Here is a 60,948-nt window from a genome sequence, read left to right on the forward strand (position 1 = left end):
GGCTAAAACATCCAATACGTGAGCTTAAAACCATAGCTGAGGATCTTGGGTAATCGCTCGAAATGCCTACGTCTGTTTCCGGTTATTTTTATTTTGACATTCAGTTCCTGACGGATGCCAACAAAGCACGAGATTATGGAATTAAACCAATAAATAAAAGCAAGGATAATTGTGTGTTATTGGTGAGTAAATAACAGTGTGTTATTTTGAAAAGAATAACAAATTAGAAGGAAACAAAGATTTAAAAAATACAGATTTCAGTATCCTGAGGCTCTGAACCCCATTTATTTTCCTCACAGACGGCAACAAAAGTCCGAAATTATACGATTTCAAATAAAAGCAATAACTGTGGCTTGATATTGAGTAAGAACATGTTTTTATGAACCACACAGCTTCCGGTCTCCCACGACCCGACCGGAGAAAAAGACGTGCTGCAGGCAGTAGAAATACATTGCTTTTAAAATCGTGCTGTGCAACACGAAAAAAAGGGGCAAATCGTGTTGGTGAACACGAATCAATAGATTAAAAATCGTGTTGGTGAACACGAAATGCCGTGAGACTGGGTTGGTCTGAGAGCTCATGAGGCTGAAGGATCGGTTTATGTTGTATCTGTTAGAAGTTTAGGAATTAGGTGCGTCAATATGGGCGATCATACGGTCATGTAGCCAGTGGTGGACTGGGACTAAAGATCAACCCGGGACTCTCGACCGGCCCACTTCGGTACCGCTAGTAAATTGTCAACGGGGGGAGTGGGGGATGTCAGGGGCGGCGGGGTGCTGTAGATAGTAAATGTAAATATGTAAATATTTGTGTCACTGCATCCTGGTAAAATAAAATATAATGTATAATGTCTGTGTCTTTGACATTAGCGCTGCTAGCCACCTGTGCCCTGTACTACGAAGCCAGTTCAACATACCCTGGATATGTTTGAGTAACAAACAAACTAACAACAACAAACTAACAAACGAGATCTCGCTAAGCGGTCCTACGACGCTGGTTATCAACTCGGTAAATCAAGCCAGGGTTTCTCTCACCAGCTGAGAGCGCATTCACATCTAAGACACGAGTGGATCTGACTTTAATTACATTTGACTCGAGTGTTTCGTCAACATAATGTGTTGCTTACAGTGGCGAGCCGTCAGGGCCCTATAGGCCCTCTGTGAGGGCCTAAGATATTCTAAAAAATAATATTTAAAAAAATATTTTTTTAAAAACGTTTTTTTTTTAAATATTATTTTTTATATTTTTTTGTCGTTACATTTTTCATTAGTTTTACCAAAATAACTTGATTTAATTGTATTTAAAATAATATTTCCAAAGAAATAAATCCTTCGAATCTGCCTGTTCAGTTTCTGTTGGAATGTGAAGGGTTAAATGCCGTCTCTGCGAGTTATATGAAGACGGGAGAGCTTGTTGGTCCCTCTCTACATTCACAGAGGGCCAGCTATAGTAACTCAACGAGAGAGTAATGTCAAATGACAGTACAATTGACCAATCATATCTTCCCTCTAAATGAGCGGGCTTTATTTTCGCGGAATTTATGACAAGTTCCGCCCGCTGTGAGGTCTATGCAAGTGGTGCAGTGACGCATCCTAAAACCCGGAAGTAATCTTCGCTCGGATTCCCTCGACAGAAAGCGGGTTTTGGAAAATAGCTGGAAATAAGGTCTGTGGAAAACGAACCTGTTAGATAAATGCACGTTTTGTTCAGCCGGATAATATCCACATGTCTACCCTACTTTTATTATTTTCGAATCATAAATCTAATCGATAGATTTATGATCGATAGATTTATGATTAGCATAAGTTCGTTCATGATGATGGCTCACTTCAGTGATAGTGATGACATCGTTGCGAAATTATTAACCGAGTCATTTTCAAGATTGAGTTACAATGATAAACTGGAGTGGCAAAGGATCAGCTGAATGACCCGCCATCAAGTGCTTCATCCAAAAGGACAGGAGGATGGGCTTTGTGTTTCAGTGATTTGATCATCACTGGTAGGCCTAAGTCATTTTCAATGCGGGCCGCCGTGCCGACTTAATTCATTTGTAATTGCTACTTGGCTGTGGGTGCCCTGTCATGATAAGTGTAGGTATAAATGTTGTTGTTTTGTGTGGGAGAGGGTCGCTGTCATTGATGCGTTTTGCACCCCGGACCGCTGTTTTGATATTCCGCTGAAGTCTACGTTGAGACGTAATATCTCTTCTTTTTTTTCCGAGGGAAGGGGGGGGGGACTGTATGCAGAAATAATACTTCTGCATACAGTCTGTGACACTGTGAGTATTGCACGGCCAGATATATCGGCTGGAGAAGCTGACTCAGATAAGGACATATATGATATATTATGATATTATATGATCGATGATCTGATTGATGATGTAATATGAATGATAAGTGCGAAAGGTCGGCGTCTTCTCTGCATACGGCAGTTTAAACTGTATTTCCTTTATCCTGTAATATGACTTGAGAGATTTAAACTCCGCACACTGAGTTGATCTCTTTTCTATAGACGCCGGAGGCGGGCAGCGGCTTACAGCATACTAACATAAATGTGTGATTAAAACCACAGACAAACATTTAAAGGTGGGGTAGGTAAGTTTGAGAAACTGGCTCAAGATACACTTTTTGTTATAATGCTCTTAACATCCCGATAGCAACTAATATCTTAAGTGCTTTGACAAAAAATCCATAAAAAAATGTCATCTGTGGAAGCCGTAGTACTGTAAAAAGCATGACCAATCATTTTAGCCGGCCCGGCTAAAGTAACTAGATTGCCTACCTGCCTGTCAGCCTTCCATCTGGGCACAAACTTATCTCGTGCCCTCATTGGTCATGTGCGCGTTCGTGTGTGTTGTCTGTTAGATTCTTGTTTTTTAGTCGGAGCCTTATCCTTCTTTGCTGAAGACATTTCTTTTCTCAAATGTGTGTTATTACTGTATGAGTTGCAATAAATATGAAAAAAGGGGAGATTTTGTTCAGCGCTCAGTATCTTGCTGCCATCAGCCTCGTGCCTCACCGGAAGTCTGTACAATGCTTTTGTGTTTTTAACCTTCGATTCAGAGAAACAAATAGTTTTTTCGGAGTTAAGACACTACAGTTTCCGAAGACACTACACTACCCAGAATCCCCAGCTATCATTTGGGACTACAACATCCGCCTTACTTTACAAACCCCGTGTTGGCGTGGCAGTGCGACAAGGTTACGCTGAGTGTCAACAGCTCTTTGAAATGGAATGGAACCACGGCAGGCTTTCCATTAGAAGTTGCCAGTATTAAACTGTGTACACCCTGGAGGTTTAGGGGATACGAAACACAGTGGTGTTATCAAATTTAAAACATATAATTAATAAATGGGTGAATTAATATACCCACATGACACCTAAGGTCAGAAGAGCTTTGGTTAACAGCTGGTCTTATGTCTGTGACCCCTCCTGTTGTTCATTGATAAGCCTGAAACATGCACTTGTCAAGGTTCAGAGGCACATTTTGCAAATATGGCAGTAGCCATCGATCATCTTAAGATAAGATAAGATATACTTTATTGATCCCAAGTTGGGAAATGTTTTTGTTACAGCAGCATACTACTTTGTTCTACTCCACTACAATTCAGAGGTCAACCTGGTATTTTTACTCCACTACATGTATTTGAGTTACTTTGCAGATTCTGATTAATGATGTGAAATATAAACAACGCTTAAATCAGACTTTAGTTACACCTGAGTCAAATTCAGGGAAGGTGATTGTCAAGTGCCAAAATAAACTATGCAATATATTGGACGTTAAGTACTTTGTCAGACTTCATATTTATCTGTGGATAATCCCAACGTTTTTTTCTTATTCAAAAGAAGACCTTAACTTAAAGTATTCTTTAATGTTTAAATTAGTTTGTCTGTTTTGCACATCCTCCTGTTAATATCTTTGGACATCCTGCACTAAACCGTTTTATTGTAGAGATCACTACACAGGGCTCGACATTATAAATGGCCCGCTGGCCCGGAAGCACTATTTAGACACCCCGGGCCAGCATAACGTACTTTCCACTTGCCCGCTCGGGCCACTAAAAATATTGCTTTAAAAAAAAATATATATATATTGTTCTGTGGTATTGGTATTTTGACAAGCAATTTTGTTAAATTGTTTCGTTTATTAACGCTACAACATAGCGTTTCGTGAGTCGGTTGTCGTTGTTGGGTGAAAAGCAAACAGCTGTTTGCTGCAGTGCGCAGCGCGAGCAGGCTCCCGTGAGCAGGAGCGCGCTCCTTCACTACAGACTATCGCGCCACCTTACCATTCGCCAAAATGTTTTTAATACCAGCGGTAACCGGCCAAGCGCCGGGCAAAAAACTTCAATCTTCAAATAAAAGAAAGTCACCGGAGGAGTTAAAGGAGAGTGACAGGGAGCATGATAAGAAGAGGGAGAGAAAGTTTCAGCCAGCTTGATCGATGGAGTTGGCTTCGATAGAGTGGTGCAGTGACGCGTCCTAAAACCCTTTTATAATCTATCGGTTAGATTTATGATTCGAAAATTATAAAAGTAGGGTAGACATGTGGAGATTATCCGGCTGAACAAAACGTGTATTTATCAAACAGGTTTGTTTTCCACAGACCTTATTTCCAGCTATTTTCCAAAACCATGTGGAGAAATCCCATTGCTTTTTGCCGAGGGAACCAGCAGCTTACTTCCTGGTTTTAAGACGCGTCACTGGCTGCACCTCTCAATATGATGCCAATATAAACAAGGTCTTCTGTCTGCTCTGTACATCAATGCCGACCTATGCTGACAAGTAAGTGAAGAGTAGAAAATATAAAGGTATTGGCTATAGGGAAATGTCCCAGCAGTTTAGGATAATGAAGGTTCTAATCTAATCTATTACATAGCCATTACATTTCTAACTCCTAATGACAGGAAGGCAGAAAGTGCATTATACAAATAATAATACTCATAATAATAGCAGAATCTTTTTAACAATGACCACAATATCATTATTTTAATAAACCAAATATGAACAATTGAGGGAAATGAGGAAGAACTGATGATTAAAATGTTGTAGTAGCCTACTAGTAGTAATGTAGTTAGTGCATACATTACTATAGCAACAAATTATTAGTCGATGTTTTGGATGAATGCTCCGGGCCAGTGGTTACAATGGTGCGGCCAGTGATAATACAATTCCACCGGACCAGAGGGCCAGTGGCATTTTACCCTTAATGTCTACCCCTGCTACAGTATCTTCTTGATATTTTATATTCTATATTTATATATTTATGCCTTTTACTTTCCCCCAATTTTGTATGTAGGCTACTCTTAATATTTAAATGTTTTCATCAAATAAAACATATTCAACAACAAAATTCAATAACGTGCTTTAACCACTAGGCGGTGCGGGTTAAAAAAAACAGTGGTGTAGTTAATAAAACATAATAATATCAAACATAATATGACTATTAACTTTATTGTGAAATTAAAACAGAACGGTAAAGCAAAATACTGTTTCAGTCTCTCGATTTGAAGCTTATGCATTGTACCATGAACCTGTATAGACCTGTAACAGTCAACTGCATGAGGAGTTGGAAAGGTAGTAAATAAAAAAAATCCCTTTCTATCAGCTGTGCACCGTTATGGTGTAAATATAACTATATATATATAATCTACCAATTGGATCAAATATAAAAGTCAGCCGAATTAGTGTTGATACTGCAAGGAGACGTATTGTGTGAAAATAAATGGAAGATGTTGTTTAATTGCTAATATATTTATGATCCATGTCACGTATTCAGTTTTGACGGCATTTCTTACAGTTTGTCAAAAGGTCTTCTGATCAGGGCTCTATAAATAAATATCTACGGCAGATATGTAATATTTAATGCAGCCGAACCGTGTATTACAATGCCGTTATGCAGTGGCGTTTCTAGGTGTACAAAACTGGGGGGGCAGAAAGAGGTCGAGGGGGGGGGGGACAGAGAGGGGGGGGGGGGGGCAGAGAGAGGGAGGAGAGAGAGAGGGGGGACAGAGAGAGGGGGGGGGGGAGAGAGAGAGGGGGAGTGTCAAATTACATACTGAAGACCACAGGAGCAACACTGTGAGCGCATACATTTACGTACACAGCGTGGGGATGTCATAGTAATGCACCTTCATACATGGAGTAAAGGTCACCATCACAAAGTAATTCTTAACAATAACAACAACCGTAATGCTTTAGCATTAAAACACCATAGACTGTAAATATAAGGAAAACACAGACACTCATCATCGAGGTCACAATATCAATCGATCCAGCAGAGGCAAAACACAGAAGATCAACAAAATATATGACATAAATGAACTTACCAAAGCTGAAGGCTCACTTGAAAAGAAAAGCGGCACGGCGGTCCTTCCTCTGACAGAATGTGTCTATCACTTTGGGGATGAAGTCCTGTAGTTGCTGGATCAACTGGCTTTCAATTGAAAGTATGGCCAATGCGTTAAGTCGCGGCTGTCCCATGGTGTTGCGAGTGAAAGTCTTTATCCTTTTGAGGGTGGAAAAGTTCCTCTCTGACTCGGATGTCGTCATCGGAGTTGTCACTATTATTTTGACCAAAATAACAGTCTCAGCAAACGTTCCTCCAAGTTGTTCTCGTGAATGGATTTCAACAGAGACAGGGCAGTGTTTCCAGTGTGAAGCTCACTGTGGCGGTAGAGCGTGGTCAGCTCAGACTTCAACTTCTCCTTGTTTCCCAACGCAGGCCACAGTTTCACGGCGCAGTCAAGCTCAGGTGTAGGAAATGACAGGACATGCTGTGGGAAGAATGAGCTGTCAACAAGCTTTGCAGCGATCAAATGGTCACTCTGTGAGAACCTCTGTTCCACCTGTGAGATGACTGTGTCACAAGCCTCCTTCATCACCGGCGCTGTGCTGCTGACTCGTCGGCCTGGCTCGTCTGTTCCATCATGAGCAGTGGCGGCCAATGCATCAGTTTTCTGCCTCATTTTCTGAACATTTTCCTTGAAACGGCAGAGCGCGCTGTTGATCCCAGGTGCATCGATGCTTCGTTTTTGCAGAGTGTTGTATAGAACATCCACTTCTGGCATAAGCAACGAAAAAAACTCCAGGAGCTGCATAAATGCTCGGTCCCGCAGTTTCTTTGACAGGCCGTATGCCTCACTTATGGTGACCGCATCCCATCCTGGTTGTGCGCGTATATGCTTCATACACTGAAGTAGTGCATCTCGGGTCTCCCAAACCGCGTTCACAGTTCTGCTTTTAAAGTTCCATCTCACAGCCGGTGGCCGTGGGATGTGTCTCTGTGTTGCCTCTGCAAGAGCTGCAACACGTTTTGGAGCACCGGAGAAAAAAGTGGAAAAAGCAGTTAGATCTGCAAAAAACACCTTCAGGATGCTCATCCTTGCTGAACACAGTTGCTGCAGGGTCAGGTTCAGTTGGTGGGCATAGCAGTGAACAAACTGAGCGTTTGGGTACGTCTCCTTCATCACCGTCTGTACCCCGCGCACGTTACCGCTCATGACGGCCGCCCCGTCATAGGTCTGAGCGATTAGCTTTTCTTTCAGCTTCAGGGGTTCCAGAACAGCCTTGATGCTGTTAGAGAGAGACCTACACCAGTTTTGTCCTTTACTTCCACAAACTCCAAAAAACGCTCTGTAACTGTGAGGTCAGGCATAATGTATCGCAGCACAATCACCATTTGCGATTTACAGGAGACATCGGTTGTCTCGTCGGCCTGAACGGCAACAAATGATGTGTTGTCCACTTGCTTGGCTATTTCCTCCCTGTACACATCATACATGCAGTCCAAGAGTTCATTCTGTATGGTGCTTGATGTCCCTTTGAAAACAAGCTGAGCTTCGTAGTGCCGTTGAAGCCTGGAATCGCCCTCACACATTGTCTCGAAAATTTACCTGAATATCCCTGGATTCAGAGAGTCCGCCGACTCGTTGTGGCCCCGCAGTGCTGTCTCACATTTCCCACACAGTTTAATACAGGTGATGATCCGACCAAGCACGTACCTGTTTTCTTCCACCTTCCTATTATGAGAATCAATGCCGCGTCTGTAGGCGCTGTCAATCTGAGCTGCAACATTCACCCTTCCAAGTAATCCCAATTTTACGGCATTTTCCAAATGACTGTTGCTGCTCTCATGCTTCATTGTCCTCTCCGAAAGATGCTTTAAGTCCTTGTAACCTGTCCTCGACCAAGTACCTTGATATTCACCAAAAAGCAGGCAAGGAAAGCAAAAGAGGGAATTCTTCTGGATGCTCGCCGTTAGCCATTTCTTTTTAGCAAACCACTCAGCGTTAAACCCACGTTTAACTTTGCCCGCAGTCTGGACCATTTGGAAATCCGGTGGATGGTGGGCACCGAGGCGCTTTACCTCCAGTTTCTCTCCGAGACTAAGTGTCTCAAATGTGTGCTCCAGTAAATGGTCAACTTCATTCATTTTCTTTCAGTTTTTTACTTCTTTTAATCGCTGGTGATGTTAGCTATATGCTGCTCTCTCGTCTCCTCTTCAAACTACACGTGACGTTTCGCAGCACTGCACACGTGAGTACTTACAGCCAATCAATTCTGAATTATGTGAGATGATGTATGGTGGGGATGGGAGCACTATGCCCCTACGGTCATTATTTTTTTGCCACACACATTAAATAGAAAAATACTCTGAGCATGCGCAGTGTAGTTTTTACAATCACCGTTCACTTAGACTGTGAGAGGGAGGGGCAGGATCGGGTTTTGTCCCACATGGCTCTAAACAGCTCAAAACGGCACTTTAGACACTAATTAGAAGAACACAGACTAAAACAGAAATGTACAGACGAATCAGATTATTAAACATGACCTTAAAATATATTTTATATGTTTTTTTATTTATTTTTTAGTATTTTTTTGTAATCATTATTTGTAATACTTTCTTCTGACACTAGGTGGGGCTGTGCCCCACCTGCCCCTAATGACCCGCCGCCACTGCCGTTATGTGATGACTTCCAAAGAGAAAAGCAAGAACACTCAGAATAAAGTATTATTTTAAAACAATTTTTTTTCCGATTTCATATCATATAAAAACCATATCCCGAAATGCATTGCGGCTAAAACAATCAATGTTTTAGCCTATCAAAACCTCTGAAAAAAGAAAGGTGTCTCTCAGAATCGAAAGAGAAAAACCTATGGGAAAAACACAAAAGCAACCAATAAATATCTTATGATTAACAAGGATAAACTGATGTTTTTTAGTGGATGAGTACTGCAGATATCACTGTTAAATCATTTGATCATTGGTTTTATTATGAAAACGTCGAGACCGGAAATACTGTTTTCAACCCGTAACTTTACATTGAGGCATTCCTCAAATCATCTTTGTAATATCTATCAAACTATAGATCCTACATATCGACTGGACGTGGATTCTAAAAGTACAATCTACACTTCTCGCTAGAAATCTAATCAAAAAGCGTTTTAATGGCCAAACTATCCTACAATTTAGGATTTTACAGAGAGGGTTGAATAAACGACCATCTGTAACGTTTGCATTCAACGGAAGCACTAGAGGGCGAACACTTTAAAACGTAATTATAGGACGTATAAAGCGCTTGAACAAACGACCTATTTGGTCGTATGAGTTGGAGGACTTGTTGAAAAAAAGCCAATTCCTCTTTCTGGTTCAAATATGCCCACCAAGCATGCAGGTAGACTTGCAGACTCTACGCCTTTAAGGGCTTGATAAAGTTCCAACAATGTATCAAAAAGAAAATAAGAACCATAAGAGTGTTGACGCACAAGGGCAAAACAGTAATGCTCTCACTCAAGGATCTTAATAGTTTTGGTTTTTTAATCCCACTCGCTGAGACCTTTAGGAGGAAAAATAGCCCAATGTGGGCTGCGAGGAAACCGGACCGGTCTCAACCTTGGATTGAATCATAGCTTCCACAACAAAACAAATTTGCATCAATGATTATTTTCCAAGGAGGGAGAAAAATCTTGCAGAAACTTTCCAGAGGTATAAACAGCGCAATTATTGACAAACAGTCACCACAAAGGTAACCTTAGCCTTCTGATGATTATGCATGGCTCAGCATGTGATATACATTACTTATCCAGGTCTTTACAAGTGTTGCATTGCTGTATGATACAGTGGCTTTAATGTGATCAGGCAGCAGCAATTGAGATTATTGAGCCGGACTAAAGTGTCTCGCTGGCCGAAAGAGAAGGTAAACTTTATTGGAGTTTGCATAATTTGATATCTACATTAAAGAAGAACCTGATCTCCTCTTTCTGTTGGCTGTGGTGTTGTTGATGCTTTTTTGGATGCGCCGATACATGGCTACAATATCCAAGTGGTGTCATTTAAGTCATTCCACCTTAAGCCTGTGTAAATGGATATTACGTGAAAATACAGGCTTGAATCTTTGTACTGTTATTCAGAAGTGAAAGAAGTACTGAGATCCATTACTGAAAAAAATTAAAAAGTCCTAATACAGAAATGTAAAAATACTTAGTGAAAGTTGAGCATTCAAAAGCTTACACAAGGTAAAAAAAACATCAGCAAATTGTATGGAAATCATCAAAAGTTAAACATTTATTGTCCTGCAGAAAAATGTATATATCTATTGTTTGATATATATACATATGTTTTTTTTTTTTTTTAACAAGGGTTATAATTAGGGATGCTCCGATCGATCGGTCACCGATCGAGATCGGCCGATACTTACTCTCTACCGATCGATCGGTGCTCTCTAAACATGCCGATCGCGAGAGCCGATCGCATGACGTAAAATACATGACACTTTTCTCTGTGTGCGGCAAAACAAGCTCGCCAAAATGGCTTCACCGGTCTGGCATTATTTTAAGGTGTCCGAAAAAGACAGTAAAATAGCGGTATGCAACGTGTGTGAAGCAGAAATCCTGCAGCTCCGCCCGCCGGACAGGTAAGCGCAGCAAAACACACACACAGGGAGAACCAGACCGCAGTTCATTTCCTCATATTCCAAACGAGAAATTACGGTAGCAAATCACCCGGTTCTTTACGACCAGAACTATTAACGGGATACAAACCGGAGGAACCAGGCATGGAGGGAGGTGGCAGAGACAGTGGGTGAAACTGGTAGGTTTTCGCCTGTTTGGGGAGTTTATATATATATATATTGCTCGCATAAAATCCCCGGGGTTTTTTGCTTTGTATGTCGGGGGCGGGAGATTCATGTGATTGGTTGTTGGTCGCGTTGCTCGCAAAAAATCCCCAAGCTTTCAGACACGCCCAGCTCCAAGATTTTCAAGATTTTTGAAAAGCTGCTGTGTGGACATACCGTAAGAGTTAGACCTAACACACTTAGCTATTTTATACCTCTGGAAAAAGCTAAACTAGTTATTATAAATATATGTATTCTTCATTGTCGGGTCACTCATTACTGGATCAGTGAGATGCATGAGATACTGACAGGCTGTCAGGAGAGGGAGAGAGGAAAAAAGAGCGCTTCCGCTAATTTCTCCCGTGTTATTATCCAAAGTGAATGTACACTTGAATAATGTACATCATTTGAATGTAATAATTAAGTTGATTGTTGTTTGTGGAAGCTCCAGTGAATGAGCCCCATTAACTGAGTTTTAAACATCACTTTAAATGGAAGATTTAAAGTGATGTTTAAATCTTCCATTTAGGCCCCGCCCACTCGATCGGATCGGCGATCGGTATCGGCCGATACTAATTCCGGCGATCGACGATCGGCCCCGAAATTGGCGATCGGAGCATCCCTAGTTATAATGGATCAACTTCTGTTGTAGCTGGTCACAATTGTAGCTAGTTCATCTACTTGTACTTTACATACAGTTTATCAAACTGAAGTGTCACAAGATACATTTTAGAACTTGGGAATTTATTCATTTGGTACTTACAAAATAAAATAAGAAGCTCTTTGCACAATAAGGGTAAGGGTAAGGGTTAAAGGTGGAAAAACTGAGCATGTTTTATCTTATCTATCTTTTTACATTTTTTACACAAACTATTTTTTTCACTGCAGACAGCTGCCTGCTGTGGTTGAGAGCGAGGTAATGAGAGCGGTAAGAGTGAACCAAAACAGTAAAGTTGCGGACGAGGAAAGCTAAACAATGAGCTAAAACTCAGAAAAATCCATAAAGCTGAAAGAAGCTGCATATTCAGGTGATAATTTCCCTGGCCAAGGAGTTTTCTGTATGGATTGTGTGTCAGCGGGACTATGGAACAACTACTGGCTTGGTGGAAGGGTGAAGTATAGGCCAAGGAACTACCCATAAAATGTTACAGGAGATCACGGGCGGACACATGCTTTATTTTTCACTTCTGGAAACAGCCAATGCAGAGGTCTGTGCTCTCTGAGTGCCTCTCTTTCACATTGTTATTTGATATATTGTAACAATAAACATATTGATTATAGTCTGTATATGACCAAGTGACCTGTGGAAGCATTTCTTATCATCACTAACCATACGTAAGTTTGTTGTCTGCCTTGATGGCGTATCTAGTTATTCCCTCTCTGTGCTGCTTCTGATGAATAATTAAGAATGGACAAAGTGGATCACTGCCAATATTGATTGTAATGCATTACGCTTTTTGCAATACAATCTGCAAATGTCCAACGTGTTACAATGAGCCTCAACAAGAGTATGTGGAGATCCTCCGTGCAGCACCTACACAAAGGGTTTAATGTGAAAGATCCCACTTTGACCTAAGAGGAATATGTGGAGAAATTGGACTCTGTGGTTTGGCTCTCAGGGAGAACGAAGAAAAACTTTAACCAACACTAATACTGGGGGAAGGTCACGAGGGCAACCGCAATTTAGTTGTGTCATTTAATCTAGGAAATGTAATGATTTATGTGTGAGAATGTACACCTACGGTATATTAAAGAAACCCAATGTTGGACGAACGCCTGTAACTATTAATGTGATCATTCAAAACCATATTTAATAAGTATCATTAGTGGCTATATGAATATCTGGATGTTTTAGTGTTCCTGAAATAGAGAAATGCACAATTAAGAGCTTTTGCTGTCCACAGTCCAGAAGAAGAAAACTTCTATTAAAATACTGCCATAGGTAACGGCTTTGTAACCTTTGCTTTTTATACTCTGGCATGGATTCTTACTATTCATCTGGGGGAACAACTCATAAACTGGGTTCTTTAATTTAGTTTTTCTGTTTTTCTATAAGTCTATTGGCTACACCTCACAGTTCAAGCTTTCCTCACTATGAGTTTATGTTACTTAATTTATGTCAGTTGGTCTCCATGAGGAAAACCCCCATAGGCAGAACACTCCCAATTAGCATTTATTAAAAAATCCTTACCTGGAAGTATTGTCGGAAACTGGCTCCAAGAGTTACATGCGGTGGCGGCTGGTGGAAAATATTTTTGGTGGGGCTTTTGATATAGTGAGTAAACACATTTTTTTTGGGAGAAATGACCCCTTAAATTAGGACTTCTGGTGATGTAATGGCGCGTTTCCAGTGCAGCGCGGAGCTCGCTTTAATTCTGCGTTCAGACCGGACGCGATGCGAATATTCGCTTCGCTCTAAACGCTCCTATCGCATCGCTCTAGTCGCTCGAGTTTCACCGAGGCTGCCAGCTGTGTTTACTCGCATCATTCAAACAAGACGCGCTGGCTCGGGAGCTACAACTACAACAAAATGAACATATTTTACCGTGATTAAATTGTAATACACGTTTCAAAATGATGCCGACGTAACAACATACTGATACCGGTTAGTAAAAACCATGAATTAATGCTTTGACAAGTCTGCAGACAGACGGTAGGCGAAAAACCTTTTAGAATGCTTGTTTTCTGAATGGAGCTTGGCTAAGCTAACGTTATATATGCTCCGACCGTCCACACTCACAACAACGGCCTATACAGACATAAATAAACCAGCGACTGTATTCTCCATGACACAGACAGTCTGTGGTTTGTATTTGTGTAACTTTTGTCTAGTTTCTGAACAGATCGTATCTGTCCCCGGCTGTTTGAAGAGCAAGCATGGGGAACAAAAGATAGCATTTACCTGTTTGCATCGTTTGCATCCAGCTAGCCATGTGAGAAGCCTTGTTGATACGTTTTGTCTTTTTCACGAGCTTGCTGTGATATATACAAATCGGGTTGGTCCGGTCCAAGGTCTTTAAGTATCAATTTATTTCCCAAACTTCTCCTTTCGAAAGGATTGGAGAGTAACTCTTGCACGGAATTGGGTGCGGACCGAGGTCCGGCGACTCCACCTGCACACCATTCTCATCCAACTACTGCGTCACCTTGGTCACTCACGAGTCTAAAAAACAACGTGGGCGCCAACGTGAGCGCCAACGTGAGCGCCCTCGTGATCAAAATATTTGACAGCGCTGATTGGCTGAAATTATGTTTCGGCGGCACAGTTTACTATTGAGACTTTTGCAACGTGCTGGTTGCTGCTGTTTGGCTCGGGGGCTCCGCCCGGTAATGATAAACTAATGCCATGGGCAAGGCCAGGCAGGAAACATGTGACTTATCAGTAACTTTAGACATCGTAACATAATTTTAAACGAGATTTTATTGTAGATTATACATTTTAGTGGTACCAATTGTATGATATTTACCTTGTTCATTAAAAATAAAAATATAAAATATATATATTTTTTTATTATATATTTTTTTATTTAATATTTTTTTTAATATTTTTTTTTGTATGTGGGAAGAGGTGGGTCGGCGCCCCTAGCGCCCCTATGGGCCGGCCGCCACATGGGTATGAACTTGTATGAATTAGATATTATGTTTGGTTTACACAGAACTACGTAAATGTCTGAGAATTGTTACAGTTGCTGCCAACGAACTGGAGAAGCGCTTTGTCGTTGTGCCTTGGCCCATACTGTACGAAGTCCAAGCGCTGAGGAATGAGGAGTCTACGGCTGTCTGGGAGATAGAGACTGAGTGGAACCCATCACTATTACCTTGGCTGTTTGTGGTCGGCGCTTGCCATATCCCTCTCGCCACAAGCAGATGGTAGCATCCCTAGACTGCCAAGTTTACACTGACGAGAATGTGTGTGTGACACGAGTATCCATTGGTGAATATGTGTGTTTGTGACCGCATACAACATTCGTACGTGGCAATAACACGCTAGAGTTCATTCGGATCTGTGGTGAAAGCAGGCCATTTTGAAAATTCCCCCTTATCTTCCACAACAGAGGGTGTACTGTATGTTTTATGCGCCTATTAAAGATAATTTCACAGGGAAAGACAGTGATGGGCCTTGAGTGGATATATGTGAGAAAGGATGTAATACGGTAACCTTACGCTGCAAAACGAGACGGCAAGTGAGCAGTGGAGAAACGGATACAGTTAAAGCGAGTCAGCAGACCACATTGCATGTCAGTATGTCCTGCAGATGTAGGCTCGAGTCTCACACGGATGCCATCATTTACACATATCAAACAACACCAGGCTGAGTCAGGCGTTTCACCACTTTGTGTTATTTTAATCCCTCCATATTTGCCAGTTATCATAGTTGGGGAAATTAACAGTGTCCAACAACCCCGGAGACGGTGAGGAAGACAAATGACTACTGTGACAATAGAGGGATCAGCTAACTTATAAATGAAACTGCATGGCCACAGATGTTACAAGCACATATGGATATAATTATTAACAATATAGCTAGAGTTTACTGAAAAGGAAAATATGCTCTTGGAGTTCAACCTAAATGCTTTGGAATCCGGCTGAGGACATTGGCCTACGGTGCATCATACTGTAACAGGTAGAGGGATGCTGAGTCACGAGCTAACAGCATGCAGGGGTGGAATAATGCAGGTCTTCAACTAAACTAAAATGAGCATTACCACTATTAGAATTGTCTATTATGAAATCCAATCAAAAGTAAGAATAACTCACTTTATTCTGTCATATGATAATAGTGCTGTATTATCATATTTAAAGAAGGGCTTATGTACAGCAAGTGGTCAATATAGTGAAATGATTGTACAGAACAGGGTTCATTTTTGCAACAATTACCCGCTTGCTGTACATTATCCTGATAATAGCAAGGCTACCTGTAAGAGAAATCAATAATTTTGACAAAATATTGATTTAAAAACGTTTTAGCTAAACAAATAGTCCGGTCTGTGATCAATTAGAAATAAGTCTATAGCAACAATCCGTTATTTAAAGCAACAGTCAGGTATAAAGAAATAACAGACCATATAAGACAATTGACTAAATCTGAATTGAGTCATAATGAAGCTGTGTGATAATGATTTATGAATGTGCAGGCAACACTCAATGATGTAGCTGTATATGATGGAGCTTGTTCCAAAGCAGCTTTTCAACTTTAAAAAAAATACACTTCCTTGCCTTCTTGCTGAGTCAGCTGAAAATTAATACCACTATGTTTGTATGCTAAATGTGAAGCTACAGCTAGCAGCTAGTTAGTTTAGCCTAGCTTAGCACTAAGACTGGAAGCAGGGAAAGCGTTAGCCTGGTCGTTAGCTTAGCATAAGTAACTTGATACTACAGCTGTCAAATCTGGTAAAGTAAAAATAACAACAGTGTTTCTAAAATGTATTACATTGTGTAAATTAGCATTACATTGAAAATAGTCACGAAGGCTACAGTGCAAGAATGTCAAAACTGTGCTAAAGTACAGTGCTTGAGTTACTACCACTGACAGTATGGTATGTGGGGAAATCAAAATCTCGAGAAGGAATTGTTCACACAGCATCAAAGCAACAACGTTGAGGAATATGTGTCCCATTGTTCAAGTTGGAATGAGGTTTGGCACCATGCCTCAGAACTCCTTTGACTGTAGTAAAATAGTGTTTACAATCCCTGGATGGTGTCATGTCAGTGTACACAGACGAGATGTCTCACGATGCCTATGGAATAATAAAATAACGTGTTACAGCTTGCATCCATAAACCCATGTAAAGCTTTGTCTGTATAACTTCCCCTACTTCCACATACTCCCAGGCTCTGTTGCATCCTTCTCAGGGTATAACATATCTCTCTGTGGTTGCCATTAACATTCACCCAGGAAGCTCAATCAGTAGCCAATTCTGGTTTTCCCTCCTTTTTGTAATTAGGCCCCGGGCCTTATGTGGGGTAGGCCTGTGCATTCTGGCTGAGAAGACGCCCTGAGAGGGGATTTGCGGTTTGGGAAGCTGGGTCTGGAAAGAACAACTGTCTATTGGAGCCAGCTACTTGCCCCTCTCTGATTTGACACATGCCCTACGCTGTGACAGAGTTAGCAGACAGGATGTAGCCTTCGACATGTGCCCACTTCTGCCAGAGAGCCTGGAGATGAGAAGCCCAGCGCAACAAGCAGAACGGCCCGTGGAGGCCACAGAATATCCTCCTGGAAGAAGATCGCAGCAGTTGGAGCCGCCTGGTCAAGAGGTTTAAGGAGTACAAGCATCGCCTGAAGCCAATAGTTGTAATTCCACGGGCAAAAGCTCTTCATATTGTGGAAATTACCACATGCACACACAAACTCAAGCTGACACAAAGGCATGCCTGCACATTGTCTGCACATACATAATCACACTTTCATAACCACACATTCTCTCCCTCAAACACACACACCCAGTTTTCTCAGGGATGTTCTCTGCCTTGAGAGGACATTCTTTTCCCAGCATGCCCTTGTTAAAAAAAAAACGAATGTGCTGGTGCAATTGTGCAGGGGAGGAAATAGTACAGAATCAACAAGGATATATTGTGCAATACCCAGAGGAGAACTTGCTTCATATGCAATGATTGCATTTTATTTCACACTACAAATCCCCCCCCATTTAACATAAACATCCTACCTCTTTATCAGTAAGTAGTGAAGCAGCTTAAAATCTCTCTTTGTGCTGTTGAGAATGGATGAATGAGATGTGGTCAACTATTTGCAAATGTATCCAAGGCAAAAAGAATTATTTTTTTGATGAATGCATGCTTATCAAACATTATTTCCCACAAACTGAATTCCATCATGAAGACAGAGTTTGACACAACAAGCCAAGCAGATCTACGCAAATATACCAGAATTAATTAATGTGCATTTATTATGATGTATGTGTCTTAATATTCAAAGATAATCAGAACAGATCACAACCCTGGAAGCACATCAACAGCTACAGATGATTGTGAATGTTGTCAAGGGAGTTCTGAATGGCAACTGTTGTAGTTATCTTCTCACATCTCTCATCTCCATGTCAGGTATTATTTGACTGAACAATCACCACCGGCCCAACCCTGCTTCTCCTTTCCCAGGAAAAAAAATGGAGTGGGTCAGGCCACCCCTGCTTGTAGCCAAAACACTATTTCATCCCCAAGTCCAGTTTTGTGGCTGGACAGGGCTGGATTTAGCGCTGCAAGCCTCATCCATCTTTAGCGCTCCAGCCTCTCCCCCTAAAACAGACAGAGATGGATGAGCTCAGGCTGGAGCGTGGCTCTCCCTTTCTACCCACTCCCTCACCTTGGGAATCTTCCCCAATGCTTCAATCCTGCTCCCCCCTCTGTCTTGCAGACCTGTACTTGTTCCCTTACAGTTCCTACGCCCCCTACTTATATTCAAATCATCTTTTCTTCAATGATCCCGAAAAACAAATGTTGTTCCTCTTACCTCTGCAGCCCATTCTTCTGTCCTTTTTTGCCAACCAGGATCTCCAACTGAATTCAAAAAGACAATGCAAGTGTTTGGGAAGTAGTCAGAAAAAGACTGGTTTGGGCCCCTAAAGGGACAAAAAAAAGAGTCGGGATAACGGGTTAGTTAACATGAGAAACTAACCCGTTATCCCGACTTTTTTTTTTCCTTTTCCATGTCCCTTTAGGGGCTCCGTAGGTACGCATGTTGGTCTACACGTCAGTTTTCTATGGTAGGTTAACATTGGCGGCCTAAGGAAGCTTTTCAGACAGGAGGAATCGGGTCGATCGGAATACCCAAATTGTTTGAAATGTGGCAATAAGCTTTTGGAAAAAGGAAAAACATTTATGGCACAACACATTAACATTTCAGTGCCTTTAAATGGATATAGGGCTTTGTAATGGGACACCAAATCTCGATTAAGTCAAATTATGGAGAATCGGATTTTAATTATACTGAACAAGTTAGATGACAGTTTGTCATAGTTGGCTGCCACATGTAACATGTTGACAGTTCGTTGGGTTCTTAATTCACAATCAATTCACAATCATGCGAGACAAACGGTCTTCTTTAAGAATTCTAGGTAAGACAGGATGAGTAATAGATCTTCTCTCAGTGCCAGCCTTGGACACTTTTTGATAAAGCTTATAGTTAGGGTTGATTAGATTCAGCCCCTAGTTTTGCTGCTATAGGCTTAGACTGTCGGGGGACACCTTACTTCTTCCTTCTCTCTGTCTGTACCTGTGTACATGTGTTCATGTTCCGAATAACCCAGCTTCCCTTTTGGTGTCTATCTACGCCGGGATCCTGAGTCGAGGCTGATCCTGTTGTTGTGGTCCTGGTGTCGCGGGCCCTGGATCCTGAGTCCTGGCTGATCCTGTTGCTGTGGTCCTGAGTCCTGGGTCGCGGGCCCTGGATCCTGAGTCCTGGCTGTGCCTATTGCTGTGGTCCTGGATCCTGAGTCCTGGAACTTGAGCCCTGGATCCTGAGCCCTGCATCCTGAGTCCTGGACTTCGAGTCGTGGCTGAACCTGTCACTGTGGTCCTGCCTGACTCATCATACTACTTCCCTGATGGCTCCCACAGGATTGTTGACATCCTCGTGGATTCATCTTCTTATTATAGACACATGCATTTCTAAACATTTGGACTACCTATGTTGTAAATGTATTATCTTTTCGATTTACACACGGCATCTATTGCACGTCTGTCCGTCCTGGGAGAGGGATCCCTCCTCTGTTGCTCTCCCTGAGATTTCTCCCATGTTCCCCTTTAAACTGTGGGTTTTCTTCTGAAGTTTTTCCTTGTACGATGTGAGGGTCTAAGGACAGAGGGTGTCGTATTGTCATACTGATATTATGTACAAACTGTGAAGACCACTGAGACAAATGTAAAAATAACTAAACATTGATTGATTGAGTTAGAAATCACCATCCTCACCCCTACTTTTGATGAATAGGCTGATTAGGCACAGCTCTATCCCTGTGTAAGCTCATCATCCCAGAGCTCATCCTGTTGGGCTAACCTGGCCATTGTAGAGCAGCCGAGGACAAGCAAACCCTCTCCAGGGGCTAATCTCCTGGGGAATCCAGGATTATGGGCAGCACTAATAGCGAATCCCCTACAAACACCAAAGCTGAGCCGGCAGCTTAGCAGGGTTAGAGGGTTCTCTCCTCGCCTTCCACTGTCTTTTGGACTCTGCTGTACAGGTATGGACTGCTGAGGTTCATGAGCTCTGAATCTCTTGAACAAAGGTTGAACAAGATTGTCATGACCTGGAGGTGTTGTAAACGGGAGATTATAAGTGATGCTGGGACAAAGGCTAATTTTCCTGACTCTACAAGGATATATTTCGATAGCACAGCTGAAATGTATCAAAATTCATGACTCGTAACAAGCTTTTTTTCAGAAAACAGTTTCAGACAGGCTATGAATTACATTACAAAGCAGTAAAATGAGATGTTTAATTTATGACAGCTTACTTTCAGGTGCATGCTGTCACTCATTAAAAGTCAAAGTTTACCCAGAGTTCTTCATCCAGACTACAGATGGCACTATTGCCTCTGTATGGCTGGTACTGGATACCAATATCTCATGATGATTGACAACCTTTATTTCCCCTGAATGACCTTAGCCAGTACGGAGATGTTTGCATGGAGGCAACAACTAAATGAATCACTGCTTCAGATCAAACAGCGTCCACCCTGCAACTCTTCAAAAAGAGCTTCTTTTAGCCTCAGCCCTTTTCCTGTAAAAATAACTCAAGTCAGTTTATGCTCAAACGTCCCCCTGGCTTTCATTGGTTCCGCCAGATTGGTGAGGCAACTCAAACGCAGACACATTCATCCACTGACCAAGTGGTATTAAAAAAACTCCAGCTTTCCACACTCCCAGGCTTCTGAGCTGGTGACCTCTCTCAATTAAGAAGCCGTCCAAAAAAAAAGGAAGAGCATTAACCGAACACTCAAGATTTCCATCAGCCCGAGAGTGATGGGACAGTTGCCGCTTAATAAACAAAAAGAAATGGAAGTAACAGCTGACCCGGCACGAGTGAGTGACAGCTTTAGATGGTCATTTGGATCAAGTCTGATTCCACAATTGCACCAAGCTCTAACAGCAGAGGAAAGCAGGCTGCTTTCTTCCCTGCCTGTCATGAAAGTTCCCAGATTCATGAGTGTAATTTGCTTTTTCTTTCCAACTTGTGGCGTGTTAATTACTGGCAGCGTTCTCCGAGGCTCTCTAAACTGAAATGACAGAGGTGTTCTTTAGTGTGCTGAAGTTGGTTCAGCTGATGTCCATGGTAATTGAATAGCAGGATTTTGCAGATGGAAATCCCGAGAGTAGCTTTTTTTTATGTTACTGTTGTTACCAATTCTTCCATCATTATGACGCTCTTCCTGGTCCAGCATATTTATAGCAGGTTCAAATATGTCAATGTCACTGCACGGTCACTTTTTGGATGCATGGAGATCCTGCTACAAACTCTACCTGACTTCATTTTTAAAAAACTGTACACAAATACAATGTATGTGCATAGTATCCTATTTTATGTATATTTTTTATTTAGAATGTAAATATTATATATGCTGTTAATTTAAAAATGTTGATGTATATTTTCTACTGTTATATACATTTTAACTCGTGCAATACTTTCTTAACATGCTGCTGTAGCAACACAATTTTCCAATTTGAGATCGATAAGGCATTTCTAATCTAATCAGAGACATTCAGAAAATGTATTGGCAATCATTTCTACTTTTATTAAGACATTTTATTAGATTAGACAAAACAAGTTTCATTAGATAAAGATGTTTCATTTACAGATAGCTCAGGAAACAGTAAAGGACCTCAGTGCAGACAGGTGGGACTCCACATTGTCTTCATAAATAGCTTTTACTGTACAGCTTCTTACACATGGTCACGTAGTTTAAAAACCTTGATGTGATTACATCAGTTAAGAGATAGAACCTAAAAGAAAACATGGGATGGGGATGGAAAATTACAGAGTTAATACTAAGTATAGCTTGTTTAAATAAATTGGAGTACTTGGAATTTGCTGTTCCAGATGCGTGGGGGAAATTGTTGCACTTGAGGGAAACAAATGTCTTCCATTGTCCGTGTCAAGTCCAATCAATTACAGATACATACTAAAAAGGAATAGAAGAAGAAAAGAGAGAAAGATCCGGTGGTGGTCACATTGCAAGGCTATTCGAGTTGCCGTGTTGCTCCGAGTCTGGGCAGGAGGAAGGGCGTCTAGGACATGGTGATCTGCATGGACTCCAGCATCTCCTCCACCGTCTTCATGGAGCATTTGTTCTCCTTGGTCCCACGACCAGCCATCTGCGTGTCAGAGAAAAAGTAAAAAAAAGAGACAGAAGTGAGGGGAGAAGAGAACATTGGCTCATTAGGTTCCGCCGCCAACAAAACGAAAAAGGCCAAACACATTTGAAAGCAGCATTACTTGTTAACCTCATCCACCCTCTGCTGCAGTGGTCATTAAATAGCATTGATAAACGGGTAAAGAGAAACGATAGCCAGATTTCTCCTCAACTGTTCCATAAGAGCCACTTTGTGATCGCTCAGAATCAGGATGCCCACATGATTAGTCCACTTCCATGGCCTCTAGTACAGGAGTACATAACACTGAGCTCTAATTTCTGCACTGTGTCCACAGGGTTTTCACAGGAAGTGCCGCAAATTATAATCCACAAGCACATCCAGGATTACTCATGCAAGCACGTACAGGCACACACACTTCTTCCCAATTAAACTTTGCAATGGACGAAGCATCGCCTCGAAAAATACCGAAGAGGAAGACAACTTCCTTAACCTTGGGCAGGGGACCAGGGGTGGAATAAAGGGTCAGTGTAATTAGCCTCGCTTCACCCACATTTATGGATAGAAATAAATCTTGACGCGATGATTCTAAAATAAGATGAAAAGTATTTTTTAACAGTAAATCTAGATACCATTAAGAGAATGAGATTTAAAGTGCCCTATTATGCTCATTTTCATATTTGTATTGTGTGTCTCTACTGTGACATGTCTCCATGCTTTAATGTTCAACAAGCTCTTTATTGTTCTCATACTGCCTGTGCTGCAGCACCTCTTTTCACCCTCAGTCTGAAAACAGAGCCCAGTCTGATCTGATTGGTTAGCTGGCCGGCTCTGTTGTGATTTGTCAACTGCTTAGAGACATCCCGCCCCTGAGCCTATGATTTACAATGTGCAGCGAATAGAAGCGAGAGTACTACATAGTGATGTCACTATGTGAAGGAAGTAAACAAAGAAGTCTACCATGGCGTTTCAGACGGCAGCAGAGAGTGGCCTGGATTGCAATGTTTGATATTTATTAAATATTAAACATTAAGTCTGAGACCATTTGGCTTTCTTCCTAAACCTTTTTGTGGAACAACACATTAAAACTGACACCTCTCAATGCCATGTTCAACATAAAGAAATGCTTTGAATGCTGTGAGGCTTTTTCTCATCCAACATTTGGCCTGGCTTCAAACAGGAGCTAGCTGTAGCCTAAACCTAGCCTATTTCCATGGCTAACGTTTTTTCCTTCCTCTTTTGCCAAACTCCATCTTAAGACAGTTGGCTAAGGTGTGCAATTGGCTACGAAGTTTCCAAGTGTGACTCATTCTCCTGGAGTTAGGGTGTGTGTGTGTGTGTGTGTGTGTGGTGGGGTAGCTATAATGATCAGTGCATTTCATTGCCTTGCTGCCCTAATGTGCCATTACCCCGAGCCCCGGTAGTCAATTATCTCCTTTGCTTGAGGTGAGAGAAGCATATTAGCTCCTGCCCTGCTCTACAGCGGTGGAGGCCGAGCACACACTCCAGATCTATTTAGAGCGTCTGATAATAGAGTCCCGACGCATCGGGGAGCCTTTGGTCCGTGACAGAAGAGCTAATCAGGGAATCTGTTGCGAGAGTTAGGGCAGGGCTGCTTTGAAGCCCCCCTTGTACCTCCAAGCAGGGGTGGAAGAAGTACTCAGATGTTTTTCTTAAGTTAAAGAGGAAATACTTAGGTCCTAAAACACTACATTACAAGTAAAAGTGCTGAATTCAAAAGTGTACTTCAGTAAAAGCACAAATGTACTAATCAGAATCAGATTTTGAATACTTTATTTGTCCTGGGGGTGATAAGGTTTAATGGAAGTTGCACCATCTTAGAATGCTCTGTCTTTTAACCTCTTTCCTTATCTTCCTTGATCCTCCTTAGCAACGGTCATCTTATCCTTAGCAGCGGTCTGTTATCGATTATTAACAACCTCTGAATTTCCAAATGTACCAATCAGAATTGAGCATTCAACAAAGCCGTGTAAAAATGTAAAAAATATGTCGGGGAAAAAAACAATATGTGACCTGCTTCATCGAAATCAGTCGCATTGACCCGAAGACACATTTTGAGTTAAACTGTTGGAAATAGGAGATTCCTAGCTTTCTAATGATATCAGGATTGTTGTTGTACTCCAAATATCAAGCAAAATATGTCACATTATATAATGACTGTCACCGAGTCATCATTTTGAGAAAAAGGCCTTCAAAGTTTTCTCTTCTCTGGAATCCATCGATCTGATTGATTATTAGCGGAGCAAATGATCAAAGTAGTACGGAGGGAAGATATTTTGGTTTGGATTACTGGTCTGGGCGAAGCTCGCGAGTGTGTGCGTGTGTGTGTGTGTGTATACGTGTGTGTATATACGTGTGTGTGTGTGTTTATTTTTGCGTTTGTGTGTATTGTGTTTGTTTCCGGGGAAACACTCACAAGAAACACCAGCTGTTGTTATGCCTGCTGTGACGTTAAGTTACTCCGTTCTCCGCTTGTAATTATGCCAAAGCTTCAAAGCTGTATTTATCATCTGAATTTGCCGAAACAAGTTTAATATTCTGAAAGCCAAGACTTTGTTTATTTGAAATCAGATGAAAACAAACTGTAACGGACCCTGCCGTGTTATCTATGAATACTATACGCCTTACATTCATAATTTCAGCCGGAGGGAGGGGAGCTGTGGAAGAGCAGAGTGGCGAGGGAGAGCTGTCTTCTTCCCTTTACAAGCTTCAAACATGTATTTATCGTGTGATTTTGGAAATAAAAGTTTCATATTCTGAAAGCCAAGACTTTGTTTATTTAAAATCAAACAAAACACCCGAAACCCGAAAAACTATTTTTTTACGCAAATCCACGTTTATTTTTGAAATGAGCCGTTGCGACTTCCAACTGATTTCGATAGAGCGGGTCACATATGATGTTTCCTGTTGAAGTGTAATGGATTAGAAGTATGAAATAGCATTAAATGGAAATAGGCAAGTACACGTCAAAATAATACTTAAATTGGTACTTAGTTACACTGCCACTGCCTCCGAGCCCCACATCTACAGCTCCTTAACATGTCAACCGACCCCGCCGAGGTAATTACGTTTCTCTTGTTGTAAATGAGCCTCAGTGGGTCGTGACCTCTCGCTGACGTCTGCTCCCACTTGCACTCACCTGCCCACCTTTTTTCTCACACCGAGGTATGACAATCACTAGGTACCGGGGCCCTAATAAAAGTGAACGACTGACACGAGCGACGTTTAAAAAAAAAAAAGGGCCATTAATCAGCGTGCACAAGCACCCAGTGGCCTGCAGCTGTGTAACAGAGGCCTCACACCGCGTGCCGCTCCTTTTTTAAAAAAGATCCCAGAAGTCGGGAGGTGGTGAGGCAACCTTACACCTCGTCATTCAACTTGTCTCGCACAGGGAACAAAAAAAGAAAAACGTCTACAAGTACTAGACTTGCATACACACTCAGGGCACGACATAATCATTACCTGGCAACTACAGGGACGATTCTTACAGCATTGGATTTGTCAAATGTTCTAGTTAAACATCAATTCAGGCCAATTTCACTCAAAATAAATTAGCTTAACTTTGGGGCATTTTTTAGAGCACTACCAGACAAGATAGAGGGACAGTTTCAATCATTGGATTTTTCTTCTTCCATAAAATGAGGTTGTAGAGGAGGGCAGAAGCTCACACTCCCTGGAGGACAAAGGTGTGACTGACTGAGGTGTCTCATTATCATCACAGAGGGGGTGGGGGAAAACCGCACTCAGTCAGGACTTTTAAAAACTTCGTCCACTGATCTCTGAGTGGAGCTGAATTATTTCAGTCTGTCCTCATAACTCCACTGAAACGTCTTGACTCTGTGCCACAACAGCATGACGTACACAACAATATATTGTCCCTATTTTGCTGCTATAAAACCTACATTTCCCTACGGAGAACCATAAAGGTTTATCTTCTATTATGTTGATCACATTCTCATCCAAACAAACGCACATGTTAACAGAATGACAACATCAAGATCAACCAAAATGCTTCCTGTCATGTCCATACATCGTGGGATAAGTCGATAACTTCATAATTGAGAAATGCCTACATATCAGCTTCATAGTTTAAACTAAATGAGTCTTGTAAATCCATTTAGAGGTGTAATAAGGATGAATAACTCAACTCAATGACTCTGAAATACTTTTTGGTCAAAATATATTATTTTTCATATATAATATTGTCTGTACGTGTTTATCGACAGCTGAAATGTATGCCCATAAAGCTATTAGCACGAAGAATCTCCTGAACTGAAGACAGACTTGTGATTCCTGTCTGTGGGAAAATCTTTTGCCACCCCTCTCTGACAATAAAGACAAATATCTAGCAAGGAACGCATGTGCTCCACTACTGCTCATGCTTCTGTCAAAACCCTGTAACAAGTTTCAGACGGAGTCCCATTGAGTAATGTTACAATTAGGGATCGACCGATATGGCTTTTTCAAGGCCGATACCGATACCGATACCGATTATTAGTAATCAAGGAGACCGATAACCGATATTTGGAACCGATGTACATTTGCAGTAAAATCAGAAAATCTTGGTGTTAAAATGTAGAATAACACAAACTCCAACACAACTCAACACAACTTCTTTGAAATGCATTTAAGCATATATTATGTTTAATTAACTTTTAAACATCTTACAACTGGTTTCCTCTCTGTGCCCTTTTCTTTAGTGCAGTCATCTGCAATGAGTTAGAGAGAGAGACAAGAAGTGGGGCTGCAGGCTGACATGCTTAACTAACAATAATGCTTAATTTATTATATCTGTCTATCTGTCATACAATCCCAATAAGCTGCTAGCAACTGCAAAACACTAGTGCTAGCTAATGTTTAGCAAACTATTAAAAGTGAGGCTATTACAGTAGACCTAACGTTAGTCTAGTAGCCTCACTTCTAATATTTTGCTAAACATTTGCTAGATACATGTTGGCTAGCTAATGAGCTTCACATATCAACCTGAAAAACTGCGAGGCTCCACTCGAAGAGTCTGCTTTGTGCGCTCCGCACCACAGCAGTAGCCCCGCTGCGACAGAGTCCAACAGAGAGGCTGGAGCTGCGGGACAGTAGCCTAGAAGCAGGGTTGGGTTGTAACGGCGTTACGTAATCAGAATACAAAAATCAAGTAGGCTAACTGTATTCAGCTGGCGTTACATTTGAAAAACGAGTAATCTGATTACAGTTACTTTCGTAAACCTGAAGTGAATACATTTTGGAATACTTTTTGGAATTATTGGTGGAAAAGTTTCCTCACAAAATGTAATATTCATTACCGGCAGAACTGTGTGCACACTGCACAGCGCTGCAGCATGTCTGTGAGCGAGAGAGATGCAGCGTGTCTGTGAGCCCCCGCCCCCGCACGCAGATTAGAGAGAGATCTCTTTTTAAATATATTGAAAGTTAGAAACGGAGATGGTTAGATAAAATGTGAAAGATAACGTTTATGTAGCATTTCTTTATTGTCGAAATGATTACATTTATAACGGGATCAAATCAAAGTGAATGGCCTGCTGCTGAATGCATGGGCCAAGTGACTGGAAACAGTTTTAAAAGTTATTACATCGTTTCAGATAATAATAATAAATAATAATGATAATTCATTCTATTTAGAGGCGCCTTTCAAAGCACCCAAGGACACCTTACAATTCATAACATATTCTAATGAAAGGTTTTAAGACAGTACAAAGAATGCAGTCCGGGTGATGTTTTTTATGTGTGGTGCAGATGAGAGGGAGCTGTCCAGAGTGACACCAAGATGTTGTGTTTGAGTTCTTGATAAGCCATTAAAACAGTAAAATACGTGTCTCCTGTTCACCGAAACATACCCATCTGTTATGGAAAAAGAAAGTATTCCAAAAGTAATCTGAATACTTTTTTAAGACACGTAACTGTATTCTGATGACTTTCAGAGCATGTATTCAGTATTCAGTAACTGACGACATTTATAAAGTAACCCTCCCAACCCTGCTCCACTAGCACCCCCCCCCCCCCTCAACAACTTCAAAATTCTGGGCTATGTAAAAATCGCTGACCCGCGATAGTGTCTATTGGATACATTTTGGCCCTTGGACAAATGTAGTTGGTGATCCCTGGCATAGGGGATAGGGATGTTTATTGAACTTCGGTTTAACACATGTATGGCTCTGCCGCTCAGCGCTGCTGCTTGCTTCAGTCTGTGTCTGCGTTCTTTCGCACCTGCCTGTAATCTGAGAAGGTCCCGCCTCTCTGGCTGGCTCCCGCCCGGAAAATCTTCAGTAATAGCCTATCAGATAGCGCTGTGGGCGGGACATTGCTCGTGTACACAGAGTGGTGACTGCAGCCAGAGAAACGGCCGCATCAGAGCCAAAGTTTTATCGGCAATTTGATTTAAAAAAAGGCCGATACCGATAATCGGTCAAATGTGGAATATCGACCCCTAGTTACAATGTGTCCATTTCCAAGCTTTTTTGATGTACTTATATAAAGCCTGTCAACTGCCGGTAATGGATTCATAACCAGAGTCAGAGTTAGAGTTAGAATCAGACTAATAAGTGCAACATGTGGCCAGAACAGAAGGTTAATTGAAGGACAGTGTCAGTGCCATGGATTATGTTACACTTCAGATATGTGGACGTGGCTGAGTTCCATTCGAGTATGATTTTCTTTCTTCACACTTTGTTTCTCTGCTTCCTTTGAGCCACAGATTTATGCTCGAAAATTTAGCAGTTTGAGATTTTTACCTTGCTCCCTGCCGGGATAAAAGACATTCTGAGACAGCGAGGTGAGGTCAGCGAGTGTACGGATCAAAGTGTGAGAACTCCACATCAATCGAGGCATTTGATGGACTATTATTGTTCACCAAAGCGCCTATGCGTTTTTCAATCTATCAAGGAGATCCATATCGTATGAAGTGTTAACCTGATTTAAAACCCCTCGGCAGTTATTACATGTTAAATCAAGCCTACAGGAACGAGTAAAAGCTCGTAGTTCTCCCATGAAACTTCTCCAGCAGTCGCTCACCGTGACACATGCACACTTTTTTCCGATTGAGCCCTCATACTTGTCTGAGTGCTCGACATGTGAAACGTGTCACTTCGTGTGGTGAGACGAGGACTTAGAGGCTCAGCAGGGAGCCCCTCTCGCTCAAAAGGAGCCACACATGCTGAGCGAGGAACCGCTTATTACATGTTTAACTGTCGTGCCCGAATAAGCAACACATATGGCCCAAGTGATGATTTTTTTTTAATTTAAATATGCTTTTGAGTTGCTATGACAACAGCATAAATCGTTTTAGTGATACCATGTGAGCGGCTCCTCACTTTTTCCCCTTGCCTTTGCATTGCGTACATGTGCGAATACTAATGTCAGCACACACAGAGTTCCATCATTTATCTCCCATTTTTGGACAACTTCAAAACAGCCATCATTTTTACAGAACATTTTTCTAGCACAAATGGATTTATTGGCCATTAAGATTTTATTTTAGGGACAGTAATTCAAATATCATCCCAGATGAATTGATTTACTCTACAGATGGATAAATTAAAAGTAATCTGATGGATATCACCACGAAACTTCCCACATTGTGACTGACAATTATTGTTTGTATGCTCACTTTTGGCACATTTGGAGAAATGTTAAAGGGGCCCTATTGTGCTTTTCCCTTCCCTGCAGTGTGTCATATCGTTTTTTGTAAATGGTCTGCAAAGGCTAAGATTCAAAAGTCCCACCCCTGCCTGAAACGCCTCACATAATGACATCACAATGTAACACCCTCACTTCTATTGGCAAGGTAGTGAGAACAAATTAGCATTTTTTGAACGTTAACGCATGTAAACATGTTAGAGGAGAGGCACAAAATACAAACATAAACATGAACTTGGGGGAAAAAAGCATAATAAGGCCCCTTTAACAAAAAATAGTAGTTGTGCTTAGTGCGATTTGGATATTGTGCTCGTCTGTAGTGCAATATTGATACCAAATGTATTAAATGTCCATCCCTATTTCTAAGTTTATTAATATCATTGCCTGGAAGAATGAAGAGTGAGCATAAAATGTAAGACGCAAAGAGACAGATTTTGTAATAAGAAAAACACCTAAATGTGTATTTTAGATGTTTTCTTTCCTCTGGTCTGAAAGAAAATGGAAACTAAATGGTCTTAATGATAACTGTATATCTAGTTAACACATGCTGCAACTGGAGAAATAGAACTCAAATCTACAATTAGGCTCGTGAATATGCCGGGGACTTCCAAGTTTCAGCTTAATGGCTCTTGAGGGTCACTGAACTTCGCATTGAGAACCGCTGAACTGTACAACTTTCTGCTACAGTTTAGTGCGATTGTGGTCCTGGGAGAGTCAGCCTGTGGCTCATCTGCGAGGCCGGGGTGTGGAATAAAGTCTTAGCAGACGCTGTGGCCTTAAATCAACACATTAACAGTAAATGTACCCAGACATGGGGAAAGACACTGGGGTTGTTATTACAAAATACTGCACGTCAAAAAAGGCCTTCTCCGGGGCTGCTGTGCGTTCAGGGGTCATTTGGTGGTGCTGATGGATATTTATATGCTATGCAAATGAGGGGATTTCTGGATATTGTGTGTGAATAGCGTATGAAAGCTAAAACAAAACAAAAATCCTAAGAAATATGATTTGGGGTTAGAAGTCCAGCTTTGGTGAATGTGGCTCAGGGGGGCAATGGGCCCAACCCTAACCCGTTCATTGGTTGTGCTGTTCGATCCCAGCCCTGGCAGTCAAAATGCCAATGTTTCCAATAGCAAAATGTGACATGTTTTACAGTAGACGAGCGAGACACTACCAATGGAGGCTATGACGATAGTGGCAAGAATAACATAATAGTGAAGCTAGATTATAAAGGCAGGGACAATTGTTACATGACTCACCTTATAGGCCCTGTTTATTTGAGTGGCAGCCCAGGCGGCGTACTTCATATTGTCCTTCTTCACCTTGGCACTAACTTTTGGACTAGCAGCGATGTGACTTGCAGACTAGAGGAAAAAACAGAAGAAAAAAACACATGAAGAAGAAGCAAAAAGAAGGAAAAGGGGGTGTTTCTTATATCAAAACTTGGTGAAACAGCAATAAAAAGCGTAATTGAGATGAATGGTCAACCACGTTTACCATCCACCACTCATTGTGGCAGAAAAAACGAAGAGAGAGAAAACAGACCTTGGCCTGATGACACGGGAGAAATAATTTATGGGGAGGGGAAAAAGTGAGTGTTTTAATGCTTCGTACGTAAATTGTCACTTAACAGGGGCCTAATTTCTCCAACACCATCGATTCATCGCGATGAAAGGATCTTGATGTTGAAGGGGAAAAAAGTGGCGCGCAGCGAGAGGAGCGCTGTGTGAATCACGGTCTTTGCCTGCCTCGACAGCTCCCCTCCGAACCACAAATCCCATGTCTTTCCCATGTTCCTTCCATCATCTCCACACAGCAAACCCCAGAGGGCTTACCCTGCATGCACTTCAAAGCCCTCCGCTGAAACTTTAACTACAAACCAATCAACCTAGACCTGGGCTTCTGTATTTTTTTTAGTAAGCATCAGTTGTTTTCTTACCAACCCTAATTTAGATCATGTCGTCCTAGACAGGCTATCCTGTTATGGAGGGGAATCCCCACGCAAATGTTGTGAGTAACTCACCCACAACCCGAGTGTGGTCAGTGCTACCAGGTCTGAAATGACTCAGTTGGTGAAAGTTTCCTGTCCTTTCGCTAAACTTCTTGCACCTGTCACGATCTGGACCACCGAGACCCGTTGACAATCTGCACAGTGACTGATAAGAAAAAAGGAAAAACTCCCAGCTGAAGTCTCCATTAAAAGACCCAAGTGTCAGTTGATGACTTGTCAGGAAGCCGTACAGGGACCTGCTTTGTGTCCAGACGAGCGTGAGAGTTAACAGAAGTCTCCGTTTTGACCCTGCATCTTCGTAGCGGTTTTGGGCTTTCACGAGGTGTTTGGACTATTTGAAGAATCCCAGTGCCGTTTTGAGGAAAAACACTGGAGCTCTCTGTGTTCGACCTGCTTCCCCCTTTTATTCCCTGTGCCGCTTCGTTTATGTTTTTATGTCAAGTCTCAATTACGTATGATGCATTGGCACTAGCAGACAACATCCTGTTTAAACAAATATGTAGATGAAAAGGGGCGAAACTACAATCGTACTGACACCTGGTCGGGTAATTTGCCTGTGACAAAATGCTTGCAGCAGTTGTTCTGCTCTTTTCTTTTATAACTCTGTGACTTCTTTATTTATTTAAGTCATACATGTTTAAAAAAAAAATGTCTCACCGAAGGGGTATTATTACTAAAATAAAGGGCTCCAGAGGGGCAGACTTTTCCGATGCTGGAGTTCACCGTCTGAGTCAGCAGTGACCTGTCTGAGAGCCCCCTTTTTTTTCCCTCCCCCCGAAAACACACTTACACACACAGTGAGTACAGTGGTGCTTGACACACTCAGTGGCCAGCCTCAACTTTGACAAACCACAGGGTTACAAAAAAAGTCTCCACTGTTTTTTTTCTTCTCCCTTTCTCTCCCACTTTCTCTTCATGCAAAGCAGTACTCACCATGTACAGACCAAACAATGCCCTCATGTTTCGGTTGTTCAGCCTCAGCGCCTGGGCGAAATACTTTCTGGACAGCTCCAGGTTTTCCAGCCCCCCCTGAGTGTATTTCACCTGTGTGAGGAGACGGAGGACGAGGCATTAAACACGGCCAATAAGCTGTGCAAAGGGGCAGCTCGAGGAATGACAGCATGACATCTGAATAAGCAATGCATAACGACCCTGTGTAAACACACGTCCTTTCAGGAGCCTTTATTCCCAGTGACGTTAAGTGCGCGTCTCTCCGTTTTTACAGAGAGGCGCCATTGACAGAAGGTTAACATTTATTCCACAGTTTGCCCCCCATGCTCGATGACGGACATCCAGGCGGCTGTACCTACCTCAGCGTACTGCTCACAGTACAAGTGATTGTGAGGATTGGTCATCATCAGCTCCTCCAGGCAAAACGCGGCTTTTCCATAGCTGCGGACACGACAAGGAAAACAGTAAGCCGATTGATACAGCTGTGCATATGTCATCCTTTAGCTTGCTCAACTGTGAAGCACAACATCCATGCCCAATAAATTCACAGGTATAAATCTTAGTTTTAAAACTATGTGTGGTACGGGTCGGTTTGAAGCCTATGTTGTGGAGATAAACGTGCCGTTATGTTTATTTACGAGCTTACCGTAAAGGTTACTCAGTCCAGACAGCTGGAAAAGGTAAAAGCCTATCTGCTGTGGTGATTTTTCCTCCTTTGGGGACACTGAGGATTAATCTGGTACGTCTGTGTGTGTTTTTTCAGCTATAATGTGTAGTTAACTACCTTCCTGAGGTCAGCACTACAGTAAGAGCTGGCACACTGTGCCTATACTCAGATGAGATCACTTCTCAGCAGCAGACTGCTGAGCTGTTGACCTCACACTAATCTTCTGCCACTCCACTTCTAATACACCATTTCCCCCTCACAGGCAGGCAAAGACGCGCTCAGATACTGTATATCACTGAACACAAAGCCATAAAACGTCTGTACGCCAAACAAAACAGAAGCCAGCGGACACGGTAGCAGACCTACCAACAGACACTTCTCTGGCTGTCTATCAGCAGATCCTGGAAATTAAAAGGTATCATTTGGATTTTTTAAACTGCATGACCTAAAGCGGATCATCAGCACGTCCCCAGCTTGGAAAAACAGATGGGAATACCTGGATATTTGGCAGCAGCAAAACATATTGAAGTCACCTATAAAAAAGTGTAAGCTGATGTTAGAATATTTTCTCTATTGATTGGTGGTCATTTTGTTTAGGTGGCTAAAATATGTTTTGTTGCTACTCGATAGAAGTACAGCGCTTTGCTTCCATGCTGGTAGTCCTGTGTCTCTCTAAACTTGGGCCATCCACTGTATAATATAGACTAACTATTGAGAAGACCCTTCTACAACCCCACTTCAAGAACATCTTAATTATTTCACAGAGGGTGAAAGAGGTGCTGCAGCACAGGCAGTATGAGGGGGAAAAGCACTTTTTAACGTTAAATCATGTAAACATGTCACAGTAGAGGAACAAAATAATAATATAAGACCTAAACTGAGCATAATAGGGCCTTGTAAGGGGTGGAGAGGCAGGGTAGTCAGAGGCCTCTCCATTCCTGCCAGGTGGCTCCACCCTCTACCAATTGGCAGTGTTGGGAGCAGGTGGAGCTGATCTCCACTACAAGGGAGACAAAAGCCAAGTGAGCAGTTCAGTTTGGTGTGGCACGTGCAGAGAGCGGGAAGCACCCACTCTCTGAAGAAGTTTGTTTATGATCCTAGCCGGTAAATCGGTTAGCGGAGCGGCTATGAGACTTAGGTCGCCTTCACACAAGCCTTGTTTAGTACGGTTGAATCGAACTGCAGTTCATTTGGGTTGGTGTGAACGCAGTCTGATACCTCCTCTGAACAAAACAACCAGACTCTGGCCCGCCTCAAAGAGGTGGTCTCGGGCCGCTTGCTAGTGAACTCTGGAGCGGTTGATTGCTGGTAGGATAATAGACAGGAAAGGATCTAAACAAACAACGCAAATGCTAAGATGCGAAAGAGGGGAAACTAATGATCCGAGTATTGCCTGCCACAACATAAAGACCCTATCAGTCTATTTAAAGTTTGCCGTAGTAACAAGCTGAAAGATTAACAGCGTAGGAAGGTGGGGACAGAGAAAGAAAGAAATAAACAGGGGGAAGGGGTCTAGTAGAGGGAGGGGGAGATCAGAGGGCTTGGAAGGTTGGGGGGGCTGCTTACAATTACCACTTCCTCTCCATAAAGACTTTCAGATGTGCTCATGCAGTGGCCTGCAACAGAGTCCTGCTCCATCAGCCATCAACCAGAATCCTGTCCCAGAGCCAAACCCTTACCTCTTCTCCTCTTCCTCTAAAGCCGTCTAAACCCCCACCATCCCCGGGCTGCTCTCTACGACAGCTCCTAAGCCCGCTCTTCACCACAGTGCTCGAGTAAAGGTTGTAGCCACCATCATGTGCGAGGCTGTAAGAATTCTATTTGTTTCTTTTGGAGGTTAGCGAAAACCCCCCCCCCCGCTGCAATACCACAGTCTGACTTCGTATGAGACAGAAATGGATTCAGACTAGGGCTGTGCAATTAATCGTATTTTAAATCGCAATTACGATTTTGGCCTGCCACAATTACGAAAACACCATAATTGAAAAAAACGATTATTTAGCTTTGCTAGGTTGTGACAATGCACTACAACATATTTGATCTCATTTATTTTAGTCTAATTTATTTTTATTTATCATATTTATATATGTTTAGTAGCTTGTGGAAGTGCGCTCCAAAATATTTGTTGATCTTGTTTATTGGTATTTATTATTTTTGATATTATTTATTTAAATATACATATATCATTTAGTTTATTTATTTTTGTATTGGTTTTTCAGTTAAATTATACGTTCAGGGTAATCAACAGTTAAAACGATACTGTTCAAATTATTATTTGTATTTGTTTTAAAGTACAATAAATGGATGTTTTCAAAGACAATGAATAATCGTATTTAATAATCGTGATATCAATTATTGACCAAAATAATCGTGATTATGATTTTTGCCTTAATCGAGCAGCCCTAATTCAGACTGCGCAAAGTATTTTTTGAAGAGAGTATTACTATTTATCCTGTCATTCTGGATGACCTAATTTAGTAAGGCTGTGTCATAATGAGACCCAACAGCAATTTCTGACGGTGGCTTCGCACAACGCTCGCAAACAGACAAAATAACCTCATGTGTAAACCCTCCAGGCATAAGCATTGTTTTAACAGTGTCAACTCGGGGGGGCTATTAATTACGTTTTGAATGCGCCAACACTGGTGCCTGCTGCAACCCCAAACAATTGCAGTGCAGACACACTGCTTTGTTTATTTTTAGCTCCCGGGGTGTTGTGCAGTGAGTTTATTTATCTTCCTCGCTTCTCCATGTTTTCTCTGGCTTTTGGGGGAGAGGGGGGGGGGGCAGAAAAGTGCCACCACCTTCTCCTGGGAATTTCACAGCAAGTGCTCCCTGCCTCTGGAAAAGAGTTGGCGATAATGCTGGGGCTATCCGGAAGAGGAGGAGGAGGAGGGGAAACGGGGAGTTTGTAACCCAAAATAAAGAAAAGAAAGAAAAGAAATTGACACGCCTGTAGATAAGGGGGCTGTGGGAGTGAATGGTGTGATATTAGAAGTGTTGGGATAAGCCGGGAGATAATCCGCTCACCCCTGGATTTCCTCTGGCTACTACAGCAATAAAGCCTTCCCGGACAAAAGCGCCAAATATCCAATAAGTAGCCTTCTTAACGCGCTACGCATTCCTGCTGCCGCTGCCTTCGTGCCGGAGCAACCGCAGACTCAGCGTGCCCACACACACTAGCAAAAACACTGCTTCACTAACTTCTGAGCCCCCAGACAATTAAGGAGGGATAAAAGGTGACACAAACAAAATAAAATAAAAATGTCCTACAATGCTCTGGCAATTCTCCTTGGCAACTGAGATATCAGCGGGAGGCCGTGGAGTCTTTTTGCTCTCATATGTAGGAGAGAGGGGCTCAGGAGTGAAATCCTATTAAAGTACTCTTATGTGACAAACATGGACAGGGCTCCATTCAGACCCCTGGCTGAGTTAGGCATCTCGCCGCCTTCCATTGTGGCCGAGCAACGGCCCCCTGGAGATCAAGCCATCAGTGTGATGTGAAGCCCAGTTTAAACTGACAGATATATCTCCAACATATGTTCGCCTTACTGGAAACAGGCACTTTTGAAATGATTAACATCTGCCATTATAGGAATTGTTCTCACTAAAATAACAACTGAACGTGCAGCAGATAAAAAAAAAAGGTAAAATGTAAACATCTTGCTATGCTGATGGTTGCTGATCACGTTCATTTTTAATAATTTGGCTAGGAAAAAACTCACATTTATATTGGTTGTTTCGGTTCAACAAGAACATGCCACGCCATTTAGTTTTAACTGATGTAAGGAAATCAGGATCATATATGTATTTTGTGTCTCTACTGTGACATGTCTCCATGCTCAAAAAGCTCTTTATTTTTCTCATACTGCCTGTGCTGCAGCACCTCTTTTCACCCTCTGTCTGAAACCAGAGCACAGTCTGCTCTGATTGGTTTGCTGGCAGGCTGTTGTGATTTGTCAACTGCTTAAAGATGTGTCGGAAGTGTCCCGACCCTTAGCATATCACGTTCAATGTGTTGTGCTAGTCAATAGAAACGCTTGCATTTCCGTTTCTTGTATTTTTTTTTAATTTATTCGTGAAAATTACTTGGCAATAAATCGGTTTCCTATTGTGAGTCCTCTGAATGTATTGATATGAAAAGGTGACTCCACCTTTTCCAAAAAACTAGTTATTGTAACACACTTTGCTTTTGGTGATTAATAACTTTAAGGGATACATTTAAAATGGTAACTGTTGTGTGTTATGCCATAATTAAGTACATCATCGTGTGGTTTAGCCAAACATTATTTAACGGTGCATAAACAAATATATTTACTCGTGTTCGTTGATGTAGAGTTCCGACAACTCATGCCATGCCTCTTGGTCCGCAACAAACCTGTAAACGCAAAAATAAAATCTCTTTTTCAAAAAAGGGAATTAATTCTTAATACAGTAAAGTAAAAGTGAGTATAAAAGTATAAAAATGACAGACATCCAACTATTGAGACATGAAAAATCATTTGCTGGCATTTGGAGCACAAGTTGTGCCAGCTCAATTGAAAGCAAACTCGCTTTTTAATTAAAATAAAAGCTGGGGGGGGAGGAGGGGGGCCCTGACCCTCTCCCCCTCTCTTGGAGAAACACTCACTGCTCCAGATACTCGTTGAGCTCCCGGATGGCTTCGGCACTCTTCCCCTGGGCCTTCAGTATGGAGATCTTTCGCTTCCTCGCTGCCTGTAGAGCAGAGAGAGTAAACAGGATTAGGAGCTGGAGTGTTTGTCTAAAGTGTAGAAGGGGGGGGGGGGGGGGCAAGAGGATGAGAGGGTGTAAGATTTGTGAGTTTTAAGTGTGTACATTAGTGTCTTTTCAGTGCAACACACTCCTTTTTCCAGGTTGCACTGTGGGACTGAGTCACTTCTCTAAGGATGAATCGGCACTTGTGTGCGTTACAACAGCCATGAACAGAAAAGGACAAAAGGCACAGACACTTCCGACACTAGGGCTGCACGAAAAATAGATGAAAGCGATTATATTGACTGATATTGTGATATTATTTGCAAATTACATTTTTTTTTTTTAATGTTTCGAAATATCAATTAAAAAAAGATTAAAAAATAGGCATGATGTGATTTTTTTAGAAAATCGTTCCAAAATGCTGATTTTTTCAGTTCAGTCTATAGAATACTGTTGTAAGCCGGGACAGCTCAATACTTTTTCCTTTTAGCAAATCTTGCGCTAAGTGCGTTATGGATATTGCGTTATGGATATTGCGTTATGGATATTGCGCTCCCTATTGCGATATTGATAAGAAATTCGATTAAATGTGCAGACCTATTTAACAACAGCATAATTCAAGTTTATTAATTTCTGTGCTGGGTAAATGTAAATGAAGATAAGCCCAACGGGGGAGGGGGGATTTCACTTTTTTACAAAAATTGTTATAACTTATTTACAAATTTGTTCGCAGCTCCTTCAGTACTTTTATAAGTTTACTTCCTTTTTTCAAATAATGCTTCTTATTTTTTTACCACAGTGTACTCTCATTTAAAATGTCTACTCTTCTTACTCTTGTCTTTCATCTGCACTGATCTTATGCTGCTGTAACGGCAGTAATTTATCCACTGCAGGCTCAAAAATAGGTTGTAATTGTGATTCTGAAGACATATGTGTTAGTCGCCAGGTCCAACAGGAGATGGACATATGCATTATAAGTCCATGTTTGGGAGTTGGAATGAACTCCGTGGCTGAGATAAAGTGGTGAGTCATCCCATAACCAAGTGGGGAAAATGGCACACTCCACCAAACCCCAACGGCTGTCTTCCTTGCCGGAACGGCACGCATCGAGCGCAGCACCATCCCAACTGACATCAGCTGAAAATTGCTTTCCGCTTGGTTCTGATGTTGGAATGACCTTATAAGGTGGATTAGATTCTCATCAATCTGAATTAGAAAGTATTACTCCTGCGGCTGCGACTTTTCCAAATGCCCCCCCCCCCCCCCTTTCCTTTTCCCTCTCAGAGTTCTTTTTGGAAGTAAGTGAAAACCTTAACAGGAGGCTGCTGCTCCATTAGAAGCGCACTGCCCTGCCACAGCCTATTTTATTTATGGGCTGGCACTTGATTGAGTAGGGCTTCCTCTCCTGCGCTCCTAACCAAAGCCATTGAGGGCTGTGTATGAGTCATGTCTAAGGGGGCTGTACATTTGGGCCTGACACTGCCATCAGAACAAATCCACTTATCCATCAATGGGATGGGACCTGCAGAGTCGACTGGCAATAGTTTAGTCTCCGTGAGAAAAAAAAGAATTCTAACATCAAAAGTAGATATCTTTCCCATAATACATCTTACCACCTAACGCTTTTTTTATTGATTTTTTTGGAGTACTTTACTTAGGTTTGTGTATGTTATATTTCTTGTAAAAACTCTATATTAAAAATTGTATATAGTTATAGATAGTTCATTCTTTTACAATTTCTCTATGTGTGTCTTAGTTATGCACCATACACCAAGCTAATTCCTTGTATGTGTAAACCTACTTGGCAATACACTTGGCAATAAACCTGTTTCACAAACATGTGTATTTTTAATATCAGGAAGTTCTAAAGGAATATTTAGGGGGAAAGTATGAAGCAACACGTCAACCCTTAGTTTCTTTTTAATGTCTTCAAACTATAAAACACACCGTTTTACATTCAGTCCCTTTCACTAGAATTTTTTTTTATGTGAAATTCAGGAAGTTATACTGACTTCAGACTAAATTACAAGCATGGCGATTTATCCTCATTCAATACCGAAAAAGGGTAGCAGATTTTTTTTACAGCAATGTTGAAAGTGGATTTTTGCACTTGTCACCACGCCCACCTCTTTCTTCTCCCAGCTTTTTTTCCCCCTTTCCTTCCCAGATAAAGCACCACTTGGGGCTCAAAGGAACATATGGAAGTTGGTAGCCCGGAGAGTCACACGGCACTTTATTAAACGAGAAGCAATTCCAAACCACTCCTCTCTCTCCTCCTTTCTTTAACTAATGATCCAGAAAAACCTGGCAGTAGGTCTGAACCCTCTGTTGTCGTGATTCTTTTTTAATTAGCGCTCCGAGAAGACTTTGGGAGTGAGGACTGGATTATTTACATCACCCCTGGCTCTTGCTACGACCTACCGCAACCTCCCTTTATAATAAGAAACATCACAGCAAGGGTGGCACACCTCGCACTGTATATACTAGCAATTTAATGGAAGAAAAAAAAAATGGAGGTAAGAGAGTGAAAGACAGCTCATACATCTGCACATGGAGGCGTGTATTTTCAATTATAATCACTCGCAAAACATGTAATTTTATTATCTTTATGTCAAACTCAATTTGTTTTGTGATTACATTTCACATTCGTGTGGTCAAAGAAAATGTAATTGGGGCTTTATATTTCTTATGATCTGACCTAAACAAATACAATCTCGTCCTTCAATGAATCTGTAATTGCTTATGATTGCGGGTCAACCTCAAGGGCCTCAATGTGTCCTCAGTAGCTTATTTAAGAAATACTAGCTTGTCCATATTAAACAATTAGGATGAAATCTAATTGAAATCGAATGCAAACACCAAAAATATGGGAAAATTCTGAATGCTTGTATGCAAATTGTGTGGGTTTAAAAAAAAAAGTAATCACAATTAGAAATAGAAAAGGCGGAGAAAAATGCATTTACGCACGCAGACAATAATTTTTGCCAGATCATTGCTGTAGGTATTGGAACATAGCAGGCAATGGAAGGGCTAAGAGTTTGAAACATTTTTTGGACCCTTCCCTGGCAAAAAAAACCGTGAGCAATTTTTGTTGATTCAACAATTTTGGTTAATGGGTACCACATCTATTCCACAGCCTGTAATTACAACAGCTCAGTTTCCAATCTCTGCCTCGCATGCTGGGTTGCTTCGCAAGTCTTCCTTGTGGTCGCCAATTTTCCGCCATTTCTCAGGCCCTGCCCGGCTTTTAAGAGCATGTTGGAGAACATGGAGGGAAGAGATAACATCTGAGAAAGGTGACCCTAAACGATGCCATCATACCAAACGCTCCACCCTAGGGTACAACACCCAAGTCATTCAGGACGAGGATTGTGGGAAAAAGGTTTAAGGTTAACATCCCAGGGACAGAAGACCTATTTGTCGGTTTGTTCCATTCCCGGCCCCGGGTTTGAGTGACAGCCTGCCCTCGCTAGGGTGGCAGAATTCAGCATCCAGAGACCAGGAAACAGACCAGTCCCTTTCCGAGGATGTCCCTGGGATCCCCACAGGATCTGTGCCATGTTTGGGGAGGTGCCCTGGGATTCATTGAAACTACAACTCCCATTGTCCAAACACTGGCAAAGTGAAAAGCTATTTGTTTCTGATATAACTTTGATGGAACATAACTCTTAACATGACTTTCCTTTGTTACAAGGAAATCTGCAGATTTAAACTCAAACTTGTGTTAAACAGCGTGACTTGGACAAAATATTTTCATTAGTATTCACTGAAACAGTCCCACTGTTATTTTCTTGTCAGAGCTACCGCAGATCAAAACTCCAGCATACATTTGGACAATAGACTCCGACTTATTGATCTGTGGCATTTGTTTTAGGCAATTGAATCTTCTTCTTTTAAAAAAGATATTTTTTGGGTAATATTGCCTTTATCAAGAGATATCACGTTGAAAGAGGGAGATGGCATGCCTATACATTCTGCAGGTCCAAGTTGAACGTGCGTACTTGGCTGTAGGGACTGAGCCTCTACACATGGGCGGGCAGCCAGCCCTACCACTGAGCTAGTCCAGCTTAATACATTTTTTATAGAGCCTATTTTCTGGATGCCATCTAGTTCTAATTGTTCTTTTGTCCCTCAGAGTTGATATATTTTAGAAAACATATGCTAACTTTTGGTGTGAAATTCAGACTGAAAGATGAACTTGTCCACATTGCTTGCTGAAAGGGCAGATCTGCTGGCACTAACAATGTCTCCTGCTGTGGAGAACACCCTCTCTAGGGACAGAGGTAGCAGATACAGCCAGGTAGCGCTTTGCTAACATGGCAACATAAGGATATTTGGCGTTTGTAATAGCTTTGGCTCGGTCTGAACTCTCTGCGAGTGGTGGAGGCTTGAATGCTAGTGGGAGTTGGGTTTGACCTTCAGTCTTTTTTCTTTTGGTACCGGTGATATTCACGTTCGGGTGATGCCTTTTCAAGAGTGTGCAAGTGTGATGTATTGCCAGCCGCGTAACCAATGTTAGTTGAACAATGCCGACAAACAGCTTTGGTTCGGTCCACCTGTCTTTGTCCGTCATCCTTGTACGTAACTGCGAAACCAAAATGTTCCCAAACCGGAGACTTCAATGATGCTGGAGGATTTTCAGCTCAACTTTATCTGCGTTCGCCATTTCGACAGTTCCTCAAATTACTGACTACATTTGAACGCATCCCTCTGACCAGCTCTCATAGTATGCCTCTCGTCCAATGAAATGACTTGGTCGCTCTATGACGCGTTGAACCCAATGTGAGTAAATTACTCTGAATGCTGCGACGCAGCACCTGAGATTACTTCCAAAAAGTTGTTCACGTTCTCAATTTTTTACGTTTAACGTTATATTCGTTTGGTACACGTGTACCGAACCGAAGGGCCCGTACCGAATAATTTCGGTACGGGTACGTATACCGTTACACCCCTACAGACAAGACAATGTTGAAAAATCTGCAGTGAAAGCTTGACCCCAGAGGCAAGATACACGGCCATTCAACGTTTAAGCATCAAAAACTATTTTCTTGTAAAATGTCCGGTGTATTCGGTCCTATCGGTGTTGCCACAAGTTTATTAACCTGTTGGGAAATGTCCTCACTGGGGCATCCCCACACAGCAGACCTTGCACCTGAAGCCAGTAGCCGGCAATAGAGAAGGTGGGACAGGCCGCAGGGTGGGGGTCTGACGGTCCAGTAAATCACCATCTTCAAAGGCCAGACCTTTATTTACGCTTTACTTCCACCAAACATGTCTGCCACTGACTAAGATCATGAATCACCCACACACACACTCACACACAGACACACACCCACCCAGCCCCCTCCTTCGGGCGAAAGGCTGATGAGCGCTGTGGTTGAGGTCAGAGAGGCCACGGGGAGTTTAACTTTGCAAACTCACACTGCTAACACCAAAGTTCCTCGGCAGATTTAAAGCCTTCCAAAAAAGCTGAGACCACAAAGTGAAGCAAAGGAGAACTGCTAAGCTGCGGGGCTTTTCCCTTTCTTTCTCTGCTTTTCTTACCGTGTTGGTGGGGTCGTCTTGGAGAATGGCATCGTAATGCTTGCTGGCCTCGTCGTATCTTGAGAGAGAGAACACAAATTAGTTTTTTTAACCAATCCCAGTCCCGAAGTCGGATAAAATTAGGTGGTGGGGGAAATCAAAGACAGTTCAAGGTAATCAAGTTTCTGTATACAACATGGCAGGTTCCAGTGATTACAGTGAGGCTGTGCAGAAATCAGCAGTGATCTAAAGGAAAACATAAACACTCATTTAACGTTTAGGTTGCTGGTCACACGGCCCGAAATTGAGAGAGGCGTGTATCACTTCACAATGAGTCATGAAATCAATACTAACAAAGCACCGTTTTGAAGATTGTATTTTCATTTGATTGTATCCAGTTTGATTCACCTTTAAACAAAATTAAATTGCTGCTTTTACATGGGTCCAGATCCGCAGCCGACTTGTCGGTTCAGTTGTCCGTCTCTTGGCCCATTTGTAATAAACCACACACACACACACACACACACACACACACACACACACACACACACACACACACACACACACACACACACACACACACACACACACACACACAACACACACACACACACACACACACACACACACACACACACACACACACACACACACACACACACACACACACACACACACACACACACACACACACACACACACACCACACACACACACACACACACACACACACACACACACACACACACACACACACACACACACCACACACACACACACACACACACACACACAGCGCGCCTTAAACTGCTGGATTGAGCCCACATGATTCTGTTTAAAGAGGACATTTATGAGCTGTAAATATCAAATCATACGGTAAAGAAATCTGGGAAAAGGAGGTATGTGCACTTCACTTGTCATGTCAAATCAGGCGCTGAAGGATGATTTTAGGAAGGGGTTTTTCTTCTGCTCGGGACAATCTGCAACGCTAACATTTTAGCAGCCAAAGGCAGGGCTCAGTGATCAGAAGTGTCCTGCCCACAGCCTGCAACAGACAGAAGCGACTCTGGTTCCCATTAGCGCGGAGAAGCCCCACTTCCAGCGCCACTGCTTCCCTCACATTCACTTTATTACTCAGCCACACGTTGGGAGATTTCAGATGGCACCGGGCAACCGCTCACGAGCCACTTTGATTTGCTTTATTTCTTTAGGAACCGTGTGTGTGGAGGGGAAGGGACGCGCTGTTTGAAGCTGTGTCATTGGAGTGTAGCTCTGTCTGCTGCCAATTAGACCCCGAGGTGCCGTTTATTTAATCTGACAGTGCCGAAGCAATCGTTCTCAATTATCACATAAACTCCGAGATAACCGATAAACCAGCAGCGGCGATCCGCGTAGGAGCGAGGTAGTAAACAGATTGAATTACCCTTACTTCAGCTCAGTACAGACTAAAATACCCCCTGGTTATCCTATTTGCTCATGCTTACTCTTTTTTTTTTAATAAACTGTAGATTCACAAATAAATCATTGGAGGGAGTTGAAGTGGAGTTTATGTCAATATTTACAGGGCCCAGGCACACTCGCAGTAAAGGGATCAAAACAGGACAGGAAAAGAAAGCATGAAAATAGGCAAGAAGAGAGAGATGAGGGTAACAAAATAAGGAAACAACGGAGAAATAGAAACCAGAGAAAATTGAGGGACCCCCAGAATAACATTGGGATCCGACCACTTCCTTCCCGGGAATCCCTAACTCAGGCTAAAAGGGCCACAGCACTACCCAACGCTGAACCCGTTCTTTCTCCATTCTTTTATGCTCCAAAAAGGAATGCTGGGTGATCCAACATAAACACAACTTACCCCACATACACACACATATACTGTACTTACACACACCCGGACTATTGTACAACACTAAGGAATAGTTTCTCGCCCCCGAGCCTCCCAGACTACAACACATAGCAGCGCCTGCGGAGCGTTTGGTGCCCGGTGCTTACCTTTCCAAAGCTTCCAGCCTCATGCCCGATAATCGCTTCACTCTGTGGCTATCTGGAAACTGCTTCCTCAGTTCCTGTAGACAGGTCTGCAAGGATGTGGGCAAAGGAAAGAGAAAAAGACCAATTACAGTTGGCTGTTACTTAAGCTTATGTTACTCTCTCACACACGCTAAAGATACAAACCACCTGCCTTGAAAATGTTGCCTATGTTTCAGCTAAACAAACACACTTAAAAACACACTGTTAAAAGGCCAATTAGATGCGGGAATCTGCTGTTACTACAGTATGTTAACCATTTAGGCAACCACGCTCGGTACTATAAAAGGGGAATAAGGATGCTCCCATGTTCTCCTTTAAACAGAGGGTTCGCACCGCAGTGAAAGAGCTGAGGAATGGTTGTAATCGCATTCAGCCTTTTCCTTGATGAGATGAAAGTATAACCTGATATGGAAACGCTATCCATCAGCTGCTCCTTTACTTTTTTTTTGTCTGGCAGCGGGGCTTCAAGGATAGCCAACAGACCACTATTTCCAAAGACTCCAAAGAGGTCTGCCTTTTCTCTGCGCAATGAGTCACTCTTTCTGCCAAGGGAGTCGCTACATCCTTACTGATTGGAGATGAACCATTTCAATAATCATGATCTGGTCTTTTTTTGTGGATTTTAAGAGTTATGAATAAGTCAGAAACATCAAATTAAGCCCAAGGATGGCAAATAAATCCTGGGGGGGGAGCTGTTTAACTCCATAAGGGATCATGGCCAACACTTGAAGCATGCTTCGCCGCTCATTTGCTACACCCTCCGATTCCAACTCTGAGTAAATTGTTTTTCCAAAGTACAGACTAATACCATTTGGCCAAATAAAAATCACATTTTCACATTTGGCAGAGGGGGTGCTGCTAAGCAGGGAATGGCTGTGAGGAAGGAGCGGTAAAAACTCACCAGAGCCAAGTCATCCCGACTGCAGTCCAGCGCTGCAATCATCACCTGCTCATAAATAATCCAAACTGGGCAGAAGAGACAGGGACAAAGAAGACTGTGTTAACGCCCTTTCCACTCCACTGTCTGCTTTAACATGTACAAATGAAATATTGAAGGGTACACTTTGACGTCCCCACTTACGCGTCTTTCCCACAACAGCTGCACTTCATGTTTTCAAAACGCACAAACAAGCTTCCATGATGTGAATCAGCAGCATCAGAACTTTCCCCATTTCATTTAATATATATCATGGCTTAGTTGAATACTGGATTATGATAGGATGACCTGGAGATTCAGCAGTTAAGGACGCTCTGATCAAAGACTATTTACAGCCAAATCAATATGAGGAAAGAAATCTGGTCAATTTAACGTCAAATGTTGCCAAAACAATCAAATGAGTTTACATTAGAAAACAATATGGAATACGTATTATTTATAGAGAGCATGATGGCTAAACACTCCCCAATAAAGAAAGGAATAGAGAACAAGAAAACAAGAGAAGGAGAGAAGTTAAAAGATGAGAAAATAAGACGGACGGAAGACAAACAGGAAGTAAACACTAACAGGAACACGGGGTGTTTCTCAATGTCGAGTACGCTTGCTTGGTAGCACATGTCTTTCGAGTCACTTGCTTCAGAAGCGAGGCAAGAATACTTCCTGGCATTCGGAAAACAAAGAGTGGAACAGGCTAGCAAGTGTGCAGGTGTGCGTCGTATGAGAGGCCCCGCCTTACATTTTCCGCCACAGATTTGGGGAAATTGGTCCGTGCGCAAAGCATTGTGGGGATTTTAAGACCGCGGAGTCTACACATGTGCTGCCTCGAAATTTCTCGCTACGAAGTACGCCGGGCTCGGTAGAATTTTAAGTATGCTGGACATTGTAACAGTCCTTCGGCGGCACTCGATGACATAGTATGCAGGGCTCGACATTAAGGACTGCCCGGGGCCATCTAGTATTTAGCTCGGGCAATGAAGCCTCACCTGCTGGTTGCCCGATCGGGCAATCTATTATGCCAGTATCATGCAGCTCGCGGATCCAGTAATGAGTAGGGCTGTGCATCTTCACTGGTCTCACGATTCGATTACGATTATCCTGTCAACGATTCGATTCAATTCGATATCCCGATGCATCACAATTCATACCAATGCGTTGCATCCTCAATTTTCTATATTACTGCACATGGCTTATTTTTCATCAATGCATACAGCAGTAAATACATATGAACTCTCTTTTTATTATTTAGAATGTGCTTCAGAAATCAATAACATAAATGTATTGACATTAATTTATAAACCAAAATAAATGAATTGTATAGGTCTAGCCTCCCTATATCTGTGTGTGAAGTTGTTCCATCCTCAAAAACAAAAAAATAATGCTTCTGCAGTCTAGCTGCAGCTTCTAGCAATGGTCTTCTGTGAAAAAAAGGACACTGAATGTCCTGAATGTGGCATCACACACAGGACTTGAGTCTGACCACAGCAGACAACAGGAGTATTTACAACAGCATATAACAACTAAAATACTGCATGTGGGTGCACACTTACATTCTCTGTCTTACTGTTACATAAATCCCATGAATGTATGAGATTAAGTTAGCTTCATCATATCTCAGTGATTAAGTGACTAATAAAGTTTCTATCGGGTCACTATCAGCCTGTCACTCATTATTTTCAGGGAGGGGGCGGGGTTTGGAGGAACGGAGAGGAGACGGTGATCGCCGAAGCTTTTTTCCTCCTGCCTTCACAAACTTTACACACGTATATCGTCTGCAAATTGCTAGAGGACATTCATACTTTGCAATCCAAGACTTAATTAAATCCACCAAAAACCTGACATGATTGTAACGCGATTATTTTTGAAAAACATAAATCCCTGTGCCGCAGCGACACGGAGTGATTCAGAGCGGGTCCTTCTGCTGTTGGTTCTGGACTGGTGTTCTTGTGTTGGTGGATAAAGCAGACTGCTCCGTGTTTGGTGTTGCTGTGCCGCTGTCACGTCTGTTCCCTGATCTCTGCGTCACCGACCGATTTGATATTAAAGTGACAGAAACAAAAAACGTTATAGTAAAGCCGCGGCCGGAAAATCAGGAAGCAACGTTACTACGCTATAACCGATTATCTTCCATCACTGCATCGAGACCGAATCGTCCACGTCCGCATCGCAATGCATCGTAGAAACGATTATTTTCAACACCCCTAGTAATCAGTGACCCGACAGTAAAACTAAACATATCTATAACTAGTGTAGGTAGTTTGAGAGGTAATTAAAATAGCTACGTGTGATATTATAACCTGAAGTGTGTTTTGTCCGCTCACCGCTGATCATGCAGAGCTGCGTGTCGACTCGTCAGCAGCAGCTGATCTCTCTCTCCCGTCAGATTAGACTTCACTCGCGTTTATGTCCATATCGATCAGATCCAGCTAGTTCTAGCTAATGATAGGACTACCTGCTTATTAAAAGACACCTAAACAAGAAGTGTCGCTATGCAACTGGGTGAGGCCACAAAGTATAGCGCAGCATTATGCATTTGTTTACATGCCCACCGGAACCCCGAGGCATTACCAACAGATCAACGCACAATCAACCCATACAGGACATCTCTTTCTCCACATTAAGTGTTATACATTAGAATTGACTATTCCTGTCTGTCACAGACTCTTTTGTCTGTCACATAAGTGGCGCAACTGAAGCGGTATTGCGCTAAAGGGAAATTATTTTGACCGAAGAGATTTAGATTTGCCGGCTAACGGGAACTCTGACGTCGCCATTTTGTGTGCTTCGCGGATGCGCTCGGATGCGCTCGGCTCCTCTCGACTGCTGCTCGGGTCTGCTTGGTCAGCTTCCGGATGAGGAGGCATTCGTTCGACCAACTTACAGTAGATAACATTACAAACATTTTTAACAGGGGCCATAATAGTATAAATAATGTTTGTTTTGGCAGTTATAACTGAAGGTAATGTGTTCTACTTTTTTACATCTGGGAAGGCATTTGCCTTCATCAGGTGGAAAGTGTTTTGATCTACAACTTAAGTATTTCTTATATGCAGGGCATGCAGGCGAGCACACACAAACAAGAACAAACAAACAAGTGAAATGAAGAATACAATTGAAATTGTACAATATAATATTGTGGTGGTTCATCTTATAATTCAGTCTAGAGAATGCACCAGACAGCATCTAAGACCTGCAACAATCTAAATGTTCTAGGGGGAGGCCCCCCAAACCCTTCGTGCCATTTCATCCGCGCGCATTTTTCAGGGCAATCTCTATTGGACTCAGGGCCATCTGTAAATTAGCTTAGATGGCCCACAGGGCCATCTCCCAAAATCCTTAATGTCATGACATGCACTGGTATGCTTGAAATAGTGGCTCTGGAGCAGCTTTACTCGACATTGAGAAGCACCCACAGTATGGGCGCTGGCAGTGTTCAAAGACTGGTTAATGGAAATGAAAATGTGAAGAGACTTGGACAGTTCCAGAAAACCTTAATACATCATTTTAAGTTACGTTGCTATTGCTGCAGTTCCAGATGTTTTTATTAATGGAAACCAAACGATTAATTTAAAGTAAAATAAATCAGTATAAAACTAAATGATGTGTCAAAATATTGATTTATTTAGCAAGTAGCCGTGTCGAGGAGACGGTCATTTTAGGAAAAGTAACCCCTTCAGGGTGATTCAAAGCCCACCCTGTTGCTATAATAACATTTCATCCCTTACATGTAATGCCACATTTACTATTTTATGTGTGCAATTTGTTAAATATAATGTTCAAAAACGATACATTAATTTCAAACTTTGACAGATATATAATAATTAATGCAGGAACATTTGGAGCCTTTGTGTAAATCGCTCCATTCATGATGTTCATTTCTCCACAGTGAGTTGGTAATAAATTACTAATTCAATGTCAGTAAAATTGTTACATTCCAGGAAATTGGCTGTAAAATTATCATGAAAATGCTATAAAATTGTTATAATCACCTTTCAATGTTACATTTTATTTGAACTATATAAAAATGATTTCCATACAACCCAACTCATAATTCAGTTTCCTTATAATAGACATCTTGGACAATACGAACTATTATAATAGACACTATGTACTGTTATAATTTATGGATGCATGGATATGGAAAAAGTGATCTTTGAAAGGTTTCAGAGGGGAAAAGGATGAGGTTGGGAAGTTAAAAATAAATAAAACATTGTTAAAAAAAACACTGTTGATGTTTTGTGAAACCAAAGTAGCTGAACTAACATTTCTGTAAATGTTTCTCACCCATCAGTCTGGGTGGTGTTAACAGTTACTGTAGCTCACATGCCAGAACAAGTTTCAACAGCTAGGCTCGGTGTGGTTGGGTTTACAACAGTATATGTCTGTTTTCATTCAAAATACATATGTAAAGATCAGTTTCAGCATAAACACTATATAACATTTACATAACCTCAGTTCGTTATTTTAAAGGCATTAGCAACCTGTTTAAATATCCCAACCCATGTTACCCCAAATATTATTTGTAATGAATGTTTACATAGTCAAGGGGATTGACTTTAAAAAGCGAATTCACTCTCATTTAAAAAGCTCTGACAATAGTCAGTTCTTAAAAGAAATACAGCTTTTTATAAATGGACTAGATTTATAATGTAATGTGACAAAACAATGTGGTACTGATTCAGGATATATGCAAGAATCCTGAAGTTAAATGTAAGACCTTTTAAGACCTTTTTTAAGACCCTTTCCATACATTTTAAGACCTCATCGCCACTTGGAGTTTTAACTGGTTACACGGACACACTTTACTTCACATCTACTATCCTTCCTCCTTATCTTCCAACCATTTGGACGCAGACTTGCATTTCCCCATAACGATATTGTTTAACAAACGGCGTAAACGGATCTTCGCGCGCTATCAAGCAGTGAGCGTGGGATGTCCTGTTCAGATGATGTCCAACCCAACGGGATGCCATAAATAAACTACAGAGAATCACACTACACCTACGCAATGATTACATTCAGGCAGACTGTAGAATACGACCTCTTTGGACCATTTATATACTTATTGAAAACAAGCTACAAAATGTAATACCTTGGAAAATGCCGTTTAATACTTTTTAATAGCCTTAATTTTCGCTAAATTGATTTATCAACTTTTAATACTTTTTAAGACCCCGTGGACACCCTGCTATGTTAGTTATGTGTAGAGTTGCTGTAGTTGGTTTTATTGACCAATAACTCAAATTGTAGACGTCTGTTTTCTTTACCTTCTACTCCATTAGGCTTATCGAATAGAGGCCCTATAGTCAACGTAGTTTTTTTGTAGAGATGTCCCGATCACGTGATTTTCAAAAGATCGGAATCGGGAGAAAAAAAACGGGGATCGGGAATTTTTTTTTTTTTTTTTATAAAATATTTTTATTTAATGTTACAAAACAAAGATGACCATGTTCACGTCTTAAAGTCATCCTGAGGCCTTAGTTTTGGTTTAAAATTACACAACATCATGTATGTGTTTCATTTTTCATAGACCTGGTTGCTTATTTCTCTCAAAGCTGGCAACAGAGTGGGCGCAGTGTCTAATAGTAGCAGTAAGCTAACGAGAGGCTTCGTTCAGCTGGTGACTCGGGACAGAGCAAATGTCAGGAGTTTGGAAGTATTATAAAATTGAAAGAGAAGGCAGTGTAACAGCCAGATGCAATGTTTGCAAGGCGGAGGTTCCGCGTGGTGGAAAGAACAGAGCTACATTCAACACGACCAATCTAATACGCCACCTGAGAAACAAACACCAACAACAACACGATGAGTACGCGGCCACTCAGGTAACGGCACTGAAACAACTCCTTTTAAAAAGGAAAGAGAAACTGCCCCAGAACAGTGAAAAGGCCAAAAAAATAACAGCCAAGATAGCTAAATTCATAGCGTTGGATGACCAGCCGTTATCTGTTACCTTTTTTTCTCTTAATGCATTGCATAAAGATCGGGAAAAATCGGTATCGGCAGATTGTCAAAATCAAATGATCGGAATCGGATCGGGAGCAAAAAAAGGTGATCGAGACATCCCTATTTTTTTGTATTCATAAAACCAATCTCAAGCTATTCCCACCATTTCACCACTGTTATATTTATATACTTGTAGAGCATGGCATGTTAAAAAAATCATTATTAACGGGCACAACTGTTCCTTTAATATGTTTCACTTGGTGATTAGCAATAAAGACTAAATGAAACGTTAATTGAAATGTTTTTTCGTTCGCTCAACTGTAACATTATAAACATACTGACTAATAGCCTGGCTGCAGGAGCCAATTAATAGAATGAATACAACATGTTAGACAGACAGCTCCGACAAGCTAATGGGACATGTTCGACTCTAAATGAACACCCTCTGTTAATTGAAAAGAATAATAAAAATCCAAAGATGTATGCCAAAACAAACAAATGGCTCTAGTTTTCATGGCTTTAATGATTCCAACGCTTGTTTTGATAATTGCCATCTCATTTCACAGCCAATTTAAGAGCTGGTTTCAATAAAAGCATGGCATGTTAAGTGTTTACTCTCCTCTTTTAAAAAGGACAGTATGAATCATACCGAGTAGGGGAAAAGGGAAGGTTTTACGGGCTACTGCAGCAGGAGAGTGCTATTGTAAGGGAGACCGTGACCTTTAATATGTGTATGGTATGTAAAAGTCACTCCCCTAGAAAAATCAAATTTAAATCCACAGCATACTGTACTGTGCACCTTTCCCATTCCAATGACTTTCTTTGAAACTGTATCCGTGCTTATACCATGTGTGGCACAGTGGATAGAGCGTTGGTGTTTGGATCAGGGGAGCACAGGTTCAAACCCCACTGCAGTCAGCATGTCTTTGTGTCCCTGGGCAAGACACTTCACCCCAAATTGCTCCTGTGGGGATTGCCCACAGTATTGAGTATGTAAGTCCAGTGTTTCCCCTATATACAAACAGTGGTGGCGCAGCGCCGCTGCTGAAATATGCGCGCCGCTGCTAGGGTGCACCAGCCAGGTACGGTACCAAAAAAGAAAACAAATGTTTTCTTTTTTTTTATTAAAATAATAATAAGTGGCGACCCTTTTTCATTTTTGATTGTTTGTTATGTGGATTTGTAGTATTTGTGTTACTGTATGTTCAATAAAAGTTGTATTTTTGCTAAATCTTGAGACATTGCCACTAGGCAGGGCCGATTTTTGGCATAGGCGGTCGCACAGGGCGCCAGATCTGGGGGGTGCTACGCTGGTAGCTCTGGGAGGGGAAAAAAAATGTTTGACCGTTGGTGCTCATCCTAATTTTCGGCCTTGATGTAACAACATTCATAATTAAGTAAATGTAACACCCTTTTCACCCCAGTTACACTTTTCATTTGCCCTGTACGTACGATGGGCGCTGTAAGTGATGAAAGTGGGGGAGGTTGGCTTATCAGCTCACAGCCAACGTGCGAGGGTGGGAGCGAGAGAGAGAGCGAGGGAGAGAGAGAGGGCGCACCGGTACCGGCGCTGTTATTATTAGAATCTGGTGCTAGCTGCGCTAACGGATATAAGAAGTCCGTAACAAGGGTGGAGGAGAGCTCTCCTCTCAGACTGAGAGGCTCAGTGAGGTAAAGGACTCTCTGAGTGTTTAGATAGTTAATTTTAGCCTAAGTTATCTCAGTGGGTCTCAAACAAATATGTGTTTACAAATTATGTAAACACATATTTCCAAGGCACTCCTTTATAATTATTAGGATAAATAAAAACAGGTTTGAAATCATTCCAATGTCTACTATAGGACAGTAAACCAACAATATAGTTTAAAGTTGGAGAGATACAAAAATATGCATGAATAAATAAATGTTAACTAGGTAAAATAAGATATGAATGAACAACAAAAATAAAATAAGTTACATTTATTTGTTATTGGCTATGGTAGGTTATTGGTTATGTTCACATACTTATTTGATTATTAAAATGTAAACCGATCTTTTTCATATGGGTGTTTTAGAGTTGTACCCCCTAGATCAGGTCTCTAGTAATTGTGTGCTCAAAGTGCACCAGATTGAAGCATTTTACTTTAAAATGTTCAAAACAAATCTTCCTGGGGGGGCATACCCCCAGACCCCCTTAGAGGATGTGACATCCACCTCCCAATTCAAACATGTTCATACAATACTGAATACATTTGAAGCCATTTTGACATATTACCTATGTCAATAAGTTTCTGTTTTTGTAGTGTGTTTGTCTTTTGTAGAGATTTTTCATTTATTCTTTATATATAAAATCTCGCCTAGGGCAGCAAATTGGCTAGAACCGGCCCTGGTACTAGGCTTGAAGACCTTTCTTGTGCTGGCAGACACATAGAAACAAATTGGCGGGGCGCACTTCGCACGTGCACACCGGTGCACACACTAAAAAATTCCACACGCTCCGCGCTCACATTATGCTAGGCCCACGTGCCTTAGTACCGCTGCTATGACTCCATCCTAGGGGAAACACTGAAGTCGCTTTGGATAAAAGCATCTAACAAGTAACATGTAATGTAATACCATGTCTGGGACATTCAGTTATTTACTGCTTTTAAAGATTATCTCATTCTCAATTGCTTTGCATCACTGCCTATTCATCATCTGAAACACCAAAGCAACTTTAAAAAAAGTGTTTTTCCAAGTTAAGTATTTTACCTTTCCTCTCTCAAATCTCCTAAATATATGTCTAATGTAAGCGATGTTGTATTTTTGAACTTAGCTTTTCAACCATGGCTGTGTCTATCTGTGTTTTCCACATCACATGAAACCCAAGATCCTGTTATGGAAATGTATCCAATAGAAACTTATACACCACTAAAGAGGAGAGGAAAGAAATCCAGCTAGCAGGAAATCACCCATTTAGATCAATCATATTGTACAGATAAACCCGCAGTCAATAACATTAGCCTTGATGTTATCACAGTGAGAAACGCAGAGGTTTTTGATACCACAAAGAAGAAGCTCCTCATTCACAAACATGAATTTGAACTTTGAACAGAACTGCAGATTGTATTCATCTCTTATTTTTATAATATGATGTCAGTAATGCCAAAAGGAAATGATTACAAGATGTCCATTGTGTTACTACCAAAACAACTGATCTTATTTTCTCATTTAGTATGTCAACAGTCATTTGATAAGTGTTAAACTCATGTAGGGGGGCATTGTCAGCCTGATGGCTTATATCTTTAAAATGCTTCATCTTGAAATAATAATGAACCTTATAGAGGATTTTGGGGAAATCCTTTGTGTTGGCTTGCTAAAAAAACAACTGTGGAGTGGCGTAACATTATGTACTGATTTATATTGTATTTAGTCTTAAGACACTTACTGTCATCTCCCAGTTTAGATCCATGATCACTGATCAGCTCTTCACCAACGTCAACAATTTGTTCACTATTTCTGCAGTTATCTTCTCTCCATTTGCGCAGCTTGTCTCTCATCTCTGTGGACAAAGTTGTTAAAGCAAAAACTGTCAAATTGTATTGAGTTGCAATCTTCATCATGAAATTGTCTTGCCATTGAACACTGGAACAGTGCAATCCACGACTAAGGATGAAAAGCAAAACATGCTATAGTGTGGATTGATGTATTTGTGATTGATGTATCCGTCATCAGAATGATGTGGATCTGAAATAACTGAAGCAAGTCAGACACCGACAATCCATACATTTAGTTCAATTCATCGGACAAGTAGATAATCAAATACACGTTCTACCCACAACGGTTATCTTTGTGTTACCAGGCTGAAGCAAGAGGATACAATTGCACTTTAATTACAATTGTGTTGTTATTACAATTCTATACGTGTTTCTCAGAACCAGAAATCTATTGCGACTTGACGTTAGCTTACTTATAGCTCACGTTAGCCTGAGGCATGACTGGCTAGCATGCTATATGTTATGTAGTAAGGTAGTCAGCTGGAAACAGAAATACCCCGCTTTCTTCGTGATATTGAACGGTACTTTGGCACCGTCTACAACTTAGTTATAAGTGACGGAGATTAAGCTGTGCAGTCTGGGTCTACTGTACGGATAAACCCGATGCATTAGCAATTCTTGCTAATAGCATAAGCTAACTCTTTACACGCCGACTTGTTAGCTCGTATTTTCAGTATTTTTCTTCGAAAGAAGAATACCAAGTAAACACCGAATGCTTTCATAAATAGATATGCATGTCTCAATGACACTTGAAGAGAATGTATTTTATTTGTGTGTCTTACCTTCCCAGCCCACATCGTACATTTCTGATACAGACGCCATCTTTTCTCTTTTGACAACAGACGCCGTGCCTACGTCATGGCTTACCAGCAGGGGACGTACCATTTATATTGAGGTAAAACAATTCTCATTTATTTTGAGTATGATGATGTTTTTGTTTATGTTTTTTTATTTTACTAGGAGCATCCTATTTTTATAGAGACACAATTCCTTCAATTTATTCAAAGGTGTTTGTATCAAGAAGGCTCACATAAAATAATTATTATTTTGTATTTGATTTTACTGTAATATTATTATTATTACTATGTTTATTATTATTATTATTATTATTATTATTATTAATACTACCTTTAAGTGTAGTAATGTTTATTCTTTATTTATAGTTGAAATGCTATAGCTCATCGTTTATACGTGTGTCCTGTTATTTTACAATTTTTTTTAAAGATTGTACTAATGTCAGAATCAGAATACCTTTATTTGTCCCACAGAGGGGACATTTACATTTGTTACAACAGAAAAGAGCCAAGATGAGTTTAATAAGAAGCGAACTAATTTAAGATAAAACATTTTTTTTAAATTACACAATTTAGAACAATACAGGAATATTGTAATGAATACTATTTGTATTTGCAACGCACATAGTGTCCTATTTTATAATGGTATGACTGATTGATTGATTTATAAAGCGTACACACTGATTTGATTATTGATATATTGACACTTTTTGCATTCGGGTTAAAAACTGGTGATTTTGAGTTTCAGGCTCAAATAGCACATTTTCTGGTTTAAGCACAGGGCTAATGTAAGTTCAATATGCTGCAAACCTACATTTTCCTAATGCAGTGTGATGGTTAGCAGATATGTACAATCCAGATGATGTTCCTCTCATGCTCCATTTCCAATTATATTTAATCCACCTCAGTATTAGATAGGACAGTCTGCTGAGCCTAATCTATCAGTTGCATAGAAAACATCAAATGTGCTTTCCACGCACAACTGAACATTATATCCTGATTTCCCCCAGGAGCCTCTGTGAATCTCATCCCCTCGCTGTGTATGCTTGCTTACACACTTCTCTCTTACCACATTACACACTTGTTGATGTGGACTCAGCAGAAACCTGCTTACATAGACATTTCCGAGATCTGATGTCATATCCAGTACCATGCATACTTTGTCGATGTGATATAGTGACAGGACAACAAGGAGAGGTTGTTATCCCTCTCAAGGACACTGACACTGTAATATAGCTTCATCAATAATGAGCAAGTGCACAAGGAAATAATGAAATGTCATCATCTCTGTCAGGGATGCAAATAATAACACTATGTACAGTTTAGGTTACGAATAAGCTTTGGCTTTGGGTGCACTTGTAATTTTCAAGTCTGCACATGGCAGTCGGTTAATTTGTGGTTGGGAGCCAAAATACCAAAGGAACCACATTAAAACAATGGCACACTGTCCTCTGGGGCAGAGGGCTTCCCCCTTGTCTGCCAAGGTGCCACTGAAGGCAGGGGGCCTAGCAGTGACCTGCAATAAAAACAATTTATTACAGTGGGTGTGACCCTTGGGATTTCAGGGACATGATGCGGAAAGTGCTCTGTGAACAAGCTGTCTGTAACTTTGAGATGCAGCTGGATGTGGTGGTGAAAAAAAAACCTCTTCACATAAGGCGCCTGTTTAACTTGGAGCAGCCTTCTTGTACAGAAATGTCCCAATATGGGAGATGAATTGGGGCCATCTGAAAACCCAAATTGTACGACTTGACTGGTGCCTACGTAGGTTTCCATGCAGATAGCCCCCTCATATGGCACACAGGACAAGCATACAGTATATATATTTTCCCTTTCGGTCTCCATGTATGAAAAATAGGAAGAAATATTCCGGTAGAAACACTTCACAGAAATTATATTTTGATTTCTGACAGAAGCAATCAGAGTTGGCAATCTCTAAAATGAACAGCTATGGACTGAAAATTGAGGCGTCTGAGGTGCTCTCTGCGGTTTTCCAAATAGTTCTTATTCCAGCTAGGTTTTCTTTCTCGTTGGTGTTGTACAGTCAGTTGCGGAAAATGAAGACAGATGCAATTAGCGCCAATGTTTGGATTCAGCCTTCTGGAGCCGCGCGGCACTGTGTTTGCTTTGAAATCTGATTAGGTCCCCTGTCTGAGCAAGTTGCTTTCACCTCGCTGCGAATAACTCCGTACAGATGACTCTGATGGAGTCCCTGTATTGCACCTTTGACCTCGCCCATATCCTGAGTGAGAGGCCCTGAGCGGGAAATTATGGCACATCACACAATTAGACTTCCTAACCAACCTGCCCTTGTCTCTCTCGGCTTCCGTGCCAAGAACAATATTCAGCCCTGTGTCGGAGCAGCACCACGCTGGTTATTGATGCTGCTCACATGGTACGGAGCTTAGGATGTTTTGCTCCCCTGACACCCGGGTAGTGGCGCGATCGCTTGTGGATTGGAGTATTACCGCATGTAGTGTATTAAGTATAGCGAGATTGGGTTAATAGCAAATTCTCATTGAATTCAACAAGGTTTGAACCTCACCATGCATGAAATTACTTCAAAGAAGTTCCTTGTAGGTGATGGCATTGACAAGTAGAATGTGATAAACTCATCCCTACAAGCTGTGATGAGCATTGATTTCCACATGAACACATTTCATTGCTCCTCCTGGAATTTATTACAGTAAAAGGATTTCATATTTGCGCCTAATCTTGCATAACCCTCATGCAGTCTTATTCAATTGAAACTGTGATCTCTAAGAGAGTATTTGGCAGCGAAGTGACAATGTTGACACCTCGGAGCCAAATATTGAGATTTCTTTCCCTCTCCTATCCAAGAATCACATAATCTCCATTCTAAATTACAGCAGCTGTTGAAGTTCCTTCATTGCAGCACTATGTTTTGCATGATTCCAACTTGATTAATAAATCTCTTCAACAACCTCTCAAGGGGTCCAAGCTGAGGTTTGACATACAAAGAAGTCATGGCTTATGTTCAACTGCTCTGTCTTTCCATGGTTTTATTCAAAGGCCTCCAATTAGCTACATAAACGATTACACACATTTTAAGTTCACGGGAAGAGGAATACTCAAATCCCTTCCAAAAAACAGTAATTTACCATTTATCGTTTTTTCTGGTAAGAATGTTCGTGACCGTACATTTGGAAATTGCACTATGTTCTCTGCCTTGCTTTGAAAGAAAATTGAAGAAGAAAAGTGAAGTTGTGCATTACGAGAAGAGCTAGGAAGCATTAGAGGGGTCACTGTGTCATTCACACCAACGGTGTTTCAGGGCCAGTTCGGAGCTGGAGCTTGAAAAGCACCGGGTTTTCCTGTTCACACCGCAGCGGAGCAGCCTCTTAGCTCCGGAATCCGGTTCGTTTCAAGCACCAACAAATTGTCCGGCTAGAGCAAAAGCACCGCATACAGTACGTCACGCTTACGTCGAGGCGGGGGCAGGGGCGGGATCAACTCCTGAACAACAACAAAAAGCCGGCGTTTTATCCAGCTTGTACACAACGATGGAGAAACTTAACAAGCAGCAGTGGTCCACTGAAGAGACCAGCTACCTACTGGGAATCTGGTCTTCCGAAGAGGTGCAGAGGAAGCTGGAGCACAATCGGCCATTGTTGTTGTTGTCGGTGTCAGCTGTGAGGGGTTTCCGCGCGGTTTTGCTTTATGAAGCAGGCACGCAAACGGTTACGTCATGACGCAAACGATGACGCAATGACGCAGCACCAGTCGGACTCT

The 60,948-nt window shown here is 41.6% G+C and overlaps 1 protein-coding gene across 1 annotated transcript; it reads right to left on the bottom strand.

The window, feature by feature from the left end:
* Window positions 1-21,842: 21,842 nt before the first annotated feature.
* Window positions 21,843-57,258, bottom strand: emc2 (ER membrane protein complex subunit 2). The gene is made up of 11 exons (XM_034229499.1): window positions 57,184-57,258; window positions 56,293-56,406; window positions 46,911-46,975; window positions 45,971-46,056; window positions 44,000-44,057; window positions 38,370-38,455; window positions 38,058-38,117; window positions 33,432-33,513; window positions 33,055-33,165; window positions 31,370-31,474; window positions 21,843-22,445 (listed from the first exon to the last, which is right to left on the bottom strand). Exons 1-11 carry the CDS (start codon window positions 57,221-57,223, stop codon window positions 22,359-22,361), a joined length of 894 nt encoding a protein of 297 aa, XP_034085390.1. The 5' UTR covers window positions 57,224-57,258; the 3' UTR covers window positions 21,843-22,358.
* Between the last annotated feature and the right edge of the window lie 3,690 nt (window positions 57,259-60,948).

Source organism: Gymnodraco acuticeps, unplaced genomic scaffold (assembly GCF_902827175.1).
Source record: "Gymnodraco acuticeps unplaced genomic scaffold, fGymAcu1.1, whole genome shotgun sequence".
In the NCBI taxonomy this organism is placed as follows: Eukaryota; Metazoa; Chordata; class Actinopteri; order Perciformes; family Bathydraconidae; genus Gymnodraco; species Gymnodraco acuticeps.

Coding starts and splice junctions, on each gene's coding strand:
- emc2 (XM_034229499.1), bottom strand. CDS start 57,223: ATGGCGTCTGTATCAGAAATGTACGATGTGGGCTGGGAAG. Junction 46,976..56,292: donor ATCTAAACTGGGAGATGACA/GTAAGTGTCTTA, acceptor TCTTCTGCCCAG/TTTGGATTATTTATGAGCAG. Junction 31,475..33,054: donor CATTGTTTGGTCTGTACATG/GTGAGTACTGCT, acceptor TTTTTCCTCTAG/TCTGCAAGTCACATCGCTGC.